Raw genomic sequence first — 57,159 nt, forward strand, 5'->3', positions numbered from 1 at the left:
ATTTTTTTAGGGCTCCCATGGGTCGGATAGAATGGCCTGGTGGGCCGCATCTGGCCCATGGGCCACATTTTGCCAACCCCTGCAATAGGGTATGCCCGGGCAGGAGACACAAAATGGAGATTTGACATTACAAGATGGAGACCTGACATTACTTTGGCTAACTTTATAGAAACAGGCCTAAATCATACAATGCCAATGTAAAACAGTAAAATTCAATACAGACATAATATGAATACAATATAAAACAGTAAAAATCAATATAAAAATAACTGAACGCTATTTACGATGTGATGGTCTAGCTGGCAGTGACCTAGCCCAGGGGTTTTGAAAGGGCAAAAGATGATTGGAGGACTTGGGATTCCCTTTCCTCACCAATCAGGCCCCAGAGATTCACCCCTCATGTCCCCTGATTGGCCTCTTGGGTCACCTGGAGGGGGATAAAAGGGGCAGGACGGCTGACTCAGGGGAGAGACCAGCAAGGGACCATGAGGAAGGAGCTTCAAAGACCTGAGCCAGCGGGGTGGAAGCAGTTGTCCCAGAAGAGCCTGAAGGAGCAGGACCTGCAGGCAGCAGTGGGACCCTCAGCAGCGCGGCGTGTGGCTGGCAGGAGAGGCTTCCTGCTGGGCTCCAGGATCCCCTGCGAGAGGCTGTGGCCAACAGGAGAGGCTCCCCGCGTCAGCAAGATCTGAGCAGCGACTTGAGGGGTTCCCAGCTCAGCTTCCAGCTCCTCCAGTCAGAGACCAGGCAGCTCGATGTGAGGCCGGGGCTCCAGGAAGGTTAAGACCCCTAGCAGCCTGGAGTAGTACTAGCACTGGTGGCTGTGTGGCAGTGCTGCTGTCTACCATGTGGGAGATCTGAATTCAAGTCCCAGTTTTGGTGACTTGGGGTGAGTGAGCTAACAAGGAGAAATTCCTCTTGCAGTGGAAAGGGGCCATTGTGTTTTCCCTGTTTCTCCCCCTCCAGGTGACCCAGGCCCTGTATTTCCTTGTCCTTTGACATTTTGTATTTTGTGCCTTTTTATATTTCCCCAACCAGTATTGTTTGCGCTGCTGTTTGTGTTTTATATTTTGTTAACCCTGTCTTTTGTCAATGATTGTAAGTCTCTAATCTTTGCTGAATCCTGCCCCTTGGGGCATTGTAGTGTCCACTATACCCCCTGATTACGCCTGTTATGTTCCCAGTATTGTTCCCTCATTAACAGGTATATGGTTAAGTCCCCAGTGGTGGTCTGGCTTCGCTCTATAGGGGGAGGAGAGTCCCTACACCTCCCACAGCACTTGTGCACCTGCTTTGATCCCTTCAATTGGAGAGGGGATACCTTTTGGAGTACCGCCCGAGTTACATTTTGGGGGCTCATCTGGGATCCCTGTGTAGCGGGTGCCATGATATTATTCAAGCACTGTGTACCCCTGTAAAGAGAGTCACCAGGAGACATGTCCAATGCCGACCAGTCTGCCGTACCCTCCGGGAGTGATGGGATGGTGCAGGGGGGAGCGGGGTAACCTACTGGTACTGAAGCTACCCCAGAATGGGTGAGGGTTTTCCAGCAGATTCTGGGAGGTGACCCATTCCTCCAGTGACCAGGCACCCTATAAGAGACTCCGGAGTTTCTCGGGAACGCTTCCAGTCCCTGCAGGGGAGGAAGGATTCGATTCTTGGCTCTCCCATATTCAAGAGACTTTACTGACTTGGCAAATACCTGATGAGGATAAGCGATGCCGTCTGCTGGAGGTCCTGAGGGAGCCTGCCTTCGGGGTTGTGAGGACTGCCAAGCCAAACTCCGGAACCCTGCTATCACCACCCAGCAATGCGTGCAGGTCCTTCAGGATGCTTTTGGCCAACCCACAGGAAGTGGGGGTGCATACTACGAATTGTTGGGAACTTTCCAGCTCAAGGGCGAGACTCTTTCAGCGTATGTCCTGCACTTAGAGCTGGTATTACAATGCCTGGTGACCCAAGGAGCGCTTAGTGTCACTGACGCTGACCAGATACGGCTCCGGCAAATTCATACTGGGGCATGGTATAGCTCAGACTTACTCCAGAACCTCAAATTAGCGGGGAGCAGGAGCAGCCCACCTGACTTCAGTCATCTCCTCCAAGAGATTCGTGAAGAGAAAGAAATATCCAGACTCTGAGAGACTGCGTGTGTCCCAGAGGATGTTTCACCCCGGAGAGGACCCATGGGCCAGGTGCTAATGGGGCTCCCCATGAGGACATCTTGTTGGGAGTGGAGGAGGAGCTTGTGGCTCCAGCGCTAGCAGCTGCTGTGGCCAGAACCCTCCCCAGGGGTCAGCCCTTGCCCTGTCCTTGTGCCTTGGGAGGACCTCGGCCCCATACCCGCTCTAGGGCCCCAGGGTTCTGCTATAGATGTGGGGGGCCGGGGCATATGGCTCGGGAGTGCACCCAGCCTGAGAACCCTGGTTTGGTATTTGAAAGGTTAAAAGGGCGATGGGCAGTGGGAAACAGGGAAGGGGCAGAGCAATGGAGTCGGCTCCGCTCTGGACCCAGACAGACTCCCGCTCATTACCCTCAGTAAATTCACTGCCAAAGGGGCTAGTGGGACCCCGTGCAGAGGTCCCCGTGCTGTGAATGGTCACCCATGCCAGGCCATTCTAGACAGCGGGTCCCAGGTTACCATCCTATTTGAATCCTTCTATGAGGAACATCTGAGACACTTGCCTTTGCTTCCCCTTATGGGGCTGGGACTTTGTGGCTTAAGCCAGGAACAGTATCCTTACAGGGGTTAGGTGAATGTGAGGCTAAAATTCCCTGCTGAAATAACTGGGGTGGAGGAGGAAGTGTCAACCATCACGCTAGTATGCCCTGATCCAGGGTGGATGAGAGGAGCCACTCTCATTGTGGGGACCAACTCCAGCCTTTTCCAGGTTCTTGCTCGGTACTGTAAACGACAAGCTGGCCCAGGTAACCAACAGCGGTTAACGATGCATGACTTGTGCTCAGAGGCATATGACCAATGGGAGCATAGAGAGATGTGGGGTCACCCGGAGGTTGTGAGGACCCTGCGCTTCTCTGGAGCAAAGCCCCAGCGAATCCCTGCACAGGGCCAGTGGGCTTTGCCTACTGTCTGCAATTGGATTGAGAGGGATGAAAATAATAAGCTGCTGGTGGTGGAGACTCCCACTGGGAGAGAGAGACCCGGTGTGCTGAGGGTCCCTGGTGGTGTGATTGAGAAAAAAGGGCTCAACCAAGACCTGGTTACAATGATAGTGGTTAATCCAACCTTGAAAGATATTGTGGTCCACCCGGGACAGAAGATGGCCTTGATAAAGGAAGCTGAAGTGGTGAGCCCTGAGCAGGAGGGAAAACCCCTTCCAACTGACCCTTCAAGGTTTTGTTTTGGGAACTCCCCGGTGTCTGAAGCCTGTAAAGCTCGGCTCCGGGACAAACTTGGGGCTCGAGCCCGTGCTTTCTCCCTGCATGACTGGGATGTGGGGGAGGCAAAGGGGGTGGAGCATCACATTCATCTGAGCAACCCACGACCCTTTCGCGAAAGGTCTCGGCGCTTTCCCCTCACTGAGATGGGGGAAGTAAGACATCATCTACAGGAGCTCGTGGACCACCGCATCATCACGGAATCTAAGAGCCCTTATGCCTCTCCCATTGTGATTGTGCGGAAGAAGAACGGCCAACTCCGTATGTGTATTGATTACCGGACTTTGAACACCCGGACCATCACTGATCAATACACTGTCCCACGGGTGCAGGAGGCTTTGGACTGCTTAGTAGGGAGCAAATGGTTTTCGATACTAGACCTCCGCAGTGGCTACTACCAGACACCTCTGCGGGAAGAGGACAAAGAGAAGACTGCTTTTCTTTGCCCCTTGGGATTCTATCAGTTTGAGCGAATGCCCCAAGGGATATCTGGGGCTCCCGCCACCTTCCAGCGACTAATGGAGAAGGTGGTTGGGGATATGCATATGACCCAAGCACTGGTTTATTTAGATGATATTATTGTTTTTGGAAAGACCCTGGAGGAACACGAAGAACGGCTGCTCCGGGTACTCGATCGGCTGGAGACCACTGGACTTAAGTTGGCCATTGATAAATGTAAGTTCTGCCAGGCCTCTGTGAAGTACGTAGGACACGTTGTATCACAGGAGGGGGTCAGCACTGATCTGAAGAAAGTAAGTGCTGTGACCACCTGGCCTTGACCCAAGAACCTTAGGGAACTGAAAAGGTTCCTAGGGTTCGCAGGTTTCTTTGGTGATTTGTTAAAGACTATGCTACAATAACTGGACCTTTAAATGCCCTAACTTGCGGACACCGGGGGGGAAGATCACCCCGCAAGAAGGAGCAAAACAATGGCTTAAATGGGCTTCCTGTGACACAAAGCCCCACAGAGCCTTTTGGTCCCTGGTGGGACTCACAGTGTGAAGATGCCTTCCAGGAGGTGATCTGGCGGTTGACTCAGGCACCTGTGCTGGCATATGCTGACCCCAACCACCCTTTTATTTTGCACAGGGATGCTAGCCTGTCAGGACTAGGGGCTGTACTGTACCAGGAACATGAGGGACACCAGCGACCAGTGGCTTTTGCGAGCAGGGGATTGTCACCCGGCGAGATGCGCTACCCGGTACATAAGCTTGAATTCCTGGCCCTCAAGTGGGCCGTCGCTGAGAAATGCCGGGACTATCTGTATGGGACTACCTTCCAGGTGTGGACAGACAATAATCCCCTTACCTATGTGCTCACCAGCGCTAAATTGGATGCGACCAGCCAATGTTGGATCACAGCACAGGCCAACTACACCTTTAGCCTGCACTATCGAGCAGGATGAAACAACGTGGATGCTGATGCCCTGTCTTGACAACTCCCCAGCCACCCTGGGAGTGTTTGGAGCCCCAAGACAGTGAAGACCATTTGCAAACTGCAGCTACAAGACCCTGTGCGGACAACGGAAAGTATCGCTTGCATGGCTGAGGTGTTGGGATTGCCCCCTGAAGGGATCCCGCAGGCCTGGGCTCAGTACACCACGCTGACTCCCTCTTCGTTGCCCCAGGTCACGGTCACAGAATGGCGGACAGCGCAAGAACAGGACCCAGATGTGCGAGAGGTGCTCCGTGCCCAGAGATCAGGGAATACCCACCCCACGACCCTTAATAATGCTACCCCAGCAGCCCACCTCCTGTTGAGGGAGTGGGAAAGGCTTTGCTTGTTTGATGGAGTGCTGCATTGGGAGGTGCAGGACCCAGAAGGACAGAAATATTGGCAGCTGGTCCTCCCTCAGAAGTATAAGGCCCTTGCATTACGGGCCTTGCATGATGACTTTGGGCACATGGGGGTGCAGCGCACTCTGGCGCTAGCCCATGAGTGGTTCTTTTGGCCCAAAATGGCTGAAGATGTAAGGACTAAATGCTCAAACCGTGCTCTGTGTGTGCGGAGGAAGACCCTGCCCACTCAAACTGCCTATCTACACACCATCCAGAGCTCAAAACCCATGGAGCTGGTGTGCATGGATTTCCTAGCCATAGAAGGGGAGGGGCACCGAAAGGGGAATGTGCTGGTTGTGACAGACCACTTCACCCGATATGCCCAGGCCTTCCCTACGCAAGAACAAACAGCAAGAACGGTTGCCAAAGTGCTGTGGGAAAAGTACTTCTCCGTGTTTGGGCTGCCCGCAAGAATCCACTCCAATCAGGGGCGAGATTTTGAGAGCCGGTTGTTGCGTGAAGTACTGACAGTGGCTGGCATACAGAGACCGAGGACTACACCCTACCACCCCCAAGGGGATCCCCAACCTGAGCGTTTCAATCGCACTCTGTTGAACATGCTGGGCACCCTCCAGCAGGAACAGAAGGCCGCATGGAGCCAGCATATCGCATACCTGGTGCATGCCTACAACTCCACTAGGAATGATGCAACGGGGGTCAGTCCATATTTCCTCATGTTCGGGAGGGAGCCCCGGTTACCCATAGATTTGTGCTTTGGGGTAGAACGAGGCTACCAACAACATTTGACTCATGGTCAATATGCACAACAGCTTGGGACCGTCTGCGTCGTGCGCACCGACTGGCAGCCGAAACTGCTGGAAGAAACCAGCAACGCCATAAGCAGCTTTATGATGCTTGAGTTCATGAGCAAGAGTTACAAAAAGGGGACCAGGTGCTGCTGCGAAACCTGGGGCTAACTGGGAGACACAAAATCGCTGATTGGTGCCGGGCTGAACCCTATACAGTGGTGCAAAAACTGGAGACCTCCCAGTATACGAGATCTCCCCTGAGTCTGGACTGGGTTGAAGTCACGTGGTCCACCGGAACCTCCTGCTGCCTATTGGCGAATTGGTGGGCCCCCTCCGCCTGAGAGCGAGCCGCGAGGAGAGAGGCCTAGGTCTCCCCGTAGAAGGAGGCGTCACACCACCCAGCCGGCAGCTGTACCTGCAGCTCCCCCGGAGGACTCGGACTGTGACTCTGACTGGTGGTACCCTACTGACTTTCACCCGAGCTTAGGACCTGTCACTCCTCAGGGCGAAGGGGAGACGGGGACTGCTGCTTGTGGGGCCCTGCCTGGTGAGACCGAAGGAGAAAACATCCCCGCACCTTTACCTGCCAGTGGGGCAGACTCCTCGAGTGAGAGGGAACCTGAGTCACTGGGGCCCCCGCAGAGTCCTGCCCCAGACTGCACCCCACGGCCAAGGCGGGAGCTTCGGCCAGTCCGCCGCTTCACCTAGGATGCCCCGGGGGTGCCAGGGGAGGTCCCCATCACTGCCCCGTGGGTCCAGTCGTCCCCCAGGCTGAGGCCTGCACTTCACTGGGGATGGTGAAGGGTCCTGCGGGGGAGTACATGCCAGGCTAGCTGGCAGTGACCTAGCCCAGGGGTTTTGAAAGGGCAAAAGATGATTGGAGGACTTGGGATTCCCTTTCCTCACCAATCTGGTAATGATTTGGCCCAGGGGTTTTGAAGGGGTAAAAGATGAAGGGAGCACTTGGGATTCCCTTTCCTCACCAATCAGGCCCCAGAGAGTCACCCCTCATGTTCCCTGATTGGCTCCTTGGGTCACCTGGAGGGGGATAAAAGGGGCAGCACAGCTGACTCAGGGAGAGAGCAGCGAGGGACCACGAGGAAGGAGCTTCAAAGAGCTGGCAAGAGCTGAGCCAGCGGGGTGGAAGCAGTTGCCCCAGAAGAGCCTGAAGGAGCAGGACCTGCAGGCAGCAGTGGGACCCTCAGCAGCGCGGTGTGCGGCCGGCAGGAGAGGCTTCCTGCTGGGCTCCAGGATGCCCTACGAGAGGCTGTGGCCGGCTGTAGAGGCTTCCTGCTTCAGCAAGGATCTGAGCAGTGACCTGAGGGATTCCCAGCTCGGCTTCCAGCTCCTCCAGTCAGAGACCAGGCAGCTCAATGTGAGGCCAGGGCTCCAGGAAGGTGAAAACCCCTAGCAGCTTGAAGCAGTGCCAGCACTGGTGGCTGTGGCAGTGTTCCTACCTACCACATGGAAGATCCAAGCTCAAATCTCAGCTTTGGTGACTTGGAGTGAGTGTGTTAACAAGGAGAAATTCTGCTTGAAGTAGAAAGGGGTAATTGTGTTTTCTCCCCCTCCAGGTATCTAGGCCCTATATTTCTTTGTCCTTTGACATTTTGTATTTTGTGCCTTTTTATATTACCCCAACCAGTATTGTTTGCTCTGCTGTTTGTGTTTTATATTTTGTTAACCCTGTCTTTTTTCAATGATTGTGTCTAACCTTTGTTGAACCCTGCCCCTTGGGGCATTGTAGTGTCCACTATACCCCCTGATTACACCTGTTATGTTCCCAGTATTGTTCCCTCATTAACATGTATATGGTTAAGTCCCCAGTGGTGGTCTGGCTCTGCTCTACACGGGGAGGACAGTCCCTACACCTCCCACAGCGCTTGTGCACCTGCTTTGATCCCTTCAATTGGAGAGGGGGTACCTTTTGGAGTACCGCCCGGGTTACAACAATATAAAAAGGGATGTGTTACAATAATGGCATACAAGAACTTATCTTAGCTTACCTATGACTACCTATAACTACTTGTAAGGGATAGAGGGGGCAGAGAAAGAGTCAGAAATGTTTGGAGAAGAAGAGGGAATGTATTTTTAAGTAAAAAAAACAAACAACCTGGGGTTTTTGCTACAGTGGCTGTTCCTGTGCCACAGGCTCACGCTGCTGGTACAGACACCCCCTCCAGTCTCTGCTTCCTTGTTCCTAGAACCAGCACTGATCTGTGCCCAGCATGATCCTGGCTGGTCCTGCGAGAATTTCACAGGGCCCCAGAGGTTGCGGTGCAGGTGGGGTCAGTGGGACGTGCTGTGTCCTGGTAAATCACAGCCTGGAGAGACAGACAGATGGACAGATGCACAGTCACCAACTCCTCTCCCAGAGCTGAGGGAGTAGCAAGGGTCCCTGCTCTGACCCTGCAGCCCCTATGCCCCTCCCAGGGCAGGGGCAGAACCCTGGTATCCGAGCTGCCCGTCTCTACCTTCCCTGGGTCATGCACCTCTCCCCGCTGGAGCAGAGCCTGGGTTGCTCAGTGCAGGAAACCCCCAGCCCCTCCTGTGTCAGCCAGGCTGTTGACCAAACATTGTGGCTGTCCCTGTGATGCTCCCACCCAACTCCAGGAACCACAGAGATGCCTGGTGGTACCAAATCAAGGTAGCTGTCCCGGCAGATGGCTTTGCACCCGAAGGCTGCACGGGTCAGTGCCAAGCAGAGCTGCAGCAGCGTCAGCGCCATGAGGACCAGGCTGAGGGCGAGCAGGATGTCCTAAGTGGGGTGGAGACCGTCACGCACAGCACCTGCCGCAGCGGGCACCGGCCACCCCTGCACCCACCCCCAGTGCCCCCTGCTCCTGGTCCTGGTTGCTGTGACCCCGGCTCACCTGGACCTCCTTGGGGGGATAGTCACAGTTCCTCTTGCCCTGGTGCCAGTAGCAGGAGTGGGCATTGTGGGTGAACATCACGGATAAGCAGAGCATCACGATGCTCACGCCAGCCACTACCGCGCTCACTGAGTTCAAGGCCAGCTCCATCTTCATCTGCGGGGTATGGGGGCAGGACCCTTCAGCCATGTGGAAAAGACTCCCCTTGAACCCCCAAGCTTTCCCCCTAGACTGCCCTCACCACTGGTGCTGCCCTGACCCCCCACCCGGAAGGCACAGAGCTGAAACCCGACCCCCCGGCTGGACACGGCTGGCTCTGGGGGGGTGGGCTATAGCCCATGGGGAGGAGGACAGGCTGTGCCAATACTCCAGAGGGCCCTGGCGAGAGGGACCCCGGCAATTCCCGCCCTGCACACCTCAGTTCTCCCCGCCAGGCTCCATGCCCAGCAGGCCCTGGTAGCACCACGAACCACGGCTCTTACCAGCGGGATCTTGGGGTTCCTGGAGACTGCCACGGAGAGGGAGCCCGAGACCACACACTGCAGGGGCAGAGTGGGGGTCAGTAGCCTTGTGGAGCTGGCGGGTCCTGAGTGAGTGTTGTTGCAGGGGTAGGTCATGCCCTGAAGGACGGGGGTGGGGGGTGGATGGGCTTTGGGGGGGGTCCATAAGACAAGGGGGGGGTTACTACAGGGTTACTCAGACATTAATACAGGGATAGTCGCTTGTTACTCCCAGGTTCCTCGGCCTTACCAGAGGGGCATTCACACTGCTGCAAGGGTCTCATTTCCTACCATACAGATGCCCAGTCCATACGACAGGGTTACTCAGTCACTAGGACAAGGTTACTCAGTGCCTACAACAGGGTTACTTGGTCACTTCTATGGGGCCACCCAGGTCCCACAAGGGGGTTACTCCATTGTTACTATGAGGTTACTCAGCCCCTCCTGCAGGGCACCAAACACATTGCGATCATTCCTACAGGTTTACTCTGCTCCTACCCACCCCCCGCTGTGGGTACCAGCCCACTGGGTGCAGGGTCAGCCACCTCAGGCATCTTGGGCATGCTTCTAAGACGTGCCCTGCCCCAGCTCCCCCTACCCCGGGCTCACCAGGAGGCCAGTGCAGACAACTGCTCCCAGGTGAAGAGCAGGGTAGTGGAAGTCAAATGTCAAGATCAGGACGGTTCCGAATGCGACCTGCTGGATGCCTGTGAGGACCTGCGTGACCTGCCGGGACACCATGGCTGGGGCATCACTGCCATGGCATTGACCCCAGCCGCCTTGGTCCTTGCTGCAGTTACTCAGTGTGGCCCCTCACCTAAGCACCTGGGCCCAGGATGCCCTGACCAGACAGATCTATCTGTCTGTCTCCCAGGGCAGGGGGGGCAGGCAGATGTACTTACCCCCACAGCCAGTGGCTCACCCCGCTGGAACTTCTCCAGGGGCTTTGGCCTAGTGCTGGGGGGCGAGATTTGGGTCAGCAGAATGGTGCCAGGGGCCCCTTGCTCCATGGTGCAGCAGCCTGGCTCCTGCAGGGGGAAGATGGGAACTGAGGCGGGCAGAGGGAGGAGACGGGGAAAGCAAAGGGGCAAAAACTCAGGAGCCGGACACCTGGGTTCCACCCCAGCCTGGTGGGGTCTGGGGTTGGGGCAGTGGGGGACGGGGAGCCCAGACACCTGGGTCCCCTCCTGCCGGGGTGTGTCAGGGCACAGAGGAAGTCCCCTTCCCCGTGGAGCTAACGGGCCTGGCTCTCATGAGCCTGGGAAGGGCAGGGACCCCACACAGCCCGGGCCACCCATGCTGAGCCCCGCGACAGACCCCTACTTGTCCCTCCTGGCATCAGACCCAGCTCCCACGTCTGCAGGGAGCAGTGCTGGAGCCTGTCCTCTCTGCCCAGAGAGGAGCGCAGGGCCCAGAGGGGAAGTGGGAACATCTGGGCAAGGAAGGGGCAGGATGTGACCTCCCCTCCCTGGTCCAGTTGTGCAACAGGGTGAGTGCCTGGGCCAGCTGCTTCTCTCCAGCAACTGCACCAGGAGCACGGCCCATTCCGGTGCCAAGATGCAGTCGCCTCTGGGGTGGGGCAGTGGGAGAACAGCCGTAAAGCAGTGCCGTGTAACAGCACCGCTGTCTAACAGCAGCACGTGGATCCAGCCAGCTCTAGGGAGGAAGTCACATGGCCGAACACAACGGTTCTTACTCTGTTCCTCACTCCCAGTTCCTTTTTCAGTGCTGATCCTTGCACAATTAAAGGTTGTTCATAAGGAATTGCTCAAGCTAAAGAGTCAGGGTATTATTAAAATGAATATTGACTCATAAAATGTAGAATCATATCATGCATCAAGTAAGTAGACGGCCCTGAAAAAAGACCTTGGATTTGGCTGGGATTGTGGGGGACATCCTTTCTGGGTCACCCCCCAGAGCCTCTCCAAAAGAAGCCTGGGCCCGTCCCTGCTTCACCTGATGCCCTGGTTTTGGGTGCCAGTTGCCACCACCTCAATACCTGCAGGCTGGGTACAATGCACAAAATAAGGGTCTTATTTTGGGCTGGGATCAGAGGGCAAAACTCCCTTTGGGTCACCCCAAGCCATAAATAATTGCCATCATGGGACTCTCCCTAAGAAGCCTGGGCAGAGCCCTGCCCGACCCGACGCTGCCACCCTGACAACGGAGAGCCCCTCAGGTCTGGGCCATAAGTATGTTGCCTGCAATGAGGAGCTGGGTTTTCGATGGGATCAGCAGGCCAAGTCCTTTACAGGATACCCTGAAAAACACGTCCCCACCTCCGGCAGGCTCTTGTGACCAAGCCTGCGCAGCGCGTCGCCCCACTCGAAGCTTGGCTGTCACACGCCAGCCCCAGCCCTGTGTACTGTTGACATTGTTATGAATAAAATGCTTTTAGGCTGGGATTACGGGGCAAACCCACTTTGGGTCGCCCCAAAACCCACATCACCCCCACCCTGGGACTCTCCTGAAGAACCCTGGGAGGTCGCGGCTGGACCCGACGCTCGCTGTGGCAGTGCCGCCTGCCAGGGGAGTCCGCCGCACCGGGCGGCAGCGCGAACGGCTACAGACACATACAGGCTTCGACTCCAATTTCTCTCATTTACACGAAACCAGAAGCTGGGCGGACAGACTCCGCACCGGTGTGAACAGACCTGCCCCCTCGCCAGCCAGCAGGAAAGGAAAGCAGGTTTCTGACAAGGGAGGAGGGGAGGCAGGGGCACCCTGAGGAAGGGAAGAGGGGGCAATGCAAGGCGTGAAGGGAGAGGCTGGACCCCAACCTGCTTTGCCAGCCCACAGCCGGCCCGGCCCGGCCCGGCCCGGCCCTGGCGGTGGGGAAGGGCCTGACTCCCCAGCACCCGCCCTGGGGCGGGCATTGCCCCTGGCTCCACCAGTGCATGGGCCACTGCGTGTTTCCGGGGGGCACAAGCCCCAGGGCAGGGACTCACCCCGGGGCCGAGACACGGACAGCCCCGCTCGGCTCCGCACAAACCCGCCTGCTCCTGCGGACCCGCCCCCTGCCCGGGCCCGCCCCCGCCCGTCCTGCCCGGGAGCGGAGCGGGTGTGCGGGGCGCGGGGCTGCGGGGCAGGGGCAGGGGCCGGGGCCGGCTGCGCTGTGTCCTTGCCCGCAGGCCGGGCAGCGCCGTGCGCGAGCGCAGGGAGAGTCGAGCCCGGCGGGACGGGCCGGGCCGGGACGCGGCGGGTCCCGGGGACGCGGGAGCCCGGGGCAGCCTGCGCCTTCCCCGCCAGCCCCGGGCAGCCGAGGGGACGCCGGAGGAGCGGGAGCCGGGGGCTCCGGCCAGGACACGGGGCTCGTGCCGGCCCGGCGGGGACCAGGTGCGCGTGGCCGAGGCGGGCAGCATTACAGGCAGAAGAGCAGCAGCTGCGGGAGGAGCCGGTCCGAGGCGGGGAGATGCGGGGGCAGGAGCGGAGCCAGGCCATGCCGCCCCCGCCTCAGCCCCAGGACCCCTCGGAGACCCCCCCGCCGGCACCGGGGCACGACCTCCCCGCCCCGCACGCCTGGCGCCAGCGCTTCCGGGGCCTCCGCTACCGGGAAGGCGCGGGGCCGCGGGAGGTGTGCGGCCGGCTGCGGGAGCTGGCCCAGCGCTGGCTGGAGCCCCAGCGCCGCAGCAAGGAGCAGATGCTGGAGCTGGTGGTGCTGGAGCAGTTCCTGGCCATCCTGCCCCGGGAGACGCGGAGCTGGGAGTGGGGGCGCGGCGTGGAGACCTGCGCCCAGGCCGTGGCCCTGGCCGAGGGGGTTCAGCTGGGGCAGGAGGAGGACGAGACGCTCCAGGTGAGAACATTTCATGCCGATCACGGATGCTGCTGTCCCCGTCTCCATGTGCTTGGGGCATGTTTCCTCCCAGCCCCGTCTCTCTGAGATCCCAGCTCCCCAGTGACATATTTCTTGTCCCCAGGTCACAGTGAGTGTGAAGGCCGAGGAGGTGTCCTCAGACAAGATGCAGCTCGTGGGGACATTGCAGGACCCTGGTGCTTCCTGGCCGGCGCAACCGAGGACCCGTGGTGTGGACGGCCCTGTGGAGGAGTGGGGAGAGAAGGAAACCCTGGGGCCTGGGGACAAGCTACCTCGTGTCCCCAAAGAGGAGCCCTTGCCCCAGCAGGAGTCAGGTGCGGTACCGGGTGTAAGGCCTGGGCGTGGGTCTGGGTGCCTGAGAGGGTGTCCTGCACGCAGGGGGAGAGGCTCGAATGTGTGCCCCTGCCCGGGACAGGGCTGCAATATTCATAAGCAGGTAGCCGGGCTGGGACAGAGCTGTGATCTCTGTGGGTGGGCAGCGCCCAGGCTGGGGCACCCATCTTTCTCAGTGCACGTGTGCAGCTCCCAGCAGAGAGAGGCTGGATCTTGCTTGGACACTGTCGTGCTGCCATGGTAACAATGAATGATCTGGTTGATGTTTTAACGATCAGTGATCCCTTTCTCATGCACCCGTCACCTGTCTGCACCCAATAAGGGGCTGGTGCAGGTGTCAGGGAAATGAGACTGCCCAGGGGGCTTATGGCTGGCTCAGGTACAGCTAAACCAGGCCTCTATCCTGCAGAGTCACCCAACCCCGAGGAGACCGGGGAGGTGTCAGCAGACAACAGCTGCTCAGACTGGTGCCCCGGACGAGGCCCTTCCCCAGGAGCAGGTAAGGAGTGCTGGCTTGACCCTTTCCCGCAGCAGGAGGCAGAGTCCCTCAGTGGAGAAATCCCTGCCGCAACGTTTTGGTGGGGTCAGTGGTCCAACAGATCAGTGGTTCTTGTTCTCTGGTGCCCTTGGAAGCATTTCACATGGCCTGGAGAAGATGGACCTTATATTTCCTTTCCCCCTCCCTTAACATGTGAAACCTGACGCAGCCCCAACATCCCTCCAGCTTCTTTCCCCGGAGCGATGTCCCTGCAGGCTCTGACGTGGTGTGATCACCACCTGACACTGGGACACAGTTATTGGGGCTCATCTCCAGCCTCATTCCCATGGAGGTCTGTTAGCAAGAGCTGTTCAACTTTAAGTCTTCCTTCTGCCCCTTTCTCACACTGAAGCCTCCACCATGCTTAGTCCCAGGCCAGTCCAGGAGACGAGCAGGGCTTCCCCCATGCCAGCAGCACCAGGGCTAACCTGTGCACTCTCTTCCCCACCCGCAGGTGCTGGGACCCTGAGCAGAGCGGAGCAGCAGCCTCCTGAGGTGGGGCCTGGAAACCTGGAGCTGCAGAGGACTTCCCCAGGGAGACTGGAGGAGAGGAGCTCCCTGACACATGAGCCAGGCCAAGTGCAGAGGGGACAGGGCAGGCTTCCAGAGCAGGAGGAGAGCTGGGAGGTGAGCAGGGCACCCGGTTGAGTTGTGGGTGGGTGTAGAGCTGGGGCAGAGCCCAGGAGGAGCCAGGGGTGCTGTAAGGAACCTGAGGAGCCAAGGGACCTGAAGAGAGACAAGCCTGTGGTGATGGAGGCTGCAAACGCATGAAGCTGGTATTAATAGGAGCTTCCTCCCCAGTGCAGGGAGCCAGGGGCGCTGGCATGGGAAGGCCTGGTCAGGGCACATGGAGCCGGGGCTCCCTGACACTAAAAGTGATGCCCAGGCTGCCTCCAGGGGCTGAGGAAACACAATGTGCTGCTCTGGCCAAAGGCCGACACCTGAGCTGCTGTGTCCACAGCTGCATCCACAGCACAGGTCTGCTGAATCCTGGGGAATTTTGCACCCCTACGTGCCCTGGCTCAGCCTGCGACTAGTTGTAGCACAGAGTGATTGCAGCCAGGGCTGTGGGGGCTGGAGGCAGGTGGGACGGGAGACACTGATGGTGTAACGCTTGTGACTGCAGCTCCCGGATGTGTTTGAGGACGTGGCCGTGTATTTCTCACGGAAGGAGTGGGAGCTGCTGGAAGATGACGACAAGGTGCTTTACCGGGACCAGATGCTGAAGAATTACCAAGCCCTCGTTTCCCAGGGTAAGGCTCTGGTTCTTGTTTCTCCTGTACGAGCTCTGAAGTTTATTGTCTTCTCCCTGTGTTTCAGCAGTCTTGTCCTCATGCACTTTTCAGGCTGGGGTTTTAATTTCCCTTCCTCCCCACTGCTCTGCCAGTGATCAGGTCTGTCTCACATTTCATAGTGATTCATCTTCCTTCATTTCATCCAGGCGCCTTCACTTGAGTCTTCCCCACTGTTGTAACTCCTGGTGCTTCTGTATGCCTCTGTTTCTGGGCAACACGATCTCTCTTTGCCCTCTCAGCGTGTTCATACTGACTCCAGCTCCTTGTACGTCAGTGCACTAAGAGCTGTTTCCAGGGAATGGTTCTGATTTCCTCCCTCTCTTGCCTAGCGTGTCCTGTCCAAACACATTCATCAATCCAGTGTGCTCCGTTCTGTGATACCAAAATTCCCTTTCTCCTCCTTTGGTTATGACCGAGAAGAAGCTAACAGAAGTCTTACCAGCCTCTGGTGCTACAGCTCATGGATGATGTATTTCTACATGTCTGTCTCCTGGGATATATGTACAGGTGATGGATCCTAGGTATTTCTATCAAGGGGTCACTAAAAGCTTCTGTCGACCGTCCTCCCTAACATCTCCATAGACCAGAGACTTTGGGTTCGCTGTATTTACGTTAAGACCTGTGCTCTCAAGCTCACTCTGCCAGACTCAAATGTTTTCTTCCTCTCCTCCTCAAATCCCTCTGCAGATCACAAGCCCATCACTGATAAGAAGTGGGCTATGCGCGGGGTGTAGTGCAAACCGGTATTTGTTACCAGAGGTTCTCTTAAACAGGGCCTTTTTTTGGCGTGTGCGTAGTGTCAAAGTACTTTCCTTTTCACCACGCCAGTTGTCTTGTCTGATGCTTTCTTTCCCCTCCATTTCCCCCAGAGCATTTCCATAAGGAAGCGATTGAGTGATTTCTCTAGCACAGCAAGGACCATCCAAACTGGGCTTCCGCATGCTGTGCCACGTGTGTCTTTCTGCCTTCTTTTGTCCAGATCCAACTTTGTGTTCCTGTGAAACCCTGCAGTATTTGCCAACCTGTGCACTCATCTCCCTCCTAGGTTAATCCTTCCATTGGAGGGCTTGATTGCTCAGTTGTTGCTGCAGTTATTATAAAATGATCATTTTGGTACTTTGAAAAGATTAAAAGCTTGATCTTTCTGTTCCCTAGCACCTCACAGATCATTGCGTCTCCACACCTGTCTGTGGTGATTTGGTCAGTTTAATGCCCTTTGTATACCAGGAGTGGTTGGTGCTTCGTTTCCTGTGACCATCCCACCACTGCCTGGGTGACCAGGAGCATCATCTAATGAAGCTTCTCTCTGCAGCACCTTCTCTTCCATCCTAAATGCCTGTCCTCCCTTGTCCAAGAAGGCTGTAGTAGAAAGCTTGAGTTCATTGGATCCATTCCCCAAATTGTGGTGGGTTATTCTGCATCCAGTACCAAGTCACAAACCCTCTTTAACTACCGCCCGAAACAGGTTATCGAGGTCCCACACCTGACTTAATCTGCCGCATCCAGCGAGGAGAGGTGGAGCTGTGGATTTGTGATGATAAGGCTGGCAGGGAAACATCAAGGTTGGAGGACCTGCTGCCAGGTGAGTGTGGCTGCGCCCTCCCCTCACTCCCCTCTCAGAAATGCTCCATGCCCAGAGGGCCAGGGGCACCTGGAAACTGCAGACCTGCCCTGTGCTGCCATTGTAGGGTGCTGACCTCAAATACAGTACATAATGCTGCAGTGTTTTAAGGCAGGTGTTGTTCCCAGTTTCTGAAATTCACTGATGCGAAGACAAGCAATGTTCTCTGCTAGGGGACAATCAAGTTTTCTGTCTTCTTTTTTGTTTTTTGGGGTTTTTTTGTTTAGATGTGGTTTCCCTGGGATGCCATGATCTTAATATCCCGTGTTCACTCAGTAATGCAGGAGCTTATTTCCCAAGGTAGTCATATCTCTCCCACCCCCTCCCGGGCCATGATGAGATTGGTAGTCCCCCATGGACATCAGCCTGGTATGAAGAGGCTCTGTAATCGTTACTTGTAGGCACAAAGGAAGATGAGGCTCTCGCTAGCTTCTCCTGGTCATGTTGACCTGATTCCCAGGAAGTGTTTCATCATGGTCTCAGGCTGAATTAAATGGCTCCATGGCATGGGTGAGAAGCCTTTGTGTTATGTGGGGGCTCCTGTGACATGCTGACCACCTGGGACCCACCAGCAGTACAAAGCACCATGGGTTCATTTCCTGCACTGACCTTGCCCTGGAAGCAGGCAGGAAGCACACTCCTCCCAGAAGAGAAAGCCACAGCTTTAAGTCCTCTTCCTCTATAGCCTGGTAGAGCATGAAGCCTTTCAGGCGCTGTCCTAATGCACGTGTCCCACGTGTGCTTCTCCCAGCAGGGCCTGAGGTGATGGGCCTGAGACCTGGGCCATGAACTCTGAGAGTCTTGTTTCAGCTCCAGCAAGTAGGGCACGTTGGCCTAGCACAGAGACTTGCCCCTGCTTCAGATCAAACACTTGGGGTTTTGGCAGGAAGACTTTGATGTCTTGAGGATAACACAAGTGCCAAGGTCCAGGCCTGATCTGAGGCCCTTCCCAGTAGAAGGAGTATCAGTGCTTGCCCCTGGCCGCAAGGCAGGGACCAATCTGGGGTTTGTCTTCCCCACACAGGAGGTGCCTGGCTGCTGCACAGAGCTGAGAAGCAGCCTCCTGCAGAAAGGCCTGCAGACCTGGAGCCAGCACGGACTTCCCCAGGGAGTTTGGGCGAGATGGACACCCTGAGACCAGATAAGGACCAATGGCACAAGAGTCAGGGGAGGCCCCAAAAGGAAAGGGAGAATGTAGCGGTGAACCAGGTACCATCTGCAGTTGGGTGTGAGAGTGGAGAAGGGGCAGAGCCCGGACAGAGCCCTGGGTGCAGAGAAGAAGTGGAGCTGGGAGAGCTGAAGAGCCCCCGGAAAGAGGCACTGCATCCGGATGAAAGCAGTGGGGAGGGTGTCAGGGGGAAGCAGGAGCTCACGGGCAGGCACAGGGGCAGAGCCCACCCCTGCCCTGAGGTCAGAAAAACCTTTAATTGCCCCTCACCCCTGGCTGAACACAAGATAAGGCACACTGGGAAGAAGCCCCTTGTGTGTGCCAAGTGTGGGAAGAGCTTCACCTGGTCCTCCCACCTCATCCAGCACCAGTTCATGCACACAGGGGAGAAGGCACATAAGTGCTCAGAGTGTGGGAAGAGATTCCGCCAATCCTCCCATCTGACCAAACACCAGGTTGTCCACACAGGAGAGAAGCCGTATCGGTGTTCAGAATGTGGAAAGAGCTTCATCTCCCCCTCTAAACTGGCCCATCACCAGCACATCCACACAGGAGTGATGTCACATCAGTGCTCGCTGTGTGGGAAGAGCTTCACCCGCTTCTCCAACCTGGTCCGACACCAACGCATCCACACAGGGGAGAAGCCACATCAGTGCTCAGAGTGTGGGAAGAGCTTTACCCGATCTTCTGGCCTGATCCTGCACCAGATCATGCACACAGGGGAGAAGCCACATCAGTGCTCAGGGTGTGGGAAGCGCTTTCTTTGCTCCTCTGACCTGGCCCGACACCAGTGCAGCCACAGAGGGGAGAAGCCACATCAGTGCTCTGAGTGTGGGAAGAGCTTTGCCCGCTCCTTCAACCTGGTCCGACACCAACGCATCCACACTGGGGAGAAGCCACATCGGTGCTCAGAGTGTGGGAAGAGCTTCACCCGATCTTCTGGCCTGATCCTGCACCAGATCATGCACACAGGGGAGAAGCCACATCGGTGCTCAGGGTGTGGGAAGCGCTTTCTTTGCTCCTCTGACCTGGCCCGACACCAATGCAGCCACAAAGGGGAGAAGCCACATCGGTGCTCAGAGTGTGGGAAGAGCTTCACCCGCTTCTCTCACTTGACCCAGCATCGGTTCATCCACACCCGGAAGCATCCATAAATTTGGGAGCAATGCAGGAAAGAGCTTGTGTATGCCCACCTGCTCAGTGCCCACCAGTGGCTGCCTTGAGGCAAGCGGCCTCGTGCTAGTGGACTGCAGCAAGAGTTCACCCAGTCTTGGCCCTTCTAGGGCCCTGCAGACCCCACAGGAGCCAGAGGCTGGCCCCAAGGTTTGATGAGGGGAGGGGCTAAGAGGAAATATCTGAGGCAGGAGGCCAGTCTAGATGCTGGAAGAACCGGTGAGGGACCTCTCTGCATCAGGCTCTTTGGAGCCTGTCTCTTCACCATCATTCTCTAAAAGTGATCTATGCTTCAAGGGGGAGAAGAAGTGCTTTTGAAATAGGTTGCCTCTCCAAGACAACTGGCTTTAAATGACATCTAGGGACTGTCCTTGGCCAGCTCCCACCTTCCTCCTCCATCCTGGGCCCCGGGATTCTGGTATGAGAAGCTCCACAATTGCAGGAAGGAGAACATCTATGGCTGGGGAAGCATTTCCTGCCCTCTGCCCTGACCTCCTCTTCTCCCCACCACATTGCCTCTTGCTAGGCCTGCACATGCCCATTGGAGTCTGCAAGGAGCTCAGCTGCCACCTTCTGAGTCCAGTTTGGCAGGTTTTGCTTCTCAGCCCCTCTTCCGAACTCTGCACTGCCAGGTGCCAGGTTCACCCCCCCTCCGCCCCTTCATCCCATTCTCTATAGTGAATTCCTTGCTAATTAAGCCCCAGAGCTGAACATGGTATCCCTGTGATTGGACTCTGTGTCAGGTCGGAGTTGTGAAATGGGAACAGACCAGGGCCCAGAATGCTCTCGGTGGCAGATGTCTGGGATTTCCCAACCCCTTCCCCTTGCAGAGCATTCACCACAATCCAGGGGTTGTTGTTAGCCCTCGGGTGCTGGAGGCGCCACGTCCTGCTGTGCAGCAACGTGTCTGCCCTTTTCATAAAATCAGGCCATGAAGGTTGGAAGGGACCTCGGGAGGTTGCATCTAGTCCAGCCCCCTGCTCAAAGCAGGACTGTCCCCAACTGGATTATCCCAGCCAAAGCTTTGTCTAGCTGGGTCCTCAAAACCTCTGAGGATGGAGATTCCTCCATCTCTCTGGGTAGCCTGTTCCAGTGCTTTACAGCCCTCCTCATGAGAGTGTTTGTTTTTCCTAATATGCAACTTAAACTTTCCTTGCTGAAACTGGAGCCCATTGCTCCTTGTTTTGTCATGTGCCACCACTGAGAACAGTCCAGCTCCAGCCACAGAAACCCACTTTTGAAGGATCCTCTGGTCGGGGAAGTAGAGTTTCACATGTGTGTGATATGGGGTAGCAGGGGTGAGGGAGATGTAGTCTGGGACAGGTCCCACTTCTTCGGTGGAAGGGTGGGGAAAGGATGAGGGTATCCTGTGGGTGAAATGCAGGACATTGTAATCTCCCATTGGGAATACTGAGGCCTCCCTGCTAGTACCAAAGCCATTTGGCTCCATGAGTGTTCTGCAGGGGCTACTCTAAGAGTTTAATAAACCATCCTGGAGCACACTCGTTCATTCATCTCTATAATTTCCTTCTCGGCTGACCACCCTGCCCCCCTGCCCTATGTATGAAACAGCCCTCACTTTCCTTACATTACAGTGTTTAAGAAAATATACTTGTGACTTCTGAGTAAGCCTCAGTTGGTTGACAGGAGGACTCGTATGGCATGTTGGTGGTGGCTACAGAAATAAGGGAAGGCATATGAATTTATTTGAAACATTTTGAAGGTACCTGTTGCATTTAGAAACCAAATTTCTAACCTAGTGCTTTACGAATTGACACAACACTGGTTGAGGAATGGCAGAAAGGCTTAATACCCACCAACAAGTTACAAAACTAAATGACAGATGAGACTCTTTCTGAATATAAAATAAGCTATTAGTCCTTAGTATTATCTTAGGAGCACGGAGATCTTTACCCAATGCAGGCAGGAAGCAGTTTTTGTACAGCCTCAAAGCCTGGGTCCTTCACTTGTTGGCTGGGTGGCAGGATGGCTTCTGGTCTGGACTGCGCACACCTTGCTGACAAATCTGCTTAGTTTTTATACTATTCAAGGCATTTTGCTTGGTGGTTGGCCTATTTAAGTCTGAACAAAACAGGGAGGAAAAGGTTGATTATCATATCACAACTCTTAATTGCCGGGCTCCTGTTCTTGATTGTCTAGGTGTAAAGACTGTATCTGTGGCCCCTGTAATAATGGGTCAGTCACAGATGATGGGCTTTGAGTGTCCGACAGGATACTTAGAGGTGTCACCACCAAACCTGTTTTGGGGTGCTTGTATATCAATGGGGAGCTTGTACTGGTGGTGGTCTATTTACCAAACTGCAGACATGCAGTGAATGGCTTGGACATTTCTAACACCTTAGAGTGACATTGGATTCCTGGTTTGAGCAATGTGAGACTGTCGGGGACAGAACATCCTCCCTGTATTCAGTGTACCTTTTCCAGGTTTCTTTTGAGATGCATATATAGCCTCTTGTTTCCTTTATCTGCTAGGTCAATTGAAATGCATATGTGGTTTCCTTGCCTTCACTGGCTCACCTTTCTTTAAAGGGCTTTCTGAGGTATGCACATGTGATGAGCATGTTGGGTCTCTGCCAACAATTTTAACCACTTTTATTATTGTATGGCTTGGGTCTGGTATTGGGTACCGCAAGCACTCCACTGTCTCAATGCCTAATGGGTTACAAGCCATTAGCGGAGTTTGATTTTCTGGTGGCAGTCTTGTTACTACAATCCATTCTTGCCCCAGCCACTGTCCTGCACTTTTATTTTATGTCCAAGCTTTCATGGTTTTCATATTTAATTGTTGTTGAATGTGTAAGTGGCTGTGCAGGTTGGGGGCAACACATATAGGTGAGGGGGTGTATGTCAAAGGAACTGAAATCCTCACCACCCCTTTCCAAGAGGGGAGCATGGGTGCACATCAGTTAAGGTCATGTGATATGTCTGCACAAGCCCTGACTTCAGGCCGGCTTCCCAAATGCAGTTCCCACTGTTTCTGTGATGTAGTCTTATGGAGAAGAGGATGGTGTGCTACAGAAATAGGTGCATAAGCATTTGTGGTCAGTGCCCCGAGCAGGGCTGAATAGGAGCAGAAGGAGGCACCTCAGTTTACTAGGGCCCCTACTAGCCAAAATGGGTCTGGCCCCGTGTGGGGATGCAGGCAGCCTCACTTGCTGCGAAGAGAAAGGCCAAATGGCTGCTTGTGTCCCATGGCAGCTCCAGCAAGTGCCTAATGACATGGGAAAGTGCAGGTGGGACCCTGCTGATGAGGTCAGACCTCCACTTACACCCATGGCCACAGCCATCCTAGGCTCCACGTCGTATTGGATCATGGCATTCCCCCGGGAGGAATAAAGCCAGGAGATCTTCTCTTTTCATAGTTTCATCGTAGCTAGGGTCAGGAGGGACCTGAACAGATCATCTAGCCTGACCCCTGCCACAGGCAGGAATGAATGCTGGGTTCACAAGACCCCAGACAGGTGATCATCCAACCTCCTCTTGAATTTGCCCAAGGTAGGGGCGAGGACCACTTCCCTGGGAAGTTGGTTCCAGATTTTGGCCACCCTAACTGTAAAATATTGCTTCCTGATCTCTAACCTAAATCTATTCTCCATCAGCTTCTTACCATTGTTCCTCGTCACCCCAGGTGGTGCTGGGAGAAAAGGGTTCTGCCTATTTGCTGTTGATCTCCCCTTACGAGCTTGTAGGCAGCTACCAGGTCCCCCCTCAGCCTCCTCTTGCCAAGGCTGAACAGCTTCATGTCCCTCAGTCTGTCCTTGTAGAGCCTGTCCTGCTGTCCTCTCACCAAGCGGGCAGCCCTCCTCTGAACCCTCTCCAGGCTGGCCACATCCCTTTGGAAGTGCGGTGCCCAGTACTGGACGCAGTACTCCAACTGTGGCCTGACCAAAGCCACATAGAGGGGGAGGATCACCTCTCTGGACCGGCTTGAGATGCACCTTTGGATGCATGACAAGGTATGGCTGGCCTTGCTGGCTGTGGTCTGGCATTGGCGGCTCATGTTCATCTTGGAGTCAATAATGACTCCGAGATCCCTTTCTGCCTCTGTGCTTTCAAGAAGGGAACTCCCCAGGCTGTATGTATGCTGTGGATCCTTTCTCCCAAGGTGCAGCACCCTGCATTTGTCTACGTTGAACCCCATCCTATTCTCATCTGCCCACTTTTGCAGTCTGTCTAAATCTAGTTGCAACCTCTTTCTCCCTTCAAGTGTGCCTAACTCGCCCCACATCTTAGTGCCATCAGGAAACTTGGACAGCATGCTTTCCACCCCCTCGTCCAAGTCGTTGATGAAGATGTTAAACAGTGCAGGCCTGAGGACCGAGCCCTGGGGAACCCCACTGCTCACATCTCGCCAGGTTGAGTACAACCCATCCACCACTAACTACTCTCTGGGTGCGCCCCATCAGCCAATTGTTAACCCATCCAACCGTGCAGGTGTCAATGCCGCAGTCACTTAATTTATTGATGAGGATGGGGTGAGAGACAGTGTCAAAGTCCTTCTTAAAGTCTAGAAAGACTAGGACCACAGCGACACCATCATCCAAGGATTTAGTTACTTGGTCATAAAAGGCAATCAGTTTGGTCAGGCAGGACCTGCCTTTGATGAACCCATGCTGATTGCCCCTGACCATAACCCTGGTGCCCAGTGCCAGGTGCCCCAGAGCCAGGTTGGGGCAGGTGAGGGGGGCTCCTGGAGGCTGTGGGGAGAGACCCGCATCCCATGGACATCCCCCTGCTCCCCACAAGCAGTCCAACCCCAGCCCTGACCCTCCAGCCTCAGCTCAGGCCACACCAGCCCTCTGGGCCACCTCTAGCCCCAGCTCCTTCTCCCACGGCCCAGCCCCTGCAGCTTCCCTGCCACCAGCACCCTCTGCCACTGAGGCTCTTTCCTGGGCCTGTCTCCAGGAGCGGGAGGTGCTGGACTGTGAGGGGACCTTGTGAAGGTCAAGTGAGGCAAATTCAGAGCCACAAACACCTGATATCTGCTGGCATCTTCTGGCCCCGCCAAGGCTGGGGCTGGCAGGGGGTGTCCAGGGGTTTGGGCCCCCACCAGCCCTGCGGACCAGCACTGTGCAGTCCTGGGGGAAGCTGCTCTTGCTTCTCACCACCCTGCCAGGTAAGTCCACGTCTCAATGCCCTGAAATATCCCAAAGTGTTGAGATCCCAGAGACCTCGGCACAGGGTGAGACTGAGCAGGGGATCCTCAGGGTCCCTCAACATCTTCCCATGTGCCCAGGCAAGGACTGGCACGATGCTTATTCTTATCCTTTCTTTGTTATCGAACCCTGATCTCGGATCTGGAGGGGGAGTTCAGATGCCCGGCATTGGGTTAGGGTTTGGGGCGGGGGGTGGAGATGGTCTCTGCACCTCTCTGCAAAGCCTCTGGATTCACCTTTTGCAGCAACTCCAGAAACCAGCTCCATCAGGTGCCTGGGGAGCGGCTGGACATGAGTAGCCTGACAGAGGTGGACAGAGGGTCTTCCCAGCTGCCATCAGGAGGTCATCACAACTCAACACTTGCCCAGCTCCCCAGATGGGGGTAATTTTGGGAGTGCCAGGCACGTCTACACGAGACGTTTACTGCGCACTTGCCTAATGAACCGCACAGCCTGTCCATGCGTCTTTGAAAGAGCACCAAACTAATCACCTCTGCAGCAGGGTAGGACTTGTAAATAGCACTAATAAATTCTCCTGTCTTTTTATTACATGTTACACACCTACTCAACGGTGGCTTTTACTAACAAACACATAGCGGGAGATGCATTCTTCCTCTACGTGTGCAAAACTGTCCATGTGGCAGGGGCTGCGGAGTGACTGATCTGTACTGAAGGTCACGAAAGTGGGCACTTCTATTTGGAGCTGACGTCACTGTGTGCTCTGTCCATTTGGAAGGCAAGCATTTCCCAATCACTCTCACTGAACCAGTCCTGAGGTTTCTTTGTGAGGAAGCCTTGACATTTTTGGCACGCCTCACGGATGCCTTTCTTGAGGCTCTCGCTCTTCCTCGAGCGGTCAGTGGCATCAAGGGCATCGGGGCAGTTGGCACGATTCTCTCGGAGGCGCGGCTGGAGGGCATGTTCCTTAGCAGGGCTTTACAGCACTTGAGATTGAACCTCTTCCTTGGTTGCATCTTTTGTTGACATGGTTTTGTGGCCGTACGGATGGAGACGATGGAACGGCTCAAACGAGGATCTATCCAGCTCCTTTGGGGCTGGTCTTCTCCTTGTCTTCTTCTCATGCCCCACCTGAGAGAGCTGACAACAGGGATTCAGCAGAACCGGAGGATTGTTCAAATCGGAGTGGGCTGCGATGGGAGTGCTTCTGCTGCGCCCATGCTGGCCTCTATCGGGCGCTGCTCAGACCGCAGTTGGAGTACTGCATGCAATTCTGGGCACCGCACTTCAAGAGCGATGCGGATAACCTAGAGAGGGTCCAGAGAAGGGCCGCTCGTATGGTTAAGGGCTTGCAGACTAAGCCCTATGAGGAGAGACTAGAGAACCTGGACCTCTTCAGCCTCCACAAGAGAAGGTTGAGAGGCGACCTTGTGGCTGCCTATAAGTTCATCACGGGGGCACAGAAGGGAATTGGTGAGGTTTTATTCACCAAGGCGCCCCCGGGGGTTACAAGAAATAATGGCCACAAGCTAGCAGAGAGCAGATTTAGATTGGACATTAGGAAGAACTTCTTCACAGTTCGAGAGGCCAAGGTCTGGAACGGGCTCCCAAGGAAGGTGGTGCTCTCCCCTCCCCTGGGGGTCTTCAAGAGGAGGTTGGATATGCATCTAGCTGGGGTCATCTAGACCCAGCACTCTTTCCTGCCTATGCAGGGGGTCGGACTCGATGATCTACTGAGGTCCCTTCCGACCCTAACATCTACGAATCTATGAATTTACAAAGCAGCTTAGTTGTCCACCCTGTTCAATGTAGTCTAGCTCTGCCTTAGTTAAGGAGACCCAGGAGGTTTATATGTGGGGCCCGTGATAACAAATGTATTAATGAGGTCAATTGTCTTGCATTGCCGGGTCCATTTGCCTTGATATCAAAGCTTTCGTGTTTCAGTTCCTTTCCCATGCTTTTCGGTTCTTTTCCCACACTCCAAAATGGCCTTCTTGGACATAAGCCTTGGCCTGCGGGGGGTCATCAAGTTCCTCAAACATTGGTAGTGAATTGAAGATAGGCAGTATTCTGTAGACTCTTTCTTTAGCCCTTCGATGTCGAGGCTGAGGAGGAGGGGTATGAGATAGAAGAGACAGCCAAGGAACATGAGTGTGTCTGCAAGTATCTGTCATCATTCTCAGCGCTTCATTCAGTTGCTTTGTGATGATTAGATCACATTGTGCATGCTTGTTCAGGAAAAGAAATCCATGCAGCTCCGCACAAGTGCTGTCCTTCAATCCAGATGGGCGCTGTTTGTGCTGTGCGCTAGGGTGCCAACCTCAGTTCTGGATTCGGACGGATCCCAGGCAGGTGACAGGACACGGGCTCTTTAATGTGCCTTTCCTAGTGCCCTCCACACACGGGAGAGGACAGTTCATCTGAAATAGGCCTGCTCGGGCATTATTGCAGCTGCCTAATCACACTCCTGTCTCAGTTCCAAGTACAAAATAACCATCGTACGGTCATTGTCTCGGTATGCTAAGGTCCGTGACGAGAGGCAGGTCTGTGACTAGGGGCTTCGGGTAATTGCTAGAGTCTGCCTCCATCACCACTCACCCATCACTGTGGGACTTGCTATTGAAGCAAGAGGCTTGTGCACATCTTCTCTTAACGTGGGGATGAAATGGCACAACAGCAACCAGACAGTACTTCTCAGGAGGGAAACCTGAATCCCATGCCAATGAAAACCGAGAGCACTGAGGATATCTTCTGCTGATGCCTACATCTGCCTCTGCCACCATCATGAAATAGTCTTGCTTCATCGGCATGCTCCACCATCAGTCACCTTTATCTTTATTTTTGGATCACTCTTAGCATGGCAAGCTCGCTCTCCACTTTGCGAACACGGGCGACCCTGGCAGAAGTACAGAACTGCAGAGAGCATTGCTCTTGATGTCAACAATAGCAGACAAGCCTCTCTCCATCACATCACAGTTGCAATCCTTGTGAGGATGCCTTGGCAGGACAGACCTCTGCCTATAAGCGAGAAAAAGAAAGCAGAACAAAAAGTTCGCATGAGTGAAATCCCCTGCGATTTCCACACCAGGACAATGAAGCCCTTTCTGCAAGGCACTGCGGTGGGCTCATTCTGTGCAGCTTTCTTCATGTAGCCATTGTTAGTAGCCAGCGTATTGCAGACTACATGTACACAGACACTTTGCCCATCACTCTAAGCTTTGGGAAAGGCTCTTGTGGGGTTGGTGCTTGCAGGAGGAGAGGCCAGAACTGGAGCAGGATGCTCAGCAAAAGAGAAAAAGTGAAAAACACAAGCTCCTCTCCCACGCCAGCCACAGCCTTCCCACTGTAAGCATTGGTCACAGCTTAAACAGTGCCCCAGTGTCCCTCCCCAGCCCACTTCAGGGATGAATGCATGCCCGTGTGCAGGGTGGCACTGGCACTGGCAGGGCTAACTGCCCTCCCAAAGTCTGGGGCCTTGCGTTGCAGCACCCCACTAAGACTGGGATTTCCTCAAACTCCCCATGCAGCAAAGTGCATATTAGGAGAGAGCAAAACTGACAGAGGATCAGCCTAGACCCACTGTGCTCCTTCAAGCTCTCCAGCCTACTTGGGAAGAACAGAGACAGTGGGCAACACTCCCTCTCCCCAGCAGGTCCTGTCCTCCACGGTCAGGTCCATGTTAGTATGTCAGCGTAGGAAGTACTGTATTTTTCAAAATACAACATACCCGCTTTCCAAACAAAAAACCAAAAACCCAACACTGCTGGCAATCCCACTGCTTGTTACGTGCAAGCCAGAGGGTGAGAACAGTTCCTGCCAAAAGCAAAAGTCCACTCTTCATGTGATCTACGGGGTGCGGAGCAATAAGCGGGCTCAGGCTCCGTACCGTGCTCCCCAGTTAGGTACTACGAGTCACGATTTTTATTTGCACCATCCTGCTCGACTTGAATGTCACTCATTCTGTACGTGAACCTTTCCAAATGAAAAGACCAGGGTCGTGGAAACACACGCAACATACTTTTGGGTCGGGTCAGCAGAAGCTTTTATTCAAAAGAAACTACAGCTGTAGGGGGGACTCCAAAGTGACATGGATTTCCCAAGCACTTGGAAGGGGTCCCCCCCCAAGAGCAAAATCAGGAGGCTTATATACTTTTTAACAGTCGCTTACAACTCACGTGATCATATAGTGAAACTAGCATGAAAAGCGGCTATGACATTACTTCATTACTTCTTTGCTGTAATCAGGATGGGAACTTGTGGGGGAGGCGAGGTTAGTTCACAAACCTCCTTCTTGCACCTGGAAATCAGAGTTGTACATACTTTTCGCTATCTTCAAGGCTGCGGTGAGTGAAGCAGTTGCAGAGGAGTTACAAAGAACAAACACTTTCCCTTATCTGTTCTACTGTACAGAGCCAGCAATTCTCCACAAAGCGGTTATGTCATCTTATAACTCAAATGATCAAAGTTGAAGGCATTTATTTTTTTCTGACTCCAGTCCCCACTTTGAGACTATTTAGTCTCACTTTAGCCTTAAACTTCCATTTTCATGAGCCCCTCTATTTCATCATGCAGCCTTTCATGTTTTCTTTCAATCTGCTCACACTTCTGTAACACCATTATTCTAGACTCTGCTGTGGGTTTTCTTGCCTTGCTAAAGCTTCTCCTGCTGGCTTTCACGCAGCAGAGGATCAGTTGCACTAAGACATAAAACATTGTCAGAACTATCAAGACAAACAATATTCCATACAGGATTTTCTTGCCAAGGGCCCCGAAATCTGGGAACCAGGAGGTTAGCCAAGACCACATTTCTTCTAGACCCCAGTCAGTATTTTTTGAGGCCACTTGATGTAGGACCCTTAACTGATTTCGAATTTTACGAAAATCGGTTTCTATTCGCATGTCCTGATTCACATAAACACAACAGGTGGAGTTTACTAAGGCACATACTCCTCCTTGGGATACTAATAGGTAATCTAGGGCTATGCCGTGTTGTATAGTTACTTGTGAGATCTGGGAGATCTCTTTTTGCAGAGCCTGAATTGCATCCGCAGTGGCATTTCCCATAGCTTCCATTCTGGCTAAAATGTTAATTATGGCTAGTTCCAATTCTCTTACTCCAAGCCACGGTATGAAGGTTCTCACAAATTGATGGAACCCTGTGTTTCTGGTAGCTAAGGGGTTAACCGCCCTTTTCATGTGATGGTTGAAATTTTTTACTTGTTCCAGATATATTGCACTATGCATTTCGAAACCAGGGATAACATGTCCAAGAGTGCATGCCCCCACTCAATTCCAGGGCAAGATTTTATGAGCCGTGTTTCCGCAAGCCAGTAAAGGCCCGGGGCAGAAAGGGAACTCAAATCTGGACAGGTGTTGTGCCATATCTGGCACTTTCGATTGATATGCGTTGTATAGGACGGACCACGTTCGGCTGCTATCCTGCTGGACCGAGATATATTACAAGAAGTAAATTTGGAGTGAATGTAAAATTCCGATCTGTTTGCAATGAGAGCAACATGAGGTTCCTTAGAAAAGTTGTAGACCATGAGTCCTGTACAATTGAGAGAGGGTACGTTACCCAACAGGATTCCACTGGTGCTATTAGGGCTATAATCTAGAGCAGTTAGGCAATGAGTGTAGTGTCCTACAGGTGTGGCTTTATTATAAGCTCCGGTGTTGTTGGATCTGTAACAGAAAGGCGCCTCTACTCTTGAGGAGATTCTCCAGTTAGCAGGGGCGGCCCTCCATTCCTTAGGAGCAGACTGATGGGCAGCTAACGAGTAGTGTCTAACGAAGCCGCTGTTAATTTTTCCCCATTGCTTGCTGGAGGGATATTGGTACTCCGATCATTGGGATTCCTTGGTGTAGGTGTGCTGGGCTGTGAGAGCATATCCAGCAGTCACTTTTATTTCCAGCTTGAGCCACCGTAAGGGAGATCTGCAAGTACAAATTTTTCTCCCACCCCACTTGGGTGATACCAAGATACCCAGGTGTGATGTATCAGGATATCAGTGCCATTTTTAGAGAGAGGAGGGACAAAGAATTTCAACAACAAACATAACCAGCACCAGTAAGAAAAAGAACACAACCAGCCAAACCCAGGATGGCAGCCAAAGTCTTTCTTCGTCCTCTGGGCTCAGGTTACCTAAAGGACTGAGAACGTTGCCTCCTGGTCTTGATCGAGGTGCTGATCTTCCCAGTGGGAGCATTCACTTTCTTCGAGGCCGGAGACGATATCTTTGTTCTTCAACTGATGAATCCGGCTGGGCTGAGGTGTTGGGTTCAGGGGAGAGGTTACTAGCACTTGCACCCTGATGCTCCTCACTTGCCTGAGTGAGGTCCTGAGGGTCTTTGTCCTTGGCCTCAGGGAAAGGTCCCAACCTGGGTTGGAATTCAGCTGCTTTGGGGTCCAATGGAGGTGATACCTTCTTGCAGTGCGAGGCGTGAGTCCACGTTTGGTGACCTTGGCAATGAACAGCAGAATTAGTGGTCAGAAGTACCTGGAAAGGTCCCTTCCATCTGGGCTGAAGTGCATTTTTCCATTGATAGACCTTTATGTAGACCCAATCTTCTGCTTTGAGGTTGTGACAGGGAACATCCGGTGGTTGAGGTAAGGCTTCTTGGACCTGGGCTGCAGCCTGATGTTGAACCGGTTGTTGCTGATGTGGGAGTCCCAGGAGAGCAGGGTTCGAACAAAAGTCAAGCATATCCTCTGCTGGCTCTGGTGGCGGGGGCGCCCCGGGCAGTGCTGGATACATCGGAGCGGTGGCCGGCGTGTAATTTGGGGGAGCAGCCAGTTTCTCCCAAACAGCTTTTAACTGCTGTTTTAATTTTTCTTGAGAGTCTTTTAGACTTCTAGTTTGAGATTCTGTCCACCTTTTGGACATCTCATCATACCAATAAAAGTACGTGTCCCACTGGTATTGTGGTGTTTTGGATCCACGGGACTCTAAAGCCCCTCTTAAGTGCACTATTTTATCCTGATCAAATGTTCCTTCCTGTGGAAAATGCTTCACGGGATCATCCCTAGTATACCAGTTCCACTTATCCAGGTACTTGCGAGCCTCGGGAGAATAGTGTGTGTACATGAAGTACGCCGGAGTCCCCTTAGGGGGGACGGGAACTTGTTTAGACTGACTTGTTCCCATTTTCAGTCACACAGGGAGACGTAGGAGAGGCTTATTTAGGATGTCCGGGCTGCTCAGTGCCTTGCCCCGCGGGCAGTTTTTCACCGCCCAGACAAAAGGCTTCTGACCCGACACCGGCTCATAAAATGGAAATGGGGAGGGAAACACAAGAGGGATCCTTTCATTCCTGCTCTCGGCAGAAGCTACTGGGACAAGGGGTTTGGAAAAGACAAAATCACTCAGACGCCCTGTCCACTGGGTCACGAGGTTCCAGCTGGGCCCCTTGCTTTTGACGCTACCTTTGTAGGCAGAATCAGGGCGGCTAGACCCAGCCGTAGTCCCAGACCTGGTCAGTGGCTCATTTTTCTAAATACACACACACACATTCATTCAAGAGCCAGATAGAAAAAGACCAAATCACTGGGAAGCCCTGTCCACTGGGTCACGAGGTTCCAGTTGGGCCCCCTTGCTTTCCAAACTGCCCTGTCAGGCAGAATTGGGGCGGCTGAACCCAACCATAGTCTCAGACCTGGTCAGTGGCTCATATTTCTAAATACACACACATGCGCATTCATTCAGTCAGCCACACCTCCTCCCCCACACCACCTGAGTTAATTAACTACAAGCCCGATGTGCTGTTGGATGAAGGTGCTTCAGACAGGTTCTCCCTGAATAAAACGTACGTTACCAGACACAAAATGGGATCCGTTACCAGACAGAAAAGTTTAGCCGGCAGGAAGGTTCAGACTGACCTGGGTCTTGTCATTACCCCTGGTGACACGTCGGCATGACGATCTTGTCTTTTCTTCTCTCTTAGGTGTCTGGTGAGACTTGAGACCCCAAGCATTCTGCTTCTGCCTTTTATGTTCAACTTCACAGCTCAACAGGTAATGGAAGTTAAATGGCTCATCCTGGCCAGCCAAGTAAGGCAACGATGCTGCAGAAGCAAGATGGGTGTGAACTGCTTCCCTGGGCATGCTGGCCTTGGGGAAAACCACCAGATCCCTCCTGGCTGGGAGGAGAGCATCGAACAAGTTGGCAGTGTCCCAGTAGAAGCTCCCGGGGGTGCCTCCATCTGCAAGCCCACTTTTCACCTGTTGCAGCCAAGCCCTTGGCCAATGGGCGAGGCTCCACTGTTTGCCGTGACACTGGATGCTTGAATGTCGCCGGGCCACCTGAGTGGCAGCGCCGAGGTGAGTTGGGCGGGGGCCTGTGACAAGGTTACATGAGAGTGAGGGGGCAATCTCAACATAAGGACTACCAAGCCCCTCTGTCGGAGTGCGTGGGCCCAAGGCAAGGACACAAGAGAAGAGGCTGCAGAAAACTAGCAGGAGTGAGAAGCCACTTACATGCTGAGACAGGCAGAGGCAGCAAGGCTGTCATCCCGTGGACCCATCCCGGCAGATCGGGCAGGGGAGGACGAAGGGAGGGGACGACAGGGGTGGACGGGGAGGGGAGGAGTGCAGGGCTTCACCTCCTCAGGCTGAAGCAGCACGGGAGCAGCCAGGCAAGCTGGAAGCTGCGGGAGAAGGGCAGAGTCGGCACGCTCAGTGTGGGGTCCCTCCGCTCACCCCTGGGAACAACCACGGGGTAAAGGAGCGTCTCTCCAGCAGGGAGCAGGACGTGGCTCTCACACATGGCTCAGTGGGGCTTTCTGTCCCAGCGGGCCTGGCCTGGGCCAGAAGCTCTGATTCCTGGGATGAACCCCTGGCAACAGGGTCCTCAGGCCCAGAGGTGGGCAATGAGGGGCCAACCCAGGAGATAGCTGGTCCATGCAGGGCACTAGGGCCCTGGCAGAGAGGTGGGACGGGTCATGCTGGAGGCGGGGGGCACCCGATCATCATGTGGGCTGGTGGAGGGGCAGCCCCTCAGGCCTGGGTCTGGTTGGGGTGCAGGGGGGAAACTCACCTCCTTGCTGCCCCCGACCTTCTCCTCCTCCCCTCTGCCACAGTGTCAGCCCTGCAGGTGGGAGGCAGAGACCCTGGTCACCTCCCATTTACCCCAAGCCCCCAGGCTCCAGCCACTGCCACCGCCCCATGCCCAGGCCTCCCCTCTCTCCATCACTGCCTTTGTACCAGGGACCGGCCCTGGGTGTCCTGCCAGACCCACCTCCCTTCCTCCCGCTGTGCTGCCTGCGCCTAGCTCTGGTTCCTGGCTGCCGTCTGGACATACACAACAGGGACGGCTCCCAGCACAGAAAGCCCAGGCCTGCAGCGCCCCTGTCCCAGCCCTGCCCCACCTAGACACTCAGGGCGCTGGAGGGACTTGTGGGCAAGGCACTTACTGAAGACACACTAGTCATACCCCTTCACTCACCTCTTCCCTTCCTGGGCTCCTGGCCCCCACCCCGTCCTTCTCCCAACCTGCGAGACCCTTCCCAGGACCAGGAACGGGCTCCTGGCTCCAGCCCTCCTTCAGCTCCTCTCACTGATCCCACGCTCACAACCTAATGCTAGCGAAAGCATCATGTTTGCCGGCTGTAGCACCACTTATGGCTCTGGACTGCCTCACGGAGCTGGCTGATTTGGCTTGGAGCATGAAACATTTCTTTAGAAAACCCCCCCCAAAACTAGGAACATCATCAAACCTTTCCTCCTGTCTTGGCGTCTTTGGACCCTGCAAGGCTTTGGTCCACAGGGGCAGGGGGTCACAGCCCACGTCTACCAGGCAGAGGGCCCTGGTCTGTGTGGAGGCGTCCTGATTTTGAGGGCCCTCTGCCTGGGTGCTGGCTTCCACAGTGGGGGAAACACTGGTCTGCGTCCTGGCCTCAACCTCCTGGGAGGGGCGTTTCCACCTGATTGCACAAGAAGCAACTGGTCAGAGATGGATCATGGACTGAATTCAAACCCAACAGGCCCTTTGATGAAGAACTCCCTGACCTGCAAACACCCCTGCTCCCAGCCCGCCAGCCTGCCCTGCAGCAGGAACGCTGCACGTGACACCCCCAGCACCCCCACACACTAGCAGTATAAAAAGCATCAAACCTCTCCCTGTGCCCCAGTCCTTTTGGACAGTGGCGAGCCTCTGTTTGTGTGCTCACCGCTGTCCTGGCCAGGGGTTCCCCCTGGCAGCCTGCATCGGCCAGGCAGAGGGCCCTGGTCTGGGGACCGGCGTGCTCGTGGCGGAGGCCCTCTGCCTGGGTGCTGGCCTTCACGGTAACGGGCGGGCACTCCTCCTCGACCCCCTCCACAGGAGGCTGTTGCAAACGAAAGAACAGTGGCAGTGAGGACAAAATGCAAGCCCCTGGCTCAGTGCTGGCAACTTGGCGGAGTATGGGGGAGGGGACAGGCAGCCACGAAGCAGGGGAGGTCAGTGCAGCACAGACCCAGACCTGTCACCCCACCGGTCCCACAGTGTGACACCCACAAGGCTCACGTAGTGCCCAGCACTGCACACACATGCCCTCCACACACAGAGCAGGGGCAGCACCCGGCCCCTCGAGTGCAGGGCCTGGCACAGCAGGACACAGCCTTGCCCTGGGCACACACAGGCGCACACACACTCCCCATCTCCCTGGGCAGGGGCATGCAGAGCAACTCACCTCTGTGGGGCTGTCCTCCAGAGCCTGGCCCTGCTCCCTCTGTGCTTGGAGGGCCAGCACCAGGGCGCGAGTCTTCTGTTGCAGCTCCTCCACTTGAGTCTGCACCACAATCACCCCAGCCCGTCCGACCATGCCCACAGCTGCATCGAGCATATCAGGCACCCAACAACGGCACCTCCCGAGGCACCCGCCAGCCCCACCTGTCCCCACACGCAAGGTGCCAGGACGCTGTTTCCCGCTTTCATGTCCTCTGGGATATACCCACCTGGCCAAGCTCGGCCTCAGCCTGCTCCCTCCCCTACCCCACACTGCTGCTGGCCTCGCCCCACCCCCCAGCTCTCCAGGAGCTGCTCTTCCCTTTGCTGAGCACTGTGGGGACAAAGCACATTTGTGGGCTCAGGGAGACTGACGGCGTCATCCCACAAAACAGCCCTTCCCCTAGGAGATACTCGCGCAGAAGCAGGGACGGGCCCTGGGCTTCAGCCCCGAGCCCTGCACCGCACCCCAGGAACAGCCCGGTGCCCCCCAGCCCCACACCTACCGGGACAGGAGGACTGCTGCGTCCTGCTCCTGTTGAGCCAGGCGGGTCCTTATTGCCTTCAGCTCCAGCTGCAGGAAACGGGACCGTGTGGGCTAGAGAGGCCTCACACCACTGCCCATCTGTCTGCACACAGAGCCACCTCTTGCCCCATCTGTCCCTCTGGCCCTGCCTTTGCCCTCCATCCCACAGACCAGCCCCAGGCTTGTCCCTCTGGTCCACACCTCTGTGCAGCCATCACCCAGCGCACTTGGTCTCCTCACAGCCCCCAGCCCCGCTGGGACCCGTTCACCTGCTGCTGGTGGTACCGGCCGTGGGGTTTGTCCTCCTGGAGAAAGAAAGAGCGTCTGGGGCAATGGGCTCCCTTGGGCAGCAAGGTCCCATCTCCCTGTGATGCAGGGTTGGCAGCCCCCCGAACCCTGGGGCCAGGCAGGGCTCCCAGAGCTGGGCCCGGGGATCCCAGGGGTTGGTTGTTACCCCCTGTCCCAGGTGAGTCCCCGGCTCCCAGCTCCAGGTCCCCCCAGACACTCAGATTCGGGAAGGACTGTCCCTGCAATCGGGGGATGAGTCCATGACCCTACCTTAATCTTGGAGGTCCCCTGGAGTTGGTGGGAGACAGAGACTGTCCCCCAGGGTCCCATGTGCTGCATGGGGCTGGGAGGGGCATGGGGCACCTGGGGAGAGACCCCCACCCTCACAGCTGTCCGCCCCACTCCCTGGGCAGGGGAAAGACTCACGGCAGCGGGGGGGTGCGGACACGTCTAGCCCCTCACCTCGCTTGCCACCTGCACGGCTCCCAGCCCTGAGGGGAGACAAGGGGCCGCGCGTCAGCTGGGCCCACGCTGCTGCAGGGCGCAGGGCGACCAGCCCCTCCGGGGCACAATGCGTGGGGGCACCTGCCAGGAGTCCTGCGTGCCACATGGGCAGGGCCTTCCTCCACAGGGGTCGGGTGGGAGTCTGTCCGGGGAGCAGGACCTTGTCCCCTCCCCATGCAACCACGCAAGTCCCTCCACCGCTCACGCCAGTCCCAAACTCACTGGGTGCAGGGTCCCTCCTCTCCTGCACTTGTCCAACGGAGGGGACAGATGGGGACCCCTTAATGGGGGGCAGTTTTCTTTTACCCCACCTGTCTGCGCCCAGGCTGGCATCTGGTGCTGAGAGGACATGAGGGCTGAGCATCAGGCTGGGTGGCACTGAGCACCACTTTTAGGATGGGGATCCCAGAGCCCGTATGAGCACCACCTTGCAAGGGAGCAGAGGGCAGCAGGGCCATTGCCAGGAGGAAGGCTCCCAGGGCTGGGGCATGGGCAGAGGCTGCAGGGCCAGGACCTGGCCCAGCGTGAGGAGCCCATGGGGGCCAGTCCTGTTCCCCTTCCCCAGGGAACTTGCTGGTGAAGAGCAGGGGGTGACAGCTGGGGGGGAGGGGGTGGCACAGGGCGGGGGCTGTCCAGATTGCACCTTGGACAGCGTGGGCTTAGCCTGCTAGCCAAACCCTGCCGGGAGGGGAAGCCACACAGTCCTGTGGACTCTCGTGCTGCCCAGCCCTTCTTGCTCCCATGGCGGGGCACGTGCCCAGGTCTCACCCAGGTTGCTGGAGCACAGGCGCACGGGGGGCAGCTTCTCCCGCCGCAGGATCTGCAAAGAAACACAGCCCTGAGCTGAAGGAGGGAAAGAGGAGCCAGACTGCCGAGAGCAGGGAGGAGGCACGGGGCCGAGTGCTGGGCCCTTGCCCAACCTCAGCCCCCGCTCACAGCTTGTCACATCTCCCAAAAGTCCCCGGGACGGACCCGTGCCGTGTCCCCAGGGCCGCCCCCACAGCTGAGTGAGAAAGGGCACTCACGTCTGCAACTGGTGCTCGCCTCCGACGCCCGGATAGGAGGATGGACTAAACCTAACTACCTAACTAATGCCTAAGGAACTACTAATCTAACTGAGAAACAAACAAACAACTAACTGACTAACTAATGAAATAACTAACTAACTATTGAACTATCTAACCAACTAACAAACAACCTATCAACTAACAAACTACCTACCTAACGAACTAAGAAACTAACTAGCTAACAAACTAACAATCTAACTGGCTAACGAACTGAGAAACTACCTCAAGAACTAACAAACTACCCAACAAACTGCTAAAGTAAGGAACTAACTAACCAACAGAGATAAGGCACGAGGACGAGGAAGGGCAAGTGGCGCAGGCGAAGGGCGGGAGAGCACTGGGAGGAGCCGGTACCTGAGAGTGAGGCTGGCCATTGTGATGTCACTGGGCACAACAGCACTTTTGCCATGGCAACCAGGGGTCTCCCTCCCACCTGGGCAAGGTGCTGAGTGCAGGGGCTGTGGGCGCCTGGCCTGGGGGTGCTCCCGCCCCAGATGACCTGAGCCCCTGAAGTCTTTGGGCGCATTGTCTGTCCTTGTCCGTGTGGCCCAAGCAGTGACCGCCCTGGCTGGAGGGTCACAGCAGTGACCGCCCTGGTGCAGGGGGTCCTGGTTAAACTGATCACTGCCCGGTGGGGTGGGGCTGGGAACACAGAGCCCAGCTTGGCCTCAGCCCCATCTGCAAATCCAGAGTTACAATGGCCTCCGAACCCTCCACCCCTGCTTCTGTCGGACAGAAATAGCTCCCATTCCTCTTGCCCCTGCTCAGATACAGCTCAGCTCCCCAGCACGGTGCGGTCACTAGGAGTGGACTTTCCTGATGGTCCTCTTGCCCCACACTCACCCCTGCCACCAGCAAGGGGACGGGGCGAACTCGTGCAGCTCAGGGGGACGCTCCCTGGGCTCTGTTACTCCACATGCGGAAGGGGGAGCAGGGACCGGGCATGCTTATAGTTGTGGCACAGCCGAATCACCAACAGGACACTTGTGGGCTCCTCACATGAGCCCCAGTGCCAGGGATGGGCCCAACGATAGTGCTTGCTCCATAGCATGGGTCCCAGGGATGAGGCACTCACTCAGACCTCCATGCCTTTGGGGTCTGTCCATGAGTCACCATTCGGCTGAGACCGGGGGGTGGCAAACAGCTTGATCTTTATTAGGAACAGGATTCAGCAACTCACAAGCTCACAGCTTGCAGGGAGAACTACACCTACCCACCAGCACAAACCGCACCTGCAGGGCATCACGGGGAGAGACTGGGTCATCCCACTGCTGGCCCCTTCAAGGGACCTCCCATGTACCACATCCCCACCCTTTACTCGGGCAGCTCCCTCTTAGCTACTTGGATGTTCATCAGGCGCTACTTTAACTGGTGTGGAAGAAATCAAACTTCGCGTTGTGGTTGTATTAGACTTGGCAGAGCCATCTAGGTTTATTTAAAACTATACCAGTGATCACAGGGAGAGTTCTCAAAGGAACTCTGACCTCTACAAATTTACAAGTGTATTTATACTTTAGACAGCGAGAAAAGATGCAGGGTTCAGACAAAGCAACCTGGGCAGAAACAGAAAGATGTTGATCATTGGTTTGTCACACGTAAGCAGTTTACTTATTTAGAAAAAAACACTATGTTTTGGGAACAGTTATCAGCTTCTGGTTCGGCGGAAAGGAGGAGGTTAACATCTGCACACAGACAAAGCAAGGCATGAAGGTTTTTCCTTATCTTAGAACATTTTAAAACACATAGCATCAGCATCAGCACCTTTTTCCCTCTCTTTCTCTCTCTTCTTAGTCAAGTAAGAGGCCTGCTTAAACTTATTTCCACTTCCCCCCTTTTGGGCCTTTTTGGCCCAACGTATTAGATATTTATAGCCATGAGCCTTTTAACTTGTAATTTTTCTTTCTTTTTACCTTTTCACTATTTTAACATACATATCACAAAAGTCGTCCAATTAAGGGAGAAAGCAATCATGGGCACCCCTGTCATTGTACTAGGGGGCAAGTGGGGACATACCCAACATTTAGAAACATTTCAATCCTTTGCATATTGATAAGACAGTTGAAGAAAAGCATTTTGGTGAGCATGCCAGTGTGGGAGTGATCTTTTTGACCTGTTTTGAAGTCCAGTCTGATTTACAAAGTCTCTTTTAGCTGCTGAGTCTTTAAGTTCATATAAGAGGATCCAAAAGGAAAGACTGAGAAGTACCCAAGTCACAACTAACCAACCCCACCTCAGGAACCAGGAACTAGGCAGAGGCCTTTTTCCTTTCCCGAAGGGCATAGTGGTGTCATTGGGGTACATTTTCTTCATTCTGTAGTGGTACGTCCCCTTCGCTCTGTAGTGGCAAATCCTCTTCGCCAGTCGGCACTTGGCTCACTACTGGTCTAGATCTCTCCTGTTGGCAGGCGCTAGGCTCACTACCGGTCTGTGGAGGCTGATTACAAGGTTGATATGGAGGAGACTCTAAGTCTAGCAGGGCTGATGTTTTCTTAGTGTGTGAAGCATGGATCCACGGTTGGAGTCCTTGACACTTGATTGCAGCGTTGGCTGTCAGGAGTCCCTGGAATGGGCCTTTCCAGCGGGGTTCCACCGATGACTTCCGCTGATGGACTTTTACATGGACCCAGTCAGCAGGCAGGATGGACTGGCATGGCTCATCTGGTTCCTTGGGGAGAGTTGCTTGTACCTGTGAATGAAAAGCCTTAACACACTTCATTAGTGCCGCACAGTAGTCTAGAATAATATCATCAAGTAGATGTATATTGCAAGAGTGGGAGGCAACAGGTGGTGAGGCAGGGAGCCTCATGGGTCTTCCCATCAGGATTTCATGTGGGCTAAGTTCGGTGTTTCGATTGACAGTAGATCTCATACTCATAAGGGCTATGGGAAGTGCATCTGGCCATTTCAAACGAGTTTCAGCACAAATTTTGGCCAGTTTATTTTTTTAAATGCCATTTTGGCGTTCCACTTGGCCCGAGGCCTGTGGATGGTACGGGCAATGAAAGTTCTGCTGGAGTTGCAGGACTTTGCAGACTTCTTTCATTATCTGCCTGTCATATTGAATGAAATAGTTTGAATGTTTGTAATAGTTGCCCATTAGCCAGTTTCAGGAAGAAGACAAGATTTATCTCCTTATCTAGGTCATTGTTTTGGTCTACGTGCAGAAGCTCCTGACTTTGCTCAAAGTCTTAACTCGTGAATTTTATCTTTAAGAGGCTTTTAACAAAGAGAACCTAACAATGACCCTTAAGCAAATATCCCGAGTTCCGAGAGATCAAACCCTAGAGCCTTTTGACAAGATTGGTAAGAAAAGGTCACTTGCAGTGGTATGGAAGTTCCCCAAAGTAATTAAAACGATCAACAAAAGAAACTAATTACCAAGTAAAGAATCTGTAAAGTAAGATCCGAGCCCAAATTTGGGAGTGATGACAGGTTTGGGTAGGAGTGGCCCAGGACGGCAACTCACTCAATAAAAACTGTAACTTACTCTCCCAAATTGGAGGTGACTATACTTGCAGAACAACGAAGGAAGAATCGCAAGTGTAGACCGGATCAGACTGATCACCTGAACCACCCTCTCCGTGAACACGAATCTCTTAGTTCACACTGAAGCTGCAGAGCGCCCGAAAGGGACTGAAAGAAGGGACTTAATCCTATCAGTATTGAGGCCAGCCCATTGAATCGTATTGCTGAGGCAAGCCCATTGAACCGTACTACTGAGGCCAACCCATTAAATTGTACTACTGAGGAATGAAAGCATATTTAGGTGTTTGGCTTCTCGGAATTCTAGGATTTTAAGTATATTATGAAAATAATAGTATTGATTCAAATATAACTTTCAGTTGGAATTGTAGTTGTTTTTGTAACACTAATTCTTATAGCATTGTTTGGGAAGGAAGTGCATTCGGAGCATTGTTTCTGATATATGTAGTTATTGTGTTCTTAATGTTTGTGGTATTTCTTAAAGCTAAGCAGTGTTATATGTGTAGCAAAGAATTCTAAAATAAAATTGTGTTGTATGAATTAAGTGTGTAATCATTTCATAGTGATTCATCCTCCTTCATTTGATCCAGGCGCCTTCACTTGAGTCTTCCCCACTATTGTAACTCCTGGTGCTTCCGTACGCATCTGTTTCTGGGCAACATGATCTCCCTTTGCCCTCTCAGCGTGTTCATACTGACTCCAGCTCCTTGTACGTCAGTGCACTAAGAGCTGTTTCCAGGAATGGTTCTCATTTCCTCCCTCTCTTGCCTAGCGTGTCCTGGCTAAACACATTCATCAATCCAGTGTGCTCCGTTCTGTGATACCGAAATTCCCTTTCTCCTCCTTGGTTATGACCGAGAAGAAGCTAATAGAAGTCTTATCAGCCTCTGGTGCTACAGCCCATGGATGATGCATTTCTACGTGTCCGTCTCTTGGGATATATGTACAGGCGATGGATCCTAGGTATTTCTATCAAGGGGTCAATAAAAGCTTCTGTTGACCGTCCTTCCTAACATCTTCACCTTCATAGACCAGAGACTTTGGCTTTGCTGTGTTTATGTTAAGACCTGTGCTCTCAAGCTCACTGCCAGTCTCAGATGTTTTCTTCCTCTCCTCCTCAAATCCCTCTGCAGATCACAAACCTATCATTGATGAGAAGAAGTGGGCTAGGCAAACCAGTGCAAACCAGTCTTCATTTCCAGAGCATCTCTAATACAGGGCCTCTTTTTGGTGTGTGCGTAGTGTCAAGGTACTTTACCTTTGACTAGGCCAGTTGTGTTTTTTTCTGCTTTCTTTCCCCTCCATTTCCCCCAGAGGATTTCCATAAGGAAGATATTGAATGACTTCTGTAGCACAGCAGAGACCGTCCAAACTGGGCTTCCTCATGCTGTGTCACGTGTGTCTTTCTGCCTTCTTTTGTCCAGATGCAACTTTGTGTTCCTGGGAAACCCTGCAGTATGTGCCAACCTGTGCACTCATCTCCCTCCTAGGTTAATCCTTCCATTGGAGGGCTTGATTGCTCAGTTGTTGCTGCAGTTATTATAAAGTGATGATTTTTGTACTTTGACAAGAGTAAAAGCTTTATCTTTCTGCTCCCTATCACCTCACAGATCATTGCGTCTCCACACCTGTCCACGGTCACTCCGTCAGTTTAATGCCCTTTCTATACCAGGAGTGGTTGGTGCTTCATTTCCTTTGACCATCCCACCACTGCCTGGGTGACCAGAAGCATTATCTAATGAAGGCTTCTTTCTGCAGCGCCTTCTCTTCCATCCTAAATACCCTTCTTCCCTTGTCCACCAAGCTATAGTAGAAACCTTGAGTTCATTGGATCTGTTCCCTCAACATGGTGGGTTATTCTGAATCCAGTACTGAGTCACGAGCCCTCTTTAACTACCACCCGAAACAGGATATGGAGGTCCCACACCTGACTTAATCCACTGCATCCAGCAAGGAGAGGTGGAGTTGTGGGTCTGTGATGATGAGGATGATGGGGAAACCTCAAGGTTGGAGGACCTGCTGCCAGGTGAGTGTGGCTTTGCCTTCTCTTGACTCCCCTCCAGAAGTGTCCCCAAACCACCCTTCGTAAAATGAGAAATTTTACAACCTTTGTATTCTCCTTTGCCGGAGGAAGAGCACGTGAGCCCAAAAGCTTGCAACTAAAGATTTTTTTTTTCAACTGTCTAGCTGGTCCAATAAAAGATATTGCCTCTACCACAAGATTTCTGACTGCTTGTGCCTTTAGACCAACGCAGCTACAACGTATATCCCCCAAACCACCCTTTAATCCCTAGAGCACTCAAACAGCAGCCTGCAGCTGCCCCCACGTCTGAGCGCAGTTTCTTCAGTGCACAGTCCTGGCTGACTGAGCCAGCGAGATCTCCAGCTCCACTCTGCGCTCCTCTGTATAGGGCTGGGCAGCCTCCATGTGCATGCCGCTCCCTTCCCCCCTTACTCCAGCCTCAAGCTTCCTCTTCCTTCTTACCTTGCCTCCAGGCCCGCAGGGTTTCTGGGAGTTGCAGTCCAAATGAAGTCAGCCCAGCACTGCAGACTGCTCCTGGTTCCTCCTCCTGTTACACACACTACGTTCACATGATGCTAGAATATTTGTGCACAGCTCAGGCACTGAACCAGATGCAGCTTCACTGGGGTGGCATTTTTGTTATCCCACTTTGACTTTCAGATAAGGTTGAAATGAGAAAGAGGATGTTCCTCCTTCCCATGAAGTGGAATATGATGCTAGCCTGGCACCGGGACCTTTGGAGTGCAAACTGTCAGGAGCAGCTGACTTGAAGACGTCTAGCCTCTCAAGGTGTCGCTTTACAAGGTCAACATCGATGGAGGGTATATATTCACCCTCACTCTGGCCATCCCGCATTGTGTTATGCTGGGCTGGTGAAAAACTAAAGCAAAATACCCATTAAGCAGGTTGGCTTTTTCCTGGGTGTCAGTTGTCAGTTCTCCCATTTGGCTTAGCAGGGGTACAATGTTACCTTTGCTTTTCTTCTGACTCTCCACATATCTGAAAAAGGATGTTTTATTCTCCTTGATATGTGTGGCCAATTGGAGGTTTTACACGCCTCTAGGTTCAGTTGGCCCCATGGTACCATGTGTAACAGGGACTCAGACAAGAGCCCTGTTACTTAGAAGATCGCAACACGCTGACCTGAAGGTGAACCCGGCCAGGTGGGAGTTGCACAGCTGGGACATGACGAGGGTGATTAGCGAGCTGAGTGAAGCATAAAACTGGCGGCGGGAGACAGACTGATTGCCTTCGGACACCAGAAGAAGAAATAAGGGGCGACGGAGTTCCGGGGAGAAAGAAGATGATTTACTGGTGATCTGGATGAACTCCGGGAGATGTGAAGCCCTGAGATGTGCAGCAAGTTAGCTGTGAAGAGGATCACCTTGCCAAGAATCCATTCGGGCATTGGTTCCCCGAGGGACGCAGAAGGGCAGCTGCGAAAGAGACTTTTTTTGCCGGTAAACCCTGCTGTGCTGTCATGGCAGGCGAGTCTAAAGGAGAGATGGAGATAAGCTTAACTATCCCGCTCACAAAGTGGTGCATTGGTCGGGAATGCTGTGCACTATCCCAGGGATAACCTCTAGCCAGTATTGGCAGTATGGAGTCCATGGATACTCAAACGCCAACTGACTGGCAGCAGGCGCATAACATTACTTTGCAACTTCTACAAGGGCAACAAGCTCAGCTAGAGGAGATGGTGCAAATGACATCAGTTATGGCTACGGGCATAGTTGGGGCTCTTCTAAAGTGGATCGCATGGGTGGGTATTCCCCATGAAATCCTTACAGACCAAGGGAAGAATTTTATGTCCTAAATCTTAAAAGGGTTCTGCCTAGTTTTAAAGATTAAGCAACTGTGTACCTCCATCGATCACCCCTAGACTGATGGCCTCGTGGAGCGTTTTGATCACACCTTGAAAGGGATGATTCGGGCCTGCATTCAAGGGGATCCCTGGGAGTGGGGTGCCCTGATACCTCCCCTGCTCTTCTCAATAAGGGAGGCCCCACAGGCCTCCACTGGGTATGCCCCATTTGAATTAATTTATGGCCATAGCCCACGGGGGCTTCTGGATCTTATATGTGATGGATGGAAAGAAGAGGATGATGATCCAACGTTACCACAAGTAGTGACTGATTTCTGGGAACGGTTGAGAAGGCCCCAAGAGATAGCCCAGTGAAATTTAAGCCAATGCCAAGAAAAAACAAAAACAGCATGATGACACCCAGACCACTGATAGAGAACTCCAAGTTGGAGACTGGGTGTTGGTACCTACGCCTCCTATGGAAATTGGTTCCTGGAGGAATGAGGGTGCATGAGACATAATGGTAGCAGGTCTAAAAATAGCTCTTATTCAATGACCAGACCATCAACTCATCAACCAGACCACTGCCTTGCATTGACTCTCCCTGAAACCACAGACCTACTCCCAGAACCCAATATTTGAAAGATAAAGACCCTCCAAGAAACCAGCAACATGGAAACAAAGAACAGAAGAGAACCAGCAACTCCACCATTGTATCCCACGAGACACTGAGGACAGCTGGAACTGCATGACATCCCCTGAACAGGATTGGCCTTTGCCTGGCCATGTCCTGCCCGCTGCAGTCACAGGTATCCAACCCTATAAAAGGGGTGGTAGAGTGTGACCCCCCTTGGGACGCCCTCTCTATTTGGACCAGCACTACGCCACACCACCTATCCACCCAGAGACCCTGCTACCAACCCTCTCTGTGAGCGTGCGTGGGAACCAATAACTTCATGGTCTGTATATTGTGTTGCCTGTGTAATAAAGCAGGCCCCCGGGCTGGTCTTCGTCTTCCTGCAGGCTCCCCACTCAATCCCCACTCTTTGCCCCCGCCTCTGACCAAACCTCATGTCTAACTCCCGTCTCTCTGTCCCTCTGCTCCTCATCCTGCCTCTCTGCCACCGTTGACCACCGTCCCAGCTTTTCCTCTACATCCTGGTTTCTCTGCCAGCTTCCTGTTCCCCCAGCTCACTGCTGCTCCACCACCTCTACCTCTCAGCTTTTGGCTTTCTTTCCCTGCCTTTTATCTGGCTCCACCTCCCGACTCTCTACCCCGGCTTTCCCCGCTGCCTCTATGGCTTCTCTGCCATCCCTTCCCCCCAGCTTCCTACCTCCACGTCCATCACCTCCACTCTCCCAGCTCCACGGCTGGCTCTCCCAGTCCTGTCTCCACCGCCTCCTCTGCCCATGGCCCAAGTACCCCCTAGTCATGAAGCACCCTAGTTACCCCAAGCACCCCCAAGTGTTAACACAGCCACGGCACCCCGTGTTTGTGGATGCGTGTGTGTGTGAACCCATAGTGTTGTATGTGTAGTTTGTTGTATGTGTAGTTTGTGTGTGTATAGATAGTTTGTGTCATGCCTTTCCGGCTAGCAGCGCGATATTCAGATCCAGAGTGTTGATGTCACATGTGTCAAGACAACATTGTACCATTTGCACCTACAAGACGCCCACTCAAAATCCCTATGGAATCCTCCTGCCCCTCTCCGCTCCCTCTCAGTTGCGGGCCACTATTTTGAAGGACTTTCTTACAGATCTTCCCTAATTGATTGCATTCTCTGCCATCTGGAGGGTGAGAGATTTACTAAGACAGTGCACTGTATCCCACGTGTATGTCAGCCCTGTGCCAAAGACACTGCCCAACTGCAGTTGGACCATAGAGTTCACATCCACTGCCTCCAAAGCAGCATAACCTTCAACAGTAGATCCCAGTTTGTCTACTGGCTTGGGCACAAGGTCCTGCACCTTTGGGGTTTGAAGATCTTCTTGAATTGGCACATCATCCACTGATGAACAGCCAAAGCAAGAGAGACAGCCAGGTGTTGGCCTTGTTCGAACATGGTGTGTGTGTGTGCACACACTACTCATACAAAAGCACTGGCTGAATTAGGCCTGATCAGCAAAAGTATCTAATGCATGAGCTCCTTATATAAGCAGAAAACTTGACACGTTGGCCACATGAACACTCCTATGAGGAGATGGCTGCACAAGGTGGAGATTAGTCCAATACCTGGTTGGAAGAGAACAGCCAGGTCAAGATGTGGAGCAAGGCTGCAGTACAGGATGGCTCAAGATATTCCAGATATTTGGGGAATGTAATAAATAAAAAATGTATAAAAGAATGATAGAAAGCATGGGACGTATGTATTGGCCTAGGGGAGCCTACATGGTGTTGTAGTGATACCTTGTCACGGGCATAAATGTACTAATACCTTGTCTGTCAGATCACAGTGGTGGTTGGGTCATGGCTTCTAGACTATAAAAATGGTGTAAAATCCCTTCCTGACCCCAAGCATGGCGACTGGCCTGACCCTGAGCAGAGGGGCAAGACCCCCTAGCCAGGAAACTCCACTTTTGCTCCTAGCAGGAGCAATGGCACGTGGCAGTTGAAGTCTCCAGCTTTAGCTGGAGCCAACACCCAATGCCTCTGAGACATATAGCAGAAAAAGGAGGGGAGGGCTGGGGGTGAGAGCAACCAGCAGCGCCCAGAAGCCAGGGAAGTAGCCAAGGTAGAGCATAGGCATGGCTCTGCTGAGATCATCCCCAACCAGTGACTGTCCAACCTCTTCTTGAACACCTCCAGGGACAGAGAGTCCACAGCTTCCCTCAGCAGTCTATTCCACTGCCTCACTATTCTCACAACGCAGAAGGTTTTCCTGATATCCAATATACACTTACTTTGCTTCCATTTCAAGCCATTGGTCCACATGCATCTGCTTTGATCAAGAGAGAAAAGGTTCCTTCCCTCTTCTCTATGGCAGCCTGTCACAGGCTTCAGGCTTTCTGCCCACCGGTTAGCAACCTGGTAACAAACCACCCACCTAAGGGGCCCCAGCTGGCTCAGGCAATCGGTCTAGGATGAGGAGAAGTTGTCTGGCTGGGCAGAAATAAAGAGGCAGGAAGCAGAAGTGAAGGGTGGACCTAGAGAGAGGAATGGTCCTGTGGAGAGTGAGGACTTCTCCAAAGAAGAGGGAGGATTTCAGGGTGAGAACTAACCCATGACTGTTTGACCTTGTCATCCCATGGGGTGCTCTGGTGAACAGATGTTCCTAGAGATCCTGATGAGCAACCCTGATAAACTTATAGATCACCCCTGAGCCTGTGCTTTTCCAGGCTGAACAGTCCCATGGCTCTCAGCCTCTCATCATAAGGTCTGTTTTCCTGGCCCGATCATGTGTGTGACTCTCCTCTGCACACTTTCAAGCTTCTCCACATCTTTTTTGAATTGTGGAGCCCAAAACTGGATGCAGTACTCCAGCTGCGGCCTCACCAAGGCCAATTACAAGGGGAGAATGATGTCAAGGGATTTGCTTGAGAAGCATCCAGGGATGCAAGCCAGTGTTTTGCTCGCTTTACTAGCCGCAGCATGACACTAAATGCTCATGTTCATCTTGTGGTCAATCATGACCTCCAAGTCCCTTTCATCCGTAGTGCTAACCAGCATAGCACTGCTGAGTCTATAAGGATGCTGCAGGTTTTTCCTCCCAAGGTGAAGAACCTTGCATTTTTCGGTATTGAACACCATCGGGTTCTCATCCGCCCATTTCCTGAGCCTGTCAAGATCTGCCTGGATCACCCTTCTGTCCTCAGGTGTGGATGCTTTGCCCCAGGGTTTGATGTCATTGGTGAACATGGCCAGTCCGCTTCTGACACCCATGTCCACATCATTGATGAAGATGTTAAATAGTATAGGCCCTAAGACAGAGCCTTGAGGGACCCCACTGGTGACCGCACACCAACATGATTGGTTTCCATCAACAACCACCCTCTGGGTCCTGTTATGGAGAGAATTCCTTAATCAGAGGGTCATGGTGAGGTCAAGGCCGCAGTTAGCCAGTTTAGCCAAGAGGTGATCGTGGGATACCAGATAGAAGGCTTTTTTGAAGTCAAGATATACAATGTCAATCTCAACGTCATGTATTTCTATTTGTTTACATACATTTCCTCACTGCAGGACACCTACACCTTTGAATTTCTATAAGAATGCCCATGTATATATATACATGTATATATATATATATTTGTAGAAAAGGAAGACATGAAACACACCACAAAGCGTGGTGGAAACGCAGGTGGCCAGCCTTCAGGGAGGGGCATAAGAGGGGTAGAGGGAGAGCTGTAAGTCTCCATCCACGCCAAACTGAGACAGCCTCTTTCCTCCAGCTAGAAGGGATGAGACTTCCACAAGCAGCAAGGAGAGAGGAGCAGTGCCAGTGCCACTGCCTATGCCCGAGACTGCGTCCACTCCAGGAGCAGGGAGGTGATGCTCTCCCCTACCCTGGGGGTCTTCAAGAGGAGGTTAGATGAGCATCTAGCTGGGGTCATCTAGACCCAGCACTCTTTCCTGCTTATGCAGGGGGTCGGACTTGATGATCTATTGAGGTCCCTTCCGACCCTAACATCTATGAATCTATGAATCTATGAAGCACCATCCATAACTCCCACAACACCACCATGATGACAACCAAAAGCAGCAGCCCCAGCCCCAGCACAGCAGCCTACTCCACCCCAATGTTACTTCCCATGCTGAGCCTTCCAGTGCCAGCAACAAAAATTGTGGGGAAGGAGAAGGAATCGGCTGAGTTTGTTCTCAACACCCCTCAAGTTTCCTCTAGGGCCGGGTCTCCTTGCCCAGAAGGCACTTCAGAGTACAAGTGGGGGCAAGCGGCTCAGCTGAGTCTGCTCCTCCTTTTGCTGTGCCTCTGCCTGCTGAGGAGGAGGAAAGTGCAGTAGCATCCACACGTGAACCCACAACCCAGAAGGGAGCGGGTAGGGTGGTCTGGGATCATTTTGAGCTGGCACATGATCCCACATACGCTATCTGCCTGGACTGCCAAGCCAAAACCAGCCAAGGCAAGGGAACAAAACATACGAGCACCACGGGGATGCTGATGCATCTCCACAAGCACCACCCCCTTGCCCTTGCTCCTCCTCAGTTTGACACCAGTGGGACTGTGCCCAAAGGGAGCTCCCCCTTTGCTCCAAAGCCCCTGTCCCCCCAAAGCAGAGGCAGGCCACCCTGGAACCGTGGGAGAAAGGTGGACAGAAAGTGAGGTGCGCTGCAAGGGTGAGCGAGGTCACCCAGAGCATTGGGGAGATGCTTGCTGTTGATGGCCAGCCATTCTCCCTAGTTGAGCTGCCAGGGTTCAGGCGGCAGATGGTGCTCGTAGCCCCATCCTACCAAGTGCCCGCATGCACCACCTCCAGCAGGAAGGTGGTGCCTGCCGTGCATGAGGCATGCAGGGAGTACTTGAGGGAGAAGCTGCACAAGGCAGGTCCACAGCTGGCCTTACGCTTCACCTCAGACATCTGGAGCAGCCGGGGTGGAGATCATGCCTACCTCTCCCTCACAGGGCACTGGCGTGACCAGTCAGGCCGTCGGTGGCTTCTTCTTCAAGCCAAGGTGATGAATAAGTCCCACACAACAACAGAGATCATGGGGGCCATGAACCCCTTGGTGCGGCGGTGGCTCACTGGGCAAGGGGAGTTCACCTGTGGGTTCACAGTCACCAACAATGGGGCCAATATGGTCAAGGCAGTCCGTGATGCTTTGTTAGCACCTGTTGTGTGGTACACAAGTTGCGCTATGTTACCTTGGGCGTCTTTGAGGGGGGCAGTGCTGCTGGCGATGGCTCAAGCACCACCAGCCAGCTCATTTCAAAATGCAGGAAGGTGGCAGGCTACCTCCACTGAAGCATCAAAATGGGTAAGATGCTGCAGGACAAACAACCAGAGCTGAACATCCCACAGCACAAGATCACACAGAATGTGGAGACTCGGGGGAACTCCACATACCTGATTTTTGAGAGGTTTGTGGAGAAACAGAGGGCCATCCATGAGATGTGCCTTGCTCAGGGAGATTGGGATCAGCGGCCCCCTGAACAGAGCTGAGTGGGGTACCATCTCCCAGATTTTGGTGGCCCTCAAGCCCTTCCTTGAGGCCATCAAGGCTGTCAGCACTGGCGATGCCCCTTAGCCAGGTGATCCCTGCAGTGAGGGAACTTTAGAGCCGAATGGAGAGCTGCCAGGGAATCAATGTTCCTGGCTGGGGCAAGTCAGCTGTTCTGTCCACTGACCACAGTGTTCTAAGTGAGAGGGTGTTCAGCATTGCTGGGGATGTTGTGACACCCCTCCGCACCTGCTTGGATCCTTCTCTGGTAGAGTAGCTGGTGTTGAAGCCAGTCAGTGAAAATTGCTTCCATCCAGGACCAACAGAAAGCCCCGCGACAAGTGGAGTCTCTTTTCCTTAACGAGCAGATTGAGACAGTATGACACCTTGGCATGGCACTCTGTTCTCAGCAGCTGTGCATGATCACACACCTGTGGGAAGCAGGGAAGGGATTCTCCGCAGTCCCATCTCGATGGAGATGAAAGTGTGGAATGGATCTGAAATTCCCACTTTCTGTGACTTAATCAGAGTCTTTCTGAGCCCGAGGAGACACCGCTGCCACCACAGCAAGAGTCAAGAGCTCAAAGGTCCGCACCATAACCAGAAGGGATCTTGATTTCCAAGTCCCTTTAGCAACACAGCTGTATTGGCTGGATTCATGCCATGGGGTTGATCATTCTGGGTCTGACTTCCTAGGACAAGGGGATTTTCATGGACCTCTCTCCAGATGTTGAACTGGGTTGAGAGGAGCCCAGGAGGCCACCACCTGTTTTCTTCTTCTTCTTGGGCAAGCTGAGAGATCACCACCAGAATGGGGCTTTGCACTGCCATCAGCTGGTTCTATCTGGTTCGTGGAACTTGGACCTGCTGGGCCTCAGGATGAGCGGTACAGGATTGGCCTTCCCTTACCTGGTTGTGCATGGCGAGGCTGATGTTCTCGAGTTTCCCACCAGGGAGAGGGATCTGAAGATCATAGGCCACCTCTAAGACCTGGCTCAGACTCTGCAACAGATGGTGACCATCAGAGGCAGGGTCAGCGAGGAGAACCATGGAGCTCTCCTCACACCCACATACCTGCTCAGACAAGCACAGGCCAATGCTGCTTTCCCAGGTGGTATCACACCAGGGAAACATGAAGTTTGTCAACCCTTCCCTCGTACTGCTGCAGAAGACACGGGAGCCTCTCAAAACAGTATCATGATGCCCCTCATGATGGAGAAGGAGGGCCATCATGCGTCCCAGCACCTTGACCGCAGCCTGCTGCATCTGCATAGAGGTGTCTCTCGTGGGTTATGGAATAGAGAAGATCCCACACAACTTACTTATTCGTTTGATGCAGTGGTTGGGGGAGTATTTAGTTGATTGCACGATTTCACAATTATTGCACACTTAATTCATAAAACACAGTTTTATTTTAAAATTCTTTGCTACGCATATAAAACTGCTTAGCTTTAAGAAATACCACAAACATTAAGAACACAATAACTACATATATCAGAAACAATGCTCTATATGCATTTCTTTCTCAAACAATGTTATAAGAATTAGTATTACAAAAACAACTACAATTACAACCAAAAGTTAAATTTGAGTTAATACTATTATTTTTCATAATATACTTACAATCCTAGAATTAGTTTCATTCCTCAGTAGTACAATTTAATGGGTTGGCCTCAGCATTACCGTTCAATGGGCTTGCCTCAGCAGCACAGTTTAATGGGCTGGCCTCAGCAGTACGGTTCAATGGGCTGGCCTCAGCAGTGATAGGAGCAAGTCCCCTTCCTTTAGTCCCTTTCGGGCGCTCTGCGGCTTCAGCGTGAACTAAGAGATTTGTGTTCATGGAGAGGGTGGTTCAGGTGATCAGTCTGATCCGGCCTACACTTGCGATTCTTCCTTCGATGCTCTGCAATTGAGGTTACCTCCAAATTGGGACAGTAGGTTACAGTTTTTATTGAGTGAGTTGACGTCTTGGGCTCCTCCTACCCAAACCTGTCACTACTCCCAAATTTGGGCTCGGATCTTTCTTTCCAGATTTCTGCTTGGTAATCGGTTTCTTTTTTTGATGATTCAATTACTTTGGGGAATTTCCACACCACCGCAGTGACCCTTCTTTCCAATCCTTTCAAAGGCCCTGGGGTTTGATCTCTCAGAATGCGGGATGTTTGCTTAAGGGTCATTTTTAGGTTAACCTTGTTAAAGGCCTCAAAAGATTAAATTCAAGGATTAAGACTTTGAGCAAAGCTAGGACCTTCTGCATGTAGGCCAAAACAATGGCCTAGATAAGAAGATGAATCTTGTCTTTTTCCTAAACTGGCTAATGTGCAACTGTTACAAACATTCAAACTTTTATATTCGATATGACAAGAGGGAAGGCAGAACTGAATCCTTCAGACTTTCTGGGAGGTTGCTCTGCATCAGCAAGAGGCACGGTTTTTCCTCCTTGTCAGGAGAACAGCACCCTTGGTTCATCGTTGGACCAGCCCTGTCTGCATGGCTCCCACCTATGACAGCTGGAAGGGCTGTGGAAAATGGCCCTGGGGCTGGTTCATGGATTACACCTTCCCACTGTGCTGATGTGCCCAGGTTCATGTGTAAAGACAGCAAATTCCTCCTTCCTGCCACCCTCCTGGGCACCAAAAGAGACACACCTGGAAGCATCTGCCCTTATCCCAGTGCTCACTGGCACATACCCGCACAGTGCCTGTGGGCAGAGCAGATTCTCACGCACATGATATCAGCCCCTGAGACTGGGTCTTCCCTGCCAGGACTGCACAGACAGACAAACATAGTGACACGTGACAGACGTGCTACAGATTTAGAAAGACAGCAGCCCACAGCTCTGGGTCCTCGCTGCTCAGCCAGCTGCTGCTCATGAGATTAAAAAAAGGGAGCAGGTGGAAACAGTAGTCAGCTGTCTGATTGATGGGGAACGGGATCTCGTCCCTGACCTGGAATTTCATGTTGGGAGTGTGAGCAAAGCCTTGCACCGCTGCAGAGGGGGAGCAAAGACAAGACACTTGCACAGGAACACTGGAGTGAGGAAGCAGCAGCAGGACACGCAGGCCTGGTGGTCATGACAATGTCCCAGCAGCCCCCGTGCTGCTGGGGGCAGATGGAGAAGTTGGGACAGGTGGAGCAGGCACCAGGGACTACAACTAGGATTCAATCTACTCCATTTGCCCCTGGTCCAAGAGCTTCGGGGCCTTGGTGACAGCTCCTGGGAAATACTCTGCAACAGCCATAAAGGGCCCAATCCTGCTCGCTGCTCAGACCTTCCAACCAGCCCGAGGAGGGGATCATTCTCCGCCAGGGGTTAGATCAGGCCCAGGAGGTGCAGTGGAGGCCCCCTGACCAGTGAGGGACACTCCTGTGGGGCCCAGGCTCGGTGTTAGCACTGGGGCACCTGCAGGAGGGACTCGCACTCATCTCCACACAGCGCCTCCTTCATCTTGGTCTCCACCAGCCTCAGCACAAAACACAGTTTGCTGAGCGTCCGCACAAGAAAGGGCTCAGACCTCAGTGCTGCAGAAGGGATGGGAGGACACATTGTGCTGTTAGAGACATCCGTGTCCACCTTGATCCCTGACACTCAGGAGTGTGGCTGGGCTGGGCTGCCTGCTGTGGCCTCCCCAGCCAAGCCATGCTGGGTGAGCAGCACAAAGGGGCTTTGAAGCTGGCAGAGAAACCCCACAGCGGCCTCCCCTATGTAGGGCAATCCTGTGTCTGCTGCCCCTCCCATGCCCAGATGCAGGGGAGGAGCAGGGGGTGGAGGGGCATGTTGGGGAATGGCAGGGCTCCTGCCCACCTGGTCCCCACTCCTTCCATCCTGAATGCCCTTCCAGCTGTGACAGGAGTTGGTGCCGTCACCTTAGAGCCAGGAGCCAGGCTCTTTGAGCCCCAAATCCAGCTCAGTTGCGGTGGCCCCATTGGACAGAGCTGGTGCCAGCAAGTGCCACGAGGGTTTTTCATGCAGCCAACTGCAGTTCATCAGTTTCTTGCTAGAATAAAAAAAAAAAACTGGAGCAGATGCCTGACACACACTTTATACCGCCATAAATTAGGCTGGCAACCAAGTTACCTCCTCTGAAAGGGAGGGAGGATGATGCATCCCTTGTGTGAGATCCCACACTCATGACCGCTGATGGAAACACTTGCATGAGTAATATTTCGGCTCTGGTTGGCTGGTCAACTGCAGAATTCACCTGGGCTATAGCTCCCAGCTCCAGCACGGGCCAGGAAACTTCTTGGACAACGTTGGTGCTTTCCCCAGCAAAGCAACTCTGTGTTCTGGTCTTTCACAGCACAGAGCTGCCCCACGTTTAAGAAGAACTCATCACTAGTCTGGATATTGTCCGTGTTCTCCAGAAATATCTGGAGGAGATGTGTCTGGAGCAAGGCTGCAGCCTCCAAAAAAGGTCTGTGCAGGAGACACACCATAGGCTCAAGCTGCACTGCACCAAACAAACCGAGTATAGGACTAGGTTTTGTGAGGAGCAACTGGGCAGAGCTCACTCACCTGGGTCCCATATCTTTGGAGGCCAAGTGAATGATCCTCCTGACAAGGCTCCTATCCAGGCCCTTTGTGTCTCCCTGCAAAACTTTCTCCAGGTTGGAGTAAACAGTTACTCTTGTCTCCTGGGAACACACCAAGAAAGAGAACAAGAGGGTAGGCTCTCCTTTGGGACCGGTGCCAGACGATCCAGGACTACCGTGTTGAACAGCAGCTACCCAGGATCACAGCAGCTCTGACGAGAACTTGATCCCTGGACAGGAACACAACCCAGGGTGTCTTGGGTTGGCCCTTGCATGCAGATGTTGACAGCTGGCACTAGCAAGGGAGGAGTGGCAGGCACTGAGAGGGCATATGAAACAGGAAGGTGGGAGACACAGAAATACGATCACAAAAGCAGTCAGTTGCATCCCAGGCACCGTCACCCCCGTGCACTGGGGAGGTGGCAGTGACTGACACACGTTTCCGTCAGACAGGGGGACACTTGGGGAGTGATAAGAAGCTGCTGGGTGACCCTGAGTAGAAAACTTAACGGGGTTGCCAAGCAAAATGCTGCCAAAAACCATTGTGTGATTGGGACTGTCGCTGAATGAAGAAAGGAGTGGATATACTTGTGAACTAGGTTCCCCTAACCCAGTGGTGGATGTCAGCAAATGAGGTAGGGAAGGAGTGTTGCTCAGGGTCTAGACAGAGACACAGCACACTTGGCTGTACGGCCAGTTCTTTTCCTGAGTTGCTGTGGGACACTGGGCAAGTCACTTCACCTCCAGGGCCACAACACTGAGGCTTTCCAGGCTCACGAGGCTGCTGGGAAACTATATTTCTTGTCAGCTCAGCGCTGTGCGATACTTGGAGGAAGACGCTAAAGAGGCTCATGGCATTATCTGCAGGGTGAGGGCCTGTCTGAGCCTGGCTTATACCACACCTACCATCCACTGGGGAGAGGAAGATGAAGACATGTGATTGTGCCCTGATGTCATAGTGACATCACAATAGAACAAGGGCATGTTGTGTTGTGACGTTGTGTTGGGAGAGAAGGAATAGAAAAGACACAGGAGATGGGCAAGGACCAGTTTTAGTTGCCCCCGCCCTGCACAGCCTTGGAAGGAAATGCTTAGAGCAGCTGCGTGCTGCAGAGCCACGGCCCGACCTCCTCCCGCTGGAGGCTCTCCAGCACAAGGCTCACAGGACTGGCCAGCTCCTCGGCTGATGCGTGGCCAGACCCTGTCCCTGCAGAGGCATCACCGGTGGAAAAACCTGACATGGAGGGAAAGGACTCTGCTGATTTCTATGTGAGATATCACACTGGTTGCTTTCTTCACCACCCGCTAGCACCTGTGCCAGAGCCAAAGCCTGTGGCCTGGCTACAAAGGGAAGGGTTCCTAGCACAGCACCCACAGGAGAGCTCTCCAGGCCGCCGTCCCGGGCTGAGGCAGCTGGTACTGCCAAAGAGGCACTTTCCTTAGCGCCACTTAGTTCTGCCAAAAAGCCCTTCTTTGTCAGTGGGATGGAGATAATGCTCTGGTGTTGGCCATCAGCAGAAGGGCATTATCTGTTATCATCAGTCCCGGGTGCGATGGCCACGGCTGCACCAGCCAGAGGGGCTAGAGTGGACCTGGTCAGGGAGAGGAAGATGCGTCTTCCCCTTTCTCCTCTTCCTGCTCTGTTATGCTAAAAGATTTGCTTCAAAAATGGCCCAGCCACTTGAA

At 53.6% G+C, this 57,159-nt stretch overlaps 2 protein-coding genes across 7 annotated transcripts; one reads left to right on the forward strand and one right to left on the reverse strand.

Moving 5' to 3' along the window:
- Positions 1–8,045: 8,045 nt before the first annotated feature.
- LOC102567080 (membrane-spanning 4-domains subfamily A member 4A) lies at positions 8,046–12,715 on the reverse strand. Of its 5 annotated transcripts, none has more exons than XM_014601197.3 (7): positions 12,302–12,715; positions 10,256–10,381; positions 9,963–10,079; positions 9,336–9,392; positions 8,854–9,009; positions 8,619–8,738; positions 8,046–8,304 (listed from the first exon to the last, which is right to left on the reverse strand). In XM_014601197.3, the coding sequence occupies exons 1-7, from the start codon at positions 12,713–12,715 to the stop codon at positions 8,236–8,238; spliced, it is 1,059 nt and encodes a 352-aa protein (XP_014456683.2). In that variant the 3' UTR covers positions 8,046–8,235. The 5 variants fall into 5 exon arrangements, with proteins under 5 accessions (XP_014456683.2, XP_059574950.1, XP_059574949.1 ...); XM_059718967.1 differs by lacking the exon at positions 12,302–12,715 and adding an exon at positions 10,677–12,282; XM_059718966.1 differs by lacking the exon at positions 12,302–12,715 and adding an exon at positions 10,671–12,282.
- A 50-nt stretch (positions 12,716–12,765) lies between these two features.
- LOC132245820 (zinc finger protein 79-like) lies at positions 12,766–34,544 on the forward strand. 2 transcript variants are annotated; one of them, XM_059718893.1, is made up of 7 exons: positions 12,766–13,146; positions 13,271–13,481; positions 13,910–13,999; positions 14,493–14,665; positions 15,165–15,291; positions 16,799–16,915; positions 32,375–34,544. In XM_059718893.1, exons 1-7 carry the CDS (start codon positions 12,766–12,768, stop codon positions 32,383–32,385), a joined length of 1,110 nt encoding a protein of 369 aa, XP_059574876.1. In that variant the 3' UTR covers positions 32,386–34,544. The 2 variants fall into 2 exon arrangements, with proteins under 2 accessions (XP_059574876.1, XP_059574875.1); XM_059718892.1 differs by lacking the exon at positions 32,375–34,544 and adding an exon at positions 17,979–21,426.
- Positions 34,545–57,159: the final 22,615 nt, after the last annotated feature.

The sequence above is a fragment of the Alligator mississippiensis genome, chromosome 15 (genome assembly GCF_030867095.1).
Source record: "Alligator mississippiensis isolate rAllMis1 chromosome 15, rAllMis1, whole genome shotgun sequence".
NCBI classification, from domain to species: Eukaryota; Metazoa; Chordata; order Crocodylia; family Alligatoridae; genus Alligator; species Alligator mississippiensis.

Bases quoted from the DNA above. Each gene is read 5' to 3' on its own strand.
- LOC102567080 (XM_014601197.3), bottom strand. From the start codon at position 12,715: ATGCTGCCCGCCTCGGCCACGCGCACCTGGTCCCCGCCGGGCCGGCAC. The intron at 9,393-9,962 runs GTGAGCCCGGGG...CTGCCCCTGCAG, and splicing joins TTGTCTGCACTGGCCTCCTG to TGTGTGGTCTCGGGCTCCCT. The intron at 8,305-8,618 runs GTACCACCAGGC...CTGTCTCTCCAG, and splicing joins GGGACAGCTACCTTGATTTG to GCTGTGATTTACCAGGACAC.
- LOC132245820 (XM_059718892.1), top strand. From the start codon at position 12,766: ATGCGGGGGCAGGAGCGGAGCCAGGCCATGCCGCCCCCGCCTCAGCCC. The intron at 13,147-13,270 runs GTGAGAACATTT...TCTTGTCCCCAG, and splicing joins AGGAGGACGAGACGCTCCAG to GTCACAGTGAGTGTGAAGGC. The intron at 14,000-14,492 runs GTAAGGAGTGCT...CCCCACCCGCAG, and splicing joins AGGCCCTTCCCCAGGAGCAG to GTGCTGGGACCCTGAGCAGA.